At 44.7% G+C, this 72,089-nt stretch overlaps 1 long non-coding RNA gene across 1 annotated transcript; it reads left to right on the top strand.

Moving 5' to 3' along the window:
- Positions 1–46,930: 46,930 nt before the first annotated feature.
- LOC125544158 (uncharacterized) lies at positions 46,931–49,392 on the top strand. The gene is made up of 3 exons (XR_007299297.2): positions 46,931–47,383; positions 47,469–48,064; positions 48,163–49,392. It is a non-coding gene; the product is annotated as an uncharacterized LOC125544158 (long non-coding RNA).
- Positions 49,393–72,089: the final 22,697 nt, after the last annotated feature.

Raw genomic sequence — 72,089 nt, 5'->3', positions numbered from 1 at the left:
CAACGGTGCCAGAAAAGAGTCTTGATGACCCACAAGTATAGGGGATCTATCGTAGTCCTTTCGATAAATAAGAGTGTCGAACCCAATGAGGAGCAGAAGGAAATGATAAGCGGTTTTCAGCAAGGTATTCTGTGCAAGTACTGAAATGAGTGGTAACAGATAGTTTTGCGATAAGATAATTTGTAACGAGCAACAAGTAACAAAAGTAAATAAAGTGTAGCAAGGTGGCCCAATCCTTTTTGTAGCAAAGGACAAGCCTGGACAAACTCTTATATAAGGAAAAGCGCTCCCGAGGACACATGGGAATATCGTCAAGCTAGTTTCCATTACATTCATATGATTCGCGTTCGGTACTTTGATAATTTGACATGTGGGTGGACCGGTGCTTGGGTGCTGTTCTTACTTGAACAAGCATCCCACTTATGATTAACCTTTATTGCAAGCATCCGCAACTACAACAAAAGTATTAAGGTAAACCTAACCATAGCATGAAACATATGGATCCAAATCAGCCCCTTACGAAGCAACGCATAAACTAGGGTTTAAGCTTCTGTCCCTCTAGCAACCCATCATCTACTTATTACTCCCCAATGCCTTCCTCTAGGCCCAAATAATGGTGAAGTGTTATGTAGTCCACGCTCACATAACACCACTAGAAGCTAGACAACATACATCTCATCAAAATATCTAATGAATACCAAATTCACATGACTACTAATAGCAAGACTTCTACCTTGTCCCCAGGAACAAACGTAACTACTCACAAAGCATATTCATGTTCATAATCAGAGGGGTAATAATATGCATAAAGGATCTGAACATATGATCTTCCACCAATTAAACCAACCAGCATCAACTACAAGGAGTAATTAACACTACTAGCAACCTACTAGCGCCAATCCCGGACTTGGAGACAAGAATTGGATACAAGAGATGAACTAGGGTTTTGAGATGAGATGGTGCTGATGAAGATGTTGATGGAGATTGCCCTCTCCCGATGAGAGGAGCGTTGGTGATGACGATGGCGATGATTTCCCCCTCCGGGAGGGAAGTTTCCCCGGCAGAACAGCTCTGCCGGAGCTCTAGATTGGATCCACCAAGGTTCCGCCTCATGGCGGCGGAGTTTCGTCCTGAAAGGTTGCTTCTTATTTTTTTCTCGATGAAAGACTTCATATAGGAGAAGATTGTCATCGGAGAGCCACCAGGGGGCCCACGAGGTAGGGGGCGCGCCCTAGGGGGGCAGCCCCCCACCCTCGTGGGAAGGGTGTGGGGCCCCTGGTCTTCATCTTTGGCGAGGATTTTTCATTATTTATTATAAGGTATTCCGTGGAGTTTCAGGACTTTTGGAGTTGTGCAGAATAGGTCTCTAATATTTGCTCCTTTTCCAGCCCAGAATTCCAGCTGCCGGCATTCTCCCTCCTTATGTAAACCTTGTAAAATAAGAGAGAATAGCCATAAGTATTGTGACATAATGTGAAATAACAGCCCATAATGTAATAAATATCGATATAAAAGCATGATGCGAAATGGACGTATCAGTGGTTCCTGTTCTTCTCTTGCATCGTCGTCCATACCGTCGATGTCTTCGGAGCCGAAATCAAGCATGTCGTTTAAGTCGTCGACAGTGGCTTTTAAGTGGGTGGTGGGTGGGGAATGAATTTCTTCATCGTCTGCTTCCCACTCAAGCCGGACATAGTTCGGCCAAGGGTCTCCTGACAAGGAGAGAAACCTTAATGAATTCAGCACGTCGCCCAAGGGTGAGTTCTGAAAGATATCCGCGGAGGTAAACTCCATGACCGGTGCCCAATCAGATTTGATAGGCATAGACACAGGCGGTTCGGAGCCTGTGGCCGAGGACGAATCCAAGGGTCCGGCAACACAGGTCTCATAGGGGGTGAAGTCAGTATTCGGCTCTATCGCCGCTGGGTGTGCGGCCTCCGTGGCGGGGTCCATCCACCCGTCCTCGGACGACGCGATCTGCTCCGGATTGAGGGCCGGAGTAGCCACAGGTGTAATCTCCCGAACACCGTCCGGCGGCAGAGCTAGGTCATGCTCGTCGTGACTGTGCAGCGCACCTGACACGGGCTCGAATCCGTCGAAGATCAAGTCTCCGCGGATGTCGGTAGTATAGTCTAAGTTTCCAAACCTGACCTGACAGCCAGGGGCGTAGCTCTCGATCTGCTCCAGATGGCCAAGCTAGTTGGCCCGTAGTACGAAGCCGCCGAATATGAAGATCTGTCCAGGGAGAAAAACCTCACCCTGGATCGCATCGTTGCCGATGATCGAAGGAGCCATCAAACCTTATGGTGACGACACAGTGGAACTCTCAATGAAAGCACCAATGTCGGTGTCAAAACCGGCGGATATCGGGTAGGGGGTCCCGAACTGTGCGTCTAAGGCGGATGGTAACAGGAGGCAGGGGACACAACGTTTACCCAGGTTCGGGCCCTCTCGATGGAGGTAATACCCTACTTCCTGCTTGATTGATATTGATGATATGAGTATTACAAGAGTTGATCTACCACGAGATCGTAAAGGCTAAACCCTAGAAGCTAGCCTATGATTATGATTATTGTTGTCCTACGGACTAAACCCTCCAGTTTATATAGACATCGGAGGGGGCTAGGGTTACACAGAGTCAGTTACAAGGGAGGAGATCTACATATCCGAAATGCCAAGCTTGCCTTCCACGCAAAGGAGAGTCCCACCCCGACACGGGACGAAGTCTTCAATCTTGTATCTTCATAATCCAACAGTCGAGCCGAAGGATATAGTCCAGCTGTCCGAGGACCCCCTAATCCAGGACTCCCTCAGCATGGACGGGGGCACAATATGGACATTCCGCTTCACCTTGTTTAGCATCCAAAATGTCTTTTGCCTCTTGCTTTACCATATTTAATGCAAGTATCCAATCTTGGTTCATCATTCTTTATTTGGTGCTTATGTAATTCATTTTTTATATATAATTCTTGAACATATGTACCTGAATCAAATAGTGCATTGGTTGTTGAGCCTGATGGATGTGAATAAAGTTATTGTCTACTTTCAAATTCAAATTACGTACAATTTTAAATTGAGCGATTAAATTAGGGAGGAAATTACACTCTGGTGGTCATTACGGCGCACATGGTTTGTAAAGCATAACGTGTGTAATATACATCATAATCTGACACGGTTCACAGAGAGAAAATGTGTGCGACCATGCACACAGTTGTCGTTTGCAAAGTGTATGTGATGTCAGACAATATCACAAACTGTGCGACCAAACTAAACATTTTTTATTGCCGCCTTATCATACACGCATTACAATCATGAACTGTTTGTGGTGTCGTATGCATCCTAAATGTTGCACCACAGAATAGCGTGTGTGATAGTTATCCCATCCGACACTGGTACAACAATTGGACGTTTTGTAAACCTATCTGACACTTGAATGATGACTAACTTATCTTCTTAATTATATATCACATACGGTTCAGAAGAAGTGAATGTGTGTGATAGCCTCCTTATCATACACGCTTTACAATAATGAATTGTTTGTGATGGGGCGCACATTGTAAACGTTGTACAACAAAATAGCTTGTGCGATGGTAATGCCAGCACACACAAGTAGCAATGATGGAGATTTTAGGATATTCAACATATCAAAAAACAGTTGTGTGAATAATCATGTTTGGGGTAGATGCGGGCATCACATACGCTTAGTTCTGCAAAACATATGCATTCCTACTCCCTATCCCCAACGGTTTCTGGGTCGTGTGGGAAGGACCCCCCTATCGCACACACATGCAAGGCAACAGTTTAAAACTCTCTTGCGGAAAGGGGTTAAAACCATTTGTATAGTAGGTTGCTACACTAGTGCACATATATTTCATTTATGTCAGGTAGATGATATGATGCTTGTCTATTTTATTAATATCCCCGAGCATATTGCTCCACATACAAAATTCAGGTGACAAAATGATAGAAGCAGAATGCTAGATAGGTATAGCTATCTTCGAAAATCAGAATCTAGGGTGTGGCAACAAAGTAATGTTCTCGATTCCAATGTGAGTATGGGAAATTTTCTCATATGGGGATGATGTGTTATCATGGTCTCAAGGTAGTTTATGTTGAACATCATTTTTGCAACTGTCTGGTACGTCTGGTCTTCATGTTTTTATAAATGTTGATACTACAATGGGATGTGTCGGGTGATGCAACATGTGGGTGTTAAGGAGATACCGAAGAGGTACATCTTGAGGATGTGGACAAAGGTGCTAGTGACATCTTGCCCAACACCTAGCAGACTTGCAGAAGGATTGAGCTATGAATCAATATTTTATAGTGAGGAGCATGACATTGTACCTCCACGTGATGGAGCTTGTTAGGTTTGTAGATGCACTGTGGCCTATATCTGATGAGTTCGTGGTGGCTCGAATGAAGGAGCTAATAGAAGAGGCAACAACCCTTGCTGAAACAAGGGAAGGTCTCTGTATCGAGGAGAGGCAAGTTGCGGAATTAGCTTCGAGGAAGAATTGAAACACCCTGGATTTTCCCTTTCCTTTTTCCTTTAATTTTCTTGGATTTCTTGATTTGAATTGCTTTTCTGTAGCTATGTGGTTCCAAAACTTCGGAAAATCATGTATTCCTAGGTTTTATAGTGGCTTGTCATCTTCATTATCATCCCTAGATCATGTCATTTTCATCCTTGACCTAATCCAATATTCTTTTTCTAGGGAAATTTCCTTTTCTATTAAAGGAATAACCCTTTAAGCCCTAGGTAGTGAAGCAGCCTATATTTCTGTCATCCCAAAAATTCCCAAATAATTCTCATAATTTTTTGGGGTCATATCTTGATAAAATAAGGCAAAAAAATTCTTTGCCATGTTCAAAAATAATCCTACAATAATTCTTTTCATATTCTGCCCTAAATGGCACTTTGCAAAGTAACTGCTATTTATCTTTGGTTGATTAACTCCAAACTTTTTGGAAATATTTTAATGTCCATATAATTTCCCCATGCCAAAATTCAACTCAATTTGCATAGTAAATATTCCTGAGCAATTTTTCAAATTTCTTGTCTGAGGGAAGAAATTGTGAAGGAAGTACTAGCTAGGCATATCCTAATGAGTTGAAATTTTTCAGGGTCCTTCATATGATCAAATCATAAAACTCTACCAGATATTAGCTCATGTAACTCATCTATGTGAGCTCAGCTCCAAATCTTAGTTTCTGGTCAGATTTCTAGTTTGTGAAGCAACCATATTTTACCTTGCTTCATTTAAGCTGGAAGTTTTTCAAGGCATTCTACTATCCATATCAACTCTCTCCACCAAGTTTTGGATCATTTTATCTATCCAATTGCCATGTCAAATTTTTCCAAGTTTCTGGTCAGAATAAAGCATTGTGAAGCAAGTGCTAGTTTGGTTCGTCGAAATGGCCTGAAACTTTTTGGGCATATTCATATACTCAAATAATTGGGCCATAAACATTTTCAGCTCATGACAATCATTTATGTGACTGCAACTTCATAATCTCTAATTCTAACAAGTGGGGCCATTTCTACAACAACTACCCTCTAGAGAGCTCCTCTTCATCCGATTCTTGGCCAACACAGTCACCTTGGCATGTGATACAGCCATGCCAAAGCTCAGCCCCTGCCTCCTCCTGTGTTTGTCTTCCCGCAGCACAAACAGCTTGCTGCCAAAATGTTTTGGCTCCTCTTGACAATCACTTCTTTGCCCTTGGACCGGATTCTTTTTGCATTTCGACAAAGGGTATCAGGGTCCATCTAGTAGGCATGATACAGCCGATAATCTGGCACCTCGTATGCTAGTTCACGCGGTGACCACGGGGTGAATCAACCAAACTCGTGCTCTGGCATGTTCTTGCCACTATTCCCGTCGTCTCCCTCATCGTCTCGACCTCCATTAATGTCCTACAGCTTCCTCGTGATCGACTGCGTCTCCTGGTGCCTCTGCACCGCCTTATCTCGTCGTGGTTTAGTCGCAATCGCCGCGCCCGTGCCACAACCCTCCTCTGCTTCATTTTTGGCATGTCGGCCGAAGCTTCTCAAGCGTCCCCAAGCTCTCCCCAGGCCTGTAAATAGGTGCCCGAGGTTGTTACGCAACTCCCAGGCCTCTCCCCTTCCTCCTAGTCCATCGAAGCACCCCTCCCTCGCCTCGCATCGCCCCTTTCCACCATGGCCGCAGCGGTTCCTCCTCGGTTCCGGCGAGCCTAGCCCTCTTCTCTTTGTTCCATCACCACCATCGTATTCTCCTTGCTCCGGTGCACCTCCCCCACCTCTTCGTTTTGCCCCGGAGCCCTCGTAGTCGTGGCCCCCAAGTCCGGCCGCCGCCTGCTCCTCTCGGCCGCCATGGAAATCGAGCTAGCCGAGCCTCCCCTCGACTCCCCGACTCCACCACCGCACTCCCCACACCGTAGCGAGCCTCCCCATCTCCTCCGTTTGTCGCCGGAGCCCCGAGGCCACGCCTCCCCATGGTTTGGCCGCCGCCCCTGCCCTCGGATGCCGTGAGCCGCTGCCATCCTACTGCTTCTTCCCGGTGTCCGTGCGTAGCCTGAATGGAAGCGGAGTCCGTCCCCGAGCCCGCCGGAGCCTTCTCCTTGGCCGGAGGTGGCCGGAGACAGCCGGGCTGGCACCGGCGTCGCCCCTGCCTCGCCTCCTCTGTTCTGTCGAGGAACAGAACAAGCGGAGGAAGAAGACGAGGCCCATGCCCCCTCCTACCTTTGGGCCCCGCAGACCAGTCTCTCACCGTTGACCCAGCCCCGGGGCCGCTCGTTTTTAAGTGGAAACGTATTTTAGCTCTTACGTTTTCGTTAACTAGAAGCGTAAACTGCTACAGCTTCTACCTAGAATATGTTCCTTTATTTGGAAAGCGCATTTTCGTCTACTATGGCCTAAAGTGTGTTTTCCTTTTCAAAAAACGTAATCCGTCCAGTGCGCTTTCGGTTTTATCCACCAGGGGCCTATCTGTGAATAGAAAATTTATAGATTGGTCCCTGTACTTCAAACGGCTATAACTTTTTGATCCTAACTCCGATTGAGGTGAAACCAACGCTCACGTCTTTGCTTGAAGAATTGTGATGAAGTGCTTTATGAAGTGATTCACGATAGATCTTTGAATAAAAAGCATGATTGCAATGATGTTATTATAAATTCGATTAACATCAATTGTGATAATAATATGGAAAACCCTAAGCTTGGGGATGCTAATTTTGCTATGTCTACTACTTGTTGCAATGATCATGGGTGGGGTGATTCTTCTTATAATCTTAAAATTTTTATTTAAGCCCCATGATGAATATGAGATTGATAATAATGTTTGCAATAATATTGAAAGTGGGTTTGGAAGAGTGTTAACTTTAGATCCCTCATATTTGTATAATGTTCAATGTTATGAAGTTTTTGATAAAAGTGGGTACGGAAAGGTCATGACTTTATTTTATGATAATCCCATTATTTTGGAAGAGTGTCAACTTTGCATGCATGTGGATCATGAAGATAAAATTTTATGTGATAGCTATATTGTTGAATTTGATTATGATCCTACATGTAATTATTATGAGAGAGGAAAATATGGTTGCAGAAATTTTCGTGTCACTAAATTACCTATCGTTATGTTGAGATTGCTATTGTTTCTTTCTCCTTCCTTGCATATGCTAGTTTTTGCTTGTCTTGATAATTTGTTTGCTTATATAATGCCTATGCATAGGAAGTATGTTAGACTTAGATGTGATTTTTATATACTTCATGATGCTCCCTTCGTGTTTCAATTGCTATCTTTCATGTGAGCATCATTAAAATTATAGATACCTAGCTTAATGGCTTTAAAGAATAGCGCTTGTTGGGAGGCAACCCAATTTTATTTTTATTCTTTGATTTTTGTTCCTGTTTAGTAATAAATAATTCATCTAGCTTCTGTTATGATTGTGTTTTTTATGTTTTAGTTAGTGTTTGTGCCAAGTAAAACCTTTAGGATCTTCTTGGGTGATTGTTGTTTGATCTTGCTGATAAAAACAGAAAGTATGCACTGACGAATATAATTTTCATTTTTTTACCAAAGAGAGATAAGATACCAATTGCAACTGCAGTAGATCAATATACAAATTATTCTGGTCATCCTAGTTTTTCAGAATTTTTGGTGTTACAGAAGTATTCGAAACCTACAGATTGCTACAGATTGTTCTGTTTTCAACAGATTCTATTTTTCGTGTGTTGTTTGCTTATTTTGATGAATCTATGGTTAGTATCGGGGGGTATGAACCATAGAGAAGTTGGAATATAGTAGGTTTAACACCAATATAAATAAGGAATGAGTTCATTACAGTACCTCAAACTGGTGGTTTATTTTCTTATACTAACAGAGCTCATGAGATTTTCTATTGAAGTTTTGTGTTGTGAAGTTTTCAAGATTTGGGGTAAAGATTTGATGGATTTTGGAATAAGGAGTGGCAAGAGCCTAAGCTTGGGGATGCCCAAGGCACCCCAAGGTAAAATTCAAGGACAACCAAAAGCCTAAGCTTGGGGATGTCCCAGAAGGCATCCCCTCTTTCGTCTTCGTCTATCGGTAACTTTACTTGAGGCTATATTTTTATTCACCACATGGTATGTGTTTTGCTTGGAGCGTCTTGTATGATTTGATTATTTGCTTTTTATTTTACCACAATCACCCTTGTTGTACACACCTTTTGGGAGAGACACGCATGAATCAGAATTTATTAGAATACTCTATGTGCTTCACTTATATCTTTTGAGCTAGATAATTTTGCTCTAGTGCTTCATTTATATCTTTTTAGAGCACGGTGGTGGTTTTATTTTATAGAAATTATTGATCTCTCTTGCTTCACTTATATAATTTTGAGAGTCTTTTAGAACAAAATGGTAATTTGCTTTGGCTATAAAATTAGTCCTAATATGATGGGCATCCAAGATGGGTATAATAAAAACTTTCATATAAAGTGCATTGAATACTATGAGAAGTTTGATTCTTTATGATTGTTTTGAGATATGAAGATGGTGATATTAGAGTCATGCTAGTTGGATTGTTGTGAATTTGAGAGATACTTGTGTTAAAGTTTGTGATTCCCGTAGCATGCACGTATGGTGAACCGTTATGTGATGAAGTCGGAGCTTGATTTTTTTTATTGTCTACCTTATGAGTGGCGGTCGGGGACGAGCGATGGTCTTTTCCTGCCAATATATTCCCCTGGGAGCATGCACGTAGTACTTTGTTTCGATAACTAATAGATTTTTGCAATAAGTATGTGTGTTCTTTATGACTAATGCTGAGTCCATGGATTATACGCACTCTCACCCTTCCACCATTGCTAGCCTCTCTAGTACCGCGCAACTTTCGCCGGTACCATAAACCCACCATTTACCTTCCTCAAAACAGCCACCATACCTACCTATTATGGCATTTCCATAGCCATTCCAAGATAGATTGCCATGCAACTTTCCACTGTTTTGTTTATTATGACACGCTTCATCTTTGTCATATTGCTTTGCGTGATCATGTAGTTGACATCGTATTTGTGGCAAAGCCATCGTTCATAATTTTTCATACATGTAACTCTTGATTCATTGCACATCCCGGTATACCGCTGGAGGCATTGACATGGATTCATATTTTGTTCTAAGTCCCGAGTTGTAATTCTTGAGTTGTAAGTAAATAAAAGTGTGATGATCAGCATTATTAGAGCATTTTCCCATGTGAGGAAAGGATGATGGAGAGTATGATTCCCCCACAAGTTGGGATGAGACTCCGGATGAAAAAACAAAGAGAAAACAAGGCCATAAAAACAGAAAAGGCCCAAATAAAATTAAAAAAATGAGAGGAAAAGAGAGATGGGCCAATGCTACTATCCTTTTTTTACTTTCACATAATAGTGGGAAATTTTCATTATAGAACTTGGCTTGTATATTCCAATGATGGGCTTCCTCAAAATGCCCTAGGTCTTCGTGAGCAAGCGAGTTGGATGCACACCCACCTAGTTTCTTTTTGAGCCTCCATACACTTATAGCTCTAGTGCATTCGTTTCATGGCAATCCCTACTCACTCACATTGATATCTATTGATGAGAATCTCTATAGCCCGTTGATATGCCTAGTTGATGTGAGACTATCTTCTCCTTTTATTCTTCTCTAGAACCACCATTCTATTCCACCTATAGTGCTATGTCCATGGCTCACGTTCATGTATTGCGTGAAGATTGAAAATTTTGGAGAACATCAAAAGTATGAAACAATTGCTAGGCTTGTCATCTGTGTTGTGCATCATTTAAATATTTTGTGTGATGAAGATAGAGCATAGCCAGACTATATGATTTTGTAGGGACAGCTTTTTTTGGCCATGTTATTTTGAGAAGACATGATTACTTTGTTAGTATGCTTGAAGTATTATTATTTTTATGTCAATATTAAACTTTTTTTGAATCTTTCGGATCTGAACATTCATGCCAAAATAAAGAAAGTTACATTGATAATTATGTTAGGTAGCATTCCACATCAAAAATTCTGTTTTTATCATTTACCTACTCGAGGACGAGCATGAATTAAGCTTGGGGATGCTTGATACGTCTCCAACGTATCTTGTAACATCCCAAATTTTCAATTTGGAATGTTATACATAGTCATCCATGCATATCATACTTTATTCGCTTTTCGTCTTGCGATCCTCAAATCCTAAGCAACTCAAGGACCCCCGGAGAGAGTTGGGGATTTCCCAGTTTTCATATTTGATTCTTTTATCAAATTTTTAAACGAGTATTTTGGTTTTAATTATTTTTCTCTCCGAAAATATTTCATATTAAAATACAAGAGAGGAGATAATATGACTTCTCCAAAATAAATGAAATATTGGAGGAAAAATATTAAAATCAAATATTTGTTCCATTTGGATTTTATTGCAATTTTGTTTGCATTAGAAAAATTGCACGTTTTCAAAATTGCATTTTAGGGCCAAGAAAATGTTCATCTCGTTCTAAATATTTTATTTAGACGGTGAAAATTTATTTTGGCATTTTTAGTTTTTTATTTATTTTTCTAGGATTTTATTTCGGTCGGTGAAATTATTTATTTATTTTTTTAAAAAAGTTCCCGCACCCGACTGGGCCTAAGGCCCAGCCGAGCCAGGCCGCCGCCGCCTTCCCCGCGTGCGCGCCGCCGCCGCCGACTCGGACTAGGAGTCCGAGCAGGACTCCGCTCCACCGCCGCTGCCTTGACCCCTCCTCCAAGCCACCACGCCCCGCCCTTTATATACGCGCCGCCCGAGCCCCCACCCCCATAGCCACCGCCGCCCCGCGCCAAGCCCCGCCCGCGCCGCCTCGCCGCGCCGCCTGCGCCGTGCCTAGCCGAGCGCCGCCGCCTAGCCCCGCCGCCCGCGCCGCGCCTAGCCGTCGCCGCAGCCGAGCGCCGCCGCCGCCTTGCCGCCGCCGCCGCCCACGCGAGCCACCGCTCCGCCGCCGCACCTCGCCTCGCCGGACCTCTCGCTCGAGGTAGTCGTCGGACTCCGCCGCCGTTATTTTATAAAACCATTCGGTTTTTTAGAAACCCTAGATCCGGTTTTTTTCGGATTCGCCGGTTTTTCTCGCTTCTTCTAGTTAGCGGGCGTTCGTCCGAGCGTTCGTTTTAACGAACAGTTCTTCGCCCGTCAGATACAGCTAATGAACACTCGTTCGTTAGTCTGTTCATCAGTTTTCTTTTATTGGATTTATTCCACGATTTTTCTGATCGCGATTTCTGATCCGATCTTAGTTTCTGTTTATCTTTTCGCTCGTTAGTCGGAATCAGGCGATTCAAGCGCCTAGAGTTTCATCTCGAAACCCTCTTTCCGTTTAACCAACTCAAACAAGTTTTCTCTACTGTAAAATTTGACCTAGTTTCAGATTAGTAAACGAAGCTTCTTTCTTTCGCCGTTTGAGTTTCGTTGCTCCGTTTGATTTGATTCTTTTTGCGAACCAGAATTCTTAATTTGAACTTTCTGGTCAACCTCTTTTATCTGAGTTTTGCTTGTGGAGATCGAGTCTTGTGGGGAAAAGTGCGCAAACCTCTGCAGAGTGTACAATCTAATCATGGTTAGCCGTGTCCCCGGTTATGGACAATTCTTGAGTATCTAGTACTTGGGTTATCACATGTATCTCATCATGTTTAATTAAAATTGTTGGGTTGTTAATCACTTTAATTGGGATTGAGTTGGAGGAACCTTCTTAATGATGTTTCAACTACCATGATAGTAAAATTAAAATCTATTGTTGTAGGGAAAAATTGGCTTTTCGCAAAAACTATAAACCATAGAGCTTTCCACCAGCCATATATGCATATAGTGATAGCATTATTTTGTTCTTGCTCTATTGTGTTATGTTGCCAGCATATTCCATGTGCTGACCCGTTTTCGGGCTGCAACGTATTATGTTGCAGACTTTTCAGACGAGGAGTAAGGTTCGTTAGGTCGTTGTCGTGCAGCTCCGCTATGTCGTTGGAGTTAATGGACTCACCTTATCTTCCAAGCCTTCCGCTGTTATCGTATTAGATGGCCTTAAGCCATATTATTGTAATAAGTTCTCTCTTGAGACATTCGATGTAATAAGTGTGTGATTGCTACTCTGTTATAAATCCTTCAAGTATTGTGTGTGTCAGCATTACCGATCCAGGGATGACACTGAAGCATAGAGACTTGACCATCTGAGGTCAGGTCGCTACAATATGGTATCAGAGCACACGCTGAGTGTAGGACACGACCACTAAGATAAACCTTAGGTCACACCTCTCTTCTCATTTCTGACTCCTCTCCATTTTCTACTCTTTAGGATGACGGAGATGAAGAACAAGTTTGCACAACCGGATGAAGACACACCTTTTGGACGTCACTTGAAGGAAGTCACTAGGTACTTGAACATTGGAATACCAAGCTTCACCGGGACGTACAACGCCACTTTACCTGAAGAGGAGCGCTGGATGATTCAAGTACAAGTTCCAGGAAGGACGTTCACGCCAACTTCTAAACCCATAGAGTTTTCTTTCGAAGCACCCACCTGGAGTCTAGGCAAGAGCATGGCAGCCCACATTACCATTGGACGCATTGGAGAAGTTTACAACAGGGAGCTTAAGGACACTATTTACCAAATATGTGGGCACCGAGACGAGCAATGGGAAGTAATCAGCACCAGGAAGGATAGATCCATTGCAGCTTTCATCCAGGAGTTAAACCAGCACATCTGACGTCAGGAAAACTAGATGTGCGCGGACATGATGGACTTAAAGAAGGCGAAGACTAGGATCATCGAACTGGAGGAAGAACTCAAGTTTGCACGCGATGGATATGAGACACTACTGGAGAAGAATGACGACCTAGTCAAGAAGATCGGAGTATTCATGGGAGGACCAGCACCGGGAGACGAAGACGAAGATCCCACTTGCCCGGACAACTACATCATCATCGACGACACCGATTCCGATCCTAGTGATGATGACTATGAAGACGAAGCTGGAGCAGACATCATGGAGTCTTCCACCGATCAAAATTTCTAGATGACTGCCATATATCACTAGTATTCCCCCATGTATTTAGTAGTAGTTGAACACTTGTGCGATAGTTCTAGATCGTTTATATGCCCTTGCTTGATTGATTGAGTGAAATGATTGTGTTTGTCTCATGTGCATATGGGTAGTGTTTTCTCATTAGACCTCTTTTCTATTCTAAATCTCTTCCATCTAAACCCCTCAGATGCCTTCGAGACGTGACACCGGTTTTTCCTCCCACCGGAGCTCACCCAGTTGATCCAACAGCAGAATACGTTGATGCAATTGCTAGTTCAGAATCAGGGCAACAACAACAACAACAACAACAACAACAACAACCCGCCGCCCCGTGGACAACATAGCCCATTTTCTAAGGTTACAGCCGCTGGTGTTTTCCAGTAGCACCGAGCCCATAGTTGCGGACGATTGGCTACGCCGTATTGGAAGGGAGTTGACCACCGCAGGTTGCACAGATGCTGAGAGAGTGCGCTTTGCCGCACATCAATTGGAGGGACCAGCAGCCTCATGGTGGGAAAATTACACAGCCACTTTTCCTATAGCCAATGTCACTTGGGACCAGTTTCAGCAAGCTTTCCGCACAACCCATGTCTCCACTAAAGCTATGCAAATGAAGAAGCGGGAGTTCCGCAACCTACGCCAAGGGGAACCGTACTGTGGCTCAGTACGTGGATGAGTTTAGCAAGTTATCTCGCTACGCCCCTGATGATGTGGCCACAGATGCCGCGAAGTAGGAGAAGTTTATGGAAGGGCTGAATGATGAGATGAGTATGCGGTTGATGGTAGCAACCTTCAACAACTACCAGGAGTTGGTAGATAAGGCTCTTATGATTGAAGGGAAGCAACAGCAGATTGAGAGCCGCAAGAGGAAGTATGGACAAGGGAAGTATAACTCAGGAGCTCAGCAGAAACCTCGCCTAACCCCGAACTCGGGAGGACTTGTTCATAACCATGGAGGTCACAACCACACTGGAGGAGGATCGCATAACCACAATGGTTCTAAGAATGGGAATGGGAACGGAACCAACAATAATCATAACCGCCCCAACCCAGCCACACCTGCCAAAAGGGACTTAAAGTCATGTTACTTGTTTCAAGTGCGGGAAGACTGGACACTACGCCACGGAGTGCCCTGAAGGAAAGAATGGAAATGGAAATGGGAGCGCTGGGAAGAAGCCAAATCCATTCAACAAAGGACAAGTGAACCACGTTAACGTGGAGGAGGTTGAAGAGCAGCCGGACGCTGTAATAGGTAAGTTTTTGGTTAAGTCATTTACCGCTCTTGTTCTTTTCGATACTGGTGCACCGCATTCATACATATCAAGGGGATTCATGGATAAGTTTAAACTACCAACCCAAACCCTTAGGACCCCTCTTTTAGTAAGTTTACCCGGAGCAGAGTATATGGCCAGCCGATGGTGTGACCAGATACCCTTAACCATTGGTACACATGTTTTTCCGTCCGACCTGAGTCACAAGGACTGGATGTGATATTGGGTATGGACTGGATGTCAAAGTTTGGAGGAAGCATTGACTGTGCTAGTAAGTCGATTTATCTCACCACCCCAGAAGGAAAAAGGATTAAGTATGTATCTAGGCATGTGCCTAGGAGGAGTCAAGTGAATGCCCTTATGGGAGTTGTTCAGGAGGAAGTGCCTGTAGTGAAGGATTATCCGGATGTTTTCCCAGAGGAGTTACCAGGCATGCCACCGGATAGAGACATTGAGTTTTTGATAGAGTTGTTGCCAGGTACAGGACCAATATCCAAGAGACCCTATCGGATGCCCGCAAATGATCTGGAAGAAATTAAGAAACAGATCAAGGAGTTATTGGAGAAAGGATACATCCAAAGAAGTTCATCACCATGGGGAGCCCAGTACTTTTGGTTGAGAAGAAGGATAAATCCCTGAGGATGGTTGTTGATTATCGAGCATTAAATGAAGTGACGATTAAGAACAAGTACCCATTGCCGATGATCAACGGTCTGTTTGATCAGTTGCAAGGAGCTAAAGTGTTTCCGAAGATCGATTTGCGATCGGGGTATCATCAGTTGAAGATACGAGAGAAGGACATACCGAAGACAGCATTCACAACACGATATGGATTATACGAGTACACAGTCATGTCATTTGGACTGACTAACGCCCCTGCCTATTTCATGAGCATGATGAACAGGGTGTTCATGGAGTATTGGTGTTTATTGATGATATTATGGTATACTCGAAGAACGAGGAGGAGCACAAGGAGCATTTGCGCTTAGTTCTCGAGAAACTCAGGGAACACCAGTTGTATGCTAAGTTTAGCAAATGCGAATTTTGGTTGAAGGAAGTTGGGTTCCTTGGACATGTTATATTGGGAGAAGGTATAGCAGTAGACCCCAGAAAAATTCAGTCAGTCATTGAATGGTTGGCACCCACTTCAGTTAGCGAGATCCGCAATTTTCTTGGACTCACGGGATACTACCGGAGATTCATTGAGAATTTTTCCAAGATTGGAAAGCCAATGACTGAACTGTTGAAGAAGGATACTAAGTTTAAATGGATAGAAGATTGCGAGGCAAGTTTCCAGGAATTGAAGAAACATTTGACTACAGCGCCAGTACTAACACTGCCAGATATACACAAGGAGTTCCAAGTGTACTGTGATGCCTCACGCTTAGGACTTGGATGTGTGCTTATGTAGGACGGGAGAGTTGTTTCGTATGCCTCACGACAACTAAAACCTCATGAGTTAAACTATGCCACGCATGATTTGGAGTTAGCAGCCGTAGTGCATGCATTGAAGACCTGGAGACATTACCTTATTGGAAACCGTTGTGATGTGTACACGGACCATAAGAGCTTGAAGTACATTTTCACCCAGAAGGAGCTGAACCTTCGACAAAGGAGATGGCTGGAGCTTATAAAGGATTATGACATGAAGCTACACTATCATCCAGGAAAGGCCAATGTCGTAGCAAATGCTTTGAGCCAGAAGAGTTATGCTAATATCCTCGAAAGTAAGGGACTGCCGAAGGAATTAGCAGAGAATATCATGGAACTTCGATTGGAGATTGTTCCTAGAGGATCCCTTGCAACAATGGAGGTCCAGTCGACATTGCTGGACAAGATTCGGGAAGCTCAGAAGGAGGACAAGGAGATTGCCGAGATAAAGGAGAAGATGGGAAAAGGAAAGGCCAAAGTTTTTCGTGAGGATGAGCATGATACCTTATGGTTTGAGGACCGAATCTATGTGCCCAATAACCAGAAGATCAGGAAGTTAATACTTCAAGAGGCCCATGACTCACCATACTCGATACACCCCGAAAACACCAAGATGTATTTGAATTTGAAGGAACGTTTCTGGTGGACCGGTATGAAGAAGGATATTGCGGAGTATGTAGCCGTATGTGATGTATGTCAGCGCGTGAAGGCAGAGCATCAGAAGCCAGCAGGACTGTTACAACCTATGCCGATACCCGAATGGAAGTGGGATAAACTGGGCATGGACTTTATCACCGGATTGCCCAGGACCAAAGCAGGATATGATTCCATATGGGTAGTAATTGATCGCTTGACCAAAGTAGCTCACTTCATCCCAGTGAAAACTACCTATACGAGTGCAAAGTTGGCCAAGATATATATGTCCAGGATCGTATGTCTGCATGGAGTTCCGAGGACCATCGTATCAGATCGAGGAACACAGTTTACCTCAAAGTTTTGGCACCAGTTGCACCAGACCCTGGGAACGAGATTGGAGTTTAGTATAGCATTTCACCCACAGACGGATGGACAAACAGAGAGAGTCAACCAAATTTTGGAGGACATGTTGAGAGCCTGTGCGCTAGATTATGGATCTAGTTGGGATGACAATTTGCCATACGCAGAGTTTTCCTACAACAATAGCTATCAAGCCAGTTTAAAGATGGCACCGTTTGAAGCCCTGTATGGACGAAGATGCAGAACACCATTAATGTGGGACGAGGTAGGAGACTGACAGTTGTTTGGACCAGACTTGATCAAGGAGTCTGAGAAGAAGGTTAAATTGATTCGTGATAGACTGAAGATTGCTCAGTCCAGGCAGAAGAGTTATGCTGACTCAAAACGCAAGGAGGTAACCTATGAAATTGGAAACCGAGCATATCTGCGAGTATCACCCTTGCGAGGAGTGAAACGTTTTGGAGTTAAGGGAAAGTTAGCCCCGAGATTTGTAGGACCGTATCGTATTTTGGAACGGATGGGAGAAGTTTCCTACAAGTTGGAGTTACCCAAGGGATTGTCAGGAGTTCATGACGTGTTTCACGTTTCACAGCTGAAGAAGTGTCATGCTGAGATGGCAGATATACCGCTAAGAGATACAGTACCCCTGGAGGCGATTCAGTTGGACAGTGATTTGACTTATGAGGAGAAACCAGTTAAGATTCTTGCGTTTGCCAGCAGAATCACCCGAAGTAAGGTTATCAAGTTTTGTAAAGTTCAGTGGAGCCACCATACCGAGGACGAAGCCACCTGGGAACGAGAGGATGATCTCCGCAAAGACCACCCGCACCTATTTTCTAGCCAACCCGAATCTCGAGGGCGAGATTCATCTTAAGGGGGGTAGGTTTGTAACATCCCAAATTTTCAATTTGGAATGTTATACATAGTCATCCATGCATATCATACTTTATTCGCTTTTCGTCTCGCGATCCTCGAAATCCTAAGCAACTCAAGGACCCTCGGAGAGAGTTGGGGATTTCCCGGTTTTCATATTTGATTCTTTTATCAAATTTTGAAACGAGGATTTTCGTTCTAATTATTTTTCTCTCCAAAAATATTTCATATTAAAATACAAGAGAGGAGATAATATGACTTCTCCAAAATAAATGAAATATTGGAGGAAAAATATTAAAATCAAATATTTGTTCCATTTGGATTTTATTGCAGTTTTGTTTGCATTAGAAAAATTGCACGTTTTCAAAATTGCATTTTAGGGCCAAGAAAATGTTCATCTCGTTCTAAATATTTTATGTAGACGGTGAAAATTTATTTTGGTATTTTTAGTTTTTTATTTATTTTTCTAGGATTTTATTTCGGTCGGCGAAATTATTATTTTTAAAAAAAAAGTTCCCGCGCCCGACTGGGCCTAAGGCCCAGCCGAGCCAGGCCGCCGCCTTCCCCGCGCGCGCGCCGCCGCCGACTCGGACTAGGAGTCCGAGCCGGACTCTGCTCCACCGCCGCCGCCTTGACCCCTCCTGCAAGCCGTCCCGCCCCGCCCTTTATATAAGAGCCGCCCGAGCCCCCACCCCCACAGCCACCACAGCCCCGCGCCATGCCCCGCCCGCGCCGCCTAGCCCCGCCGCCCGCGCCGCGCCTAGCCGCCGCCGCCTAGCCCCGCCGCCCGCTCCGCGCCTAGCCGCAGCCGCCGCCGCCGCCGAACGCCGCCGCCCCCGCGAGCCGCCGCTCCGCCGCCGCACCTCGCCTCGCCGGACCTCTCGTCGGAGGTAGTCGCCGGACTTCGCCACCAGTTTTTTTATAAAACCAGTCGATTTTTTTAGAAACCCTAGATCCATTTTTTTCGGATTCGCCGGTTTTTCTCGGTTCTTCTAGTTAGCGGACGTTCGTCAGAACGTTCGTTTTAACGAACGGTTCTTCGCCCGTTAGATAAAGCTAACGAACGCTCGTTCGTTAGTCTGTTCGTCACTTTTCTTTTATCAGATTTATTCCGCGATTTTTCTGATCGTGATTTCTGATCCGATCTTAGTTTCTGTTTATCTTTTCGCTCATTAGTCGGAATCAGGCGATTCAAGCGCCTAGAGTTTCATCTCGAAACCCTCTTTCCATTTAACCAACTCAAACAAGTTTATCTACTGTAAAAATTTGACCTAGTTTCAGATTAGTAAACGAAGCTTCTTTCTTTCGCCGTTTGAGTTTCGTTGCTCCGTTTGATTTGATTCTTTTTGCGAACCAGAATTCTTAATTTGAACTTTCTGGTCAACCTCTTTTATTTGAGTTTTGCTTGTTCATCGTTGCTTGTTACTTATTTATGCTATTGTTTGCTTGCGATAGAACACCCGGAGTGCGAAGCGTGCTACTATGAGTCCCTAAGTTTCGCAGATCGTCAGCAAGGCAAGTAACACTTGGATCATACCCCTTTATCACCCAGTTTTATGCATTAGTTCCAATCCTCAAACATTGCATGATTAGGATGTCATTAACTTGTGGGTTGGGAAGTACTTGATGAGGTAGAACCTATTGCCCTGTTGCATTCAAACCCTTGGGAGTTACTCTATGTGTTGCTTATATTACTATGCTATGCTATGCTCATAGACGTGGTTTGGGTTTGAGTGAAATCCATGACCGATGTGAGATTGTTAAATTAATGGTTCAACTTAAGGTGGCAACTTAATCAAACAACTGGGTGGATTGAGGCACCTAGAGTACCCAGTGTTGCCTATATTTTTTGGCAATCCCGGAGTACCCGTGTGATCTTCCTATGGACCGCCACCTAGGCTGAAAGGGAACTGAGATGATTCATGCTAGAAACTTCCGTGTGCAGCCACATGCTATTATGGGCTCTAGCATAGTTGAGTAAGTTACGTGAAGCTCTTGAAGAGGCAGATCAGCAGGTAGTGGGACGTAGGTTTGGTATGGTCTGTCCGGAGTAGAGAGTTAATGTTTCTGAAAAACTGCGTCTCGGTCATCCTTTTCTCAAACACCCTGTAGTGCGAGAAATCCAACAGAAGAGATCGAGTCTTGTGGGGAAAAGTGTGCAAAACTCTGCAGAGTGTACAATCTAATCATGGTTAGCCGTGTCCCCGGTTATGGATAATTCTTGAGTATCTAGTACTTGGGTTATCACATGTATCTCATCATGTTTAATTAAAATTGTTGGGTTGTTAATCACTTTAATTGGGATTGAGTTGGAGGAACCTTCTCAATGATGTTTCAACTACCATGATAGTAAAATTAAAATCTATTCCTTTGTTGTAGGGAAAAAATGGCTTTTCGCAAAAACTATAAACCATAGAGCTTTCCACCAGCCATATATGCATATAGTGATAGCATTATTTTGTTCTTGCTCTATTGTGTTATGTTGCCAGCATATTCCATGTGCTGACCTGTTTTCGGGCTGCAACGTATTATGTTGCAGACTTTTCAGATGAGGAGTAAGGTTCGTTAGGTCGTTGCCGTGCAGCTCAGCTATCCCGTTGGAGTTGATGGACTCACCTTATCTTCCAAGCCTTCCGCTGTTATCGTATTAGATGGCCTTAAGCCATATTATTGTAATAAGTTCTCCCTTGAGACATTCGATGTAATAAGTGTGTGATTGCTACTCTGTTATAAATCCTTTAAGTAATGTGTGTGTCAGCATTACCGATCCAGGGATGACACTGAAGCATAGAGACTTGACCATCGGAGGTCGGGTCGCTACATATCTATAATTTTTTATTGTTCCATGCTATTATATTATCTGTTTTGGATGTTTAATGGGCTTTAATATGCTCTTTTATATTATTTTTGGGACTAACTATTAACTGGAGGCCCAGTGCTAGTTTCTGTTTTTTTGCCTATTTTAGAGTTTCGCAGAAAAGGAATACCAAACGGAATGAAACCTTCGCAATGATCTTTCTTGGACCGAAAGCAAACCAGAAGACTTGGAGTTGAAGTCTGGAACGCCACGAGGTGGCCACGAGGCAGGAGGGCGCGCCCAGGGGGGTAGGCTCGCCCCCACCCTCGTGGGCCCCTCGTAGCTCCACCGACGTACTTCTTCCGACTATATATACTCTTATACCCTAGATCGATCGTAGAGAGCCATGAAACCACTTTTCCACCATCGCAACCTACTGTACCCGTGACATCCCATCTTGGGGCCTTTTCCAGCGATCTGCCGGAGGGGGAATCGATCATGGTGGGCTTCTACATCAACACCATAGCCTCTCCAATGAAGCATGAGTAGTTTACCACAGACCTTCGGGTCCATAATCATTAGCTCGACGGCTTCTTCTCCCTCTTTGATTCTCAATACAAAGTTCTCCTCGATGTTCTTGGAGATCTATTCGATGTAATACTCTTTTGCGATGTGTTTGCCGAGATCCGATGAATTGTGGGTTTATGAACAAGATTATCTATGAATATTATTCGTTTCTTCTTTGAATTCTTATATGCATGATTTGATATCTTTGCAAGTCTCTTCGAATTATTGGTTTTGTTTGGCCTACTAGATTGATCTTTCTTGCAATGGGAGAAGTGCTTAGCTTTGGGTTCAATCTTGCAATATCCTTTCCCAGCGACAGTAGGGGCAGTAAGGCACGTATTGTATTGTTGCCATCGAGGATAAAAATATGGGGTTTATATCGTATTTCTTGAGTTTATCCCTCTACATCATGTCATCTTGCTTAATGTGTTACTCTGTTCTTATGAACTTATTACTTTAGATGCATGCTGGATAGCGGTCGATGTGTGGAGTAATAGTAGTAGATGCAGAATCGTTTCGATCTACTTGACATGGACGTGATGCCTATATTCATGACCATTGCCTAGATATTCTCATAACCATGCGCTTTTCTATCAATTTCTCAGCAGTAATTTGTTCACCCACCGTAATACATGCTATCTTGAGAGAAGCCACTAGTGAAACCTATGGCCCCCATGTCTCTTTCTTATTATATTGCATCTCTTTTATTTACATCGCATCTCGTTTACTATTTTGCAATCTTTAATTTCCAATCCATACAACAAAAATACCAAAAATATTACTTTACTATCTTTATCAGATCTCACTTTTGCGAGTGAACGTGAAGGGATTGACAACCCCTTTATCGCGTTGGTTGCAAGGTTCTTGATTATTTGTGCAGGTACTAGGTGACTTGTGCATTGTCCCCTACTGGATATATACCTTGGTTCTCAAAAACTGAGGGAAATACTTACGCTACTTTGCTGCATCACCCTTTCCTATTCAAGGGAAAACCAACGCATGCTCAAGACGTAGCATATGCTCAGAACTATCAGCATTGGATACCCAAGTCTATCAAGTCCGAACCAAGGAAAGCTCAACATATTGACCTAAGCAACCGTGCTGAAGCATAGCACAGACAATTATTCCCATGGATATGCCAGCAAAATGAAGAATCAGTGTGAGAGCACATACTTTGAGGATTGTTATCTCTCGCATATGGGAAGCAATTACAGAATAACATGCCATGAATGGGATTCTTTGCCAAGATCACCGCCAGTCAAGTCTGCAAATGTTTTCACCTGGAGATGGTGCATTTTTCTACCAGTCACGTCAAATGACAGTCAAACCTTTGGTACAGATTGGATACTCAAGACTGTGAAGCCAGTCAACATAAGTCAGAAACTCCCGCAAGATGTCAGAACCCATTAGGAGAACAAGTATGATCAACATCACTGTTTTGAACCCAGAAGGCATGCATATATTCGAGGAACCCGATGCCTGGATAGAAGGGATTCTTTGTTCCATGGGAAGATGTGTTCCCAACTCCGTGGAATATTCTCGGTACTCAATACGAGAATAACATCTCCAGCGAGGATCAGTATCGAGAAGGACACCTATGTTAGTAATGATAATCTTTCGGACCTCAGCTAAGCCAGAAGATGTGAAGGGAAAATTTTGAGTCAGTATGAACAGGAACAAATGAGGTAAGTCTTGTCAGAATGTCAGATACAGTGAAGCAAACCACCCCAGATCAAGACAGTCAGTCACACCCAATTCGGTGGGAATATTATATGAAAATGAATAAAAGAAACCCAAGTTGGAAACTGTTTCTTCAAGTAAAAAAAATTATTTATCCCTGAGCAACCAAATCTCGAGGACGAGATTTCTTTAAGGGGGGAAGGTTGGTAACACCCTGGATTTTTCCCTTTTCTTTTTCCTTTATTTTTCTTGGATTTCTTGATTTGAATTGCTTTTCTATGGCTATGTAGTTCCAAAACTTGGGGAGATCATGTCTTCATAGGTTTTATAGTGACTTGTCATCCTCATCATCATCCCTAGATCATGTCATTTTCATCCTTGACCTAATCCAATATTCTTTTTCTAGGGAAATTTCCTTTTATATTAAAGGAATAACCATTTAAGCCCTAGGTTGTGAAGAAAACTATATTTCTGTCACTCCAAAAATTCCCAAATAATTCTCATAAATTGTTTGGGTCATATCTTGCTCACATATGGCAAACATTTCATTATTTTCATATTTTGCCCTGAATGGCACTTTGCAAAGAAAGTGCTATTTATCTTTGCTTGATTGACTCCAAACTTTTTGGACATCTTTTCATGTCCATATAATTGCCCCATGCAAAAATCAACTCAATTTGCTTAGTAAATATTCCTGAGCAATTTTTCAAAGTTCCTGTCCGAGGGAAGACATTGTGAAGGAAGTACTAGCTAGGCATATCCTAATGAGTTAAAATTTTGCAGGGTTCTTCATATGATCAAGTCATCACTATCCACCAAATATTAGCTCATGTAACTCATCTATGTGAGCTCAGCTCAAAATCTTAGTTTCTGGTCAGATTTTCAGTTTGTGAAGCAACCATATTTTATCTTGCTTCATTTAAGCTGAAAATATTTCAAGGCATTCTCCTATCCATATCAACTCTCTCCACCAAATTTTGGCCCATTTCATATATCCAATTTCCCTGTGCAATGTTTCCAAGTTTCTAGTCAGAATAAAGCATTGTGAAGCAAGTGCTAGTTTGGTTCATACAAATGGCCTGAAACTTTTTGGGCATGTTCATATAGTGAAATCATTAGGCCATAAACATTTTCAGCTCATGACAATCATTTATATGAGTGCAACTTCATAATCTCTAATTCTGACCAGTGGGGCCATTTCTATAGCAACTACCCTCTAGAGAGCTCCTCTTCATCCGATTCTTGGCCAATACAGTCGCCTTGGCATGTGATCCGGCCATGCCAAAGCTCAGCCCCTGCCTCCTCCTATGTTTCTCTCCCCGCAGCACAAACACCTTGCTCCCAACATGTTTTGACTCCTCCTGCCAATCACTTCTTTGCCCCTGGACCGAATTCTTTTTGCATTTGGACTAAGGGTATCAGGGTCCATCTAGTAGACATGATGTGGCCGATCATCTGGCACCGGGTATCCCAGTTCACGCGGTGACCACGGGGTGAATCAGCCAAACTCGTGCTCTGGCAAGTTCTTGCCACTATTCCCATCGTCTCCCTCATCGTCTCGATCTCCACTAATGTCCTACAGCTTCCTCGTGACCGACTGCGTCTCCTGGTGCCTCTGCACCGCCTTATATCATCGTGGTTTAGTCGCAATCGCCGCGCCCGTGACACAACCCTCCTCTGCTCCATTTTTGGCATGTGGGCCGGAGCTTCTCAAGCGTCCCCGAGCTCTCCCCGGGCCTATAAATAGGTGCCCGAGGTTCTTACGCAGCACCCAGGCCTCCCCCTTCCTCCTAGTCCACCGGAGCACCCCTCCCTCGCCTCACATCGCCCTTGTCCGCCATGGTCGCCGCGGTTCCTCCTCGGTTCCGGCGAGCCTAGCCCACTTCTCTCCGTTCCATCACCACCATCGTATTATCCTCGCTCCGGTGCACCTCGCCCACCTCTTCATTTTGCATGGAGCCCTCGTAGCCGTGACCCCCAAGTCCGGCTGCCGCCTACTCCTCTCGGCCACCTCAGCAATCGAGATAGACGAGCCTCCCCGACTCCACCACCGCACTCCCCATACCTCAACGAGCCTCCCCACCTCCTCCGTTCGTCACCAGAGCCCCGAGGCCACGCCCCCTGTGGTTTGGCTGCCGCCCCTACCCTCGGATGTCGTGAGCCGCCGTCGTCCTGCTGCTTCTTCCTGGCATCCGTGTGTAGCCTGAATGGAAGCTCGTCCGTCCCCGAGCACGCCGGTGCCTTCTCCTTGGTCGGAGGTGGTCGGAGACAGCCGGGCCGGCGCCGGCGTCGCCCCTGCCTCGCCTCCTCTGTTCTATCGAGGAACAGAACGAGAGGAGGAAGAAGATGAGGCCCGTGCCCCCTCCTGCCCCTGGGCCCCGCATGTCACTCTTTCACCGTTGACCCAGCCCCGTGCCCGCTCGTTTTTAAGTGGAAACGTATTTGAGTGTTTATGTTTTCGTTAAACGGAAGTGTGAACTATTGCAACTTCTACCGCGGATAAGTTTCTCTGTTTGGAAAGCGCATTTTCATCTATTGCGGCCCAAAATTCGTTTTCCTTCTCAGAAATGTAATCCGTCTAGTGTGCTTTTGGTTTTAGCCACCAGGGGACTGTCTGTGAATAAAAAAATTATAGATTGGTCCCTGTACTTCAAACGACTATAACTTTTTGATCCTAACTCCGATTGAGGTGAAACCAACGCTCACGTCTTCGTCTCGTAGAGCTCTACCTTTTGGTAACATTTTCACTAGGTGGTCCCATAGTGAAAATGACCATTTTGCCCTTGCCTCTAATCAGCCCCCTTCGAGATAGAACCGTCCGTCGTTTCATTCCACGGCTTCACCGCAATTTCTCCCGGAGTCTCCTTCACCCTAGGAAAGCCACAACCACCATTTGCATGATAGCCATGCAGTACCATTGGTTTTCAAATTGAATCTTAAATAACTGTCTATTTGTTTTGCTACTGGTATCGTTGTTTCGGTTATGCTATGGATCTGTGTTTACTTTCTTGTTATGTTCATATGCACCTGATTATCATGTTCTACTTGCTAGTATTACTTTCATATTGCCATGCTTGGTAGTAGTACATGTTGGGTTGGGCATGTCCTTCGGTGCATGACTATCGTTGGTTACCGAATACCGTTGAGTTGCATGTTTCTTTGCTGTTAGTTGGTTAAGTGTTTACTCGGTAATGTTATTGATATGTTCTTGCATGGTATTTATTCATGATGCTAGTGGTCATGCTATGCTTATGGTAGAGTTATGCTTGTGTTGTTCATGCTCGTCCGTATGTCATGATCATTCGGATATATGATATATGATTGTAGATATGCTTGAGGATTATGTTGCACATACATGCTCATGTTGGTATCATGCATTATAGTTGCATCTTGTTATTATGACTCAGCTTACTGCATTCAAGTTTAACCGGATAATAATGAACTTGAACAACTATTGGCTGAGTCATGGTGCCACCAAATCGAGCTGACTAGTGCAACCACATTTGCCTTTTATGGGAAGGTCCTAACTGGGTCTATTGTCATGCCTCTTGCCGGTGCCTCCAACGAGGGAACATTATGCGCGGGCGCTACCTTGGTCGGGTAGGACGGCATAAGCCTTGGTCGCACATGGTTGGTTTTTAGCTCATGTCCCCGTTTGGGACCGTTTAGTTTTGCCACGACGGTGGCCATTGATGCCTTTGGCAGGCATGGGGCCACCCATGACTTAGCCCAAAGGCGAGTTGGTCGGAGTGGCCGAGAGAGTGTCATGGCAGTAGATCAGTTTTGTCGGAATGTCGTTGGTCCACAGGTATGGAAGTGTGAGGCCATGGTTTCCGTGGTGTGGGTAAAGTGCGCTACCTCTGCAGAGAGTGTGTGTTTAAATCTATCGATAGCCGGGCCCACGGATATGGGCCTAGTTCATAGACGGTCACACTATGAGCCAACAATAATAATAACCCCGGTTTGATGATGAGAAAGAGCTTGGTTGTGATCGAGAGAGGATCACGAAGGTTTCGTGGATACCGATGCATGTGATGGTTACAAGGTAGCCGATGAACAAGAGTTAGTTGGTGCATGATATTGGTTTACTTGTTGTATGTAGTAACATCATATGCTTATGCCATGCTAAAGTTGTACCATGTTCACCTTATGCATGCCATGTTGTTCTGTTAATATCATGTTCATGATTGCTTTAACCTACTAATGCCATGATGTTGTTTGTCCTGACTGCTTTTGGTTATTGTGAGCTTGCAAGTACATTCAATGTACTAACCTGGCGTGTCATGCCAGTTTGCAGGTCGTGCCTCGTTTGCTTGCTTGTTTGACGTGGTTCCTGTGTTCACAAGCTAGGATAAACGTTCCAGCCAGAGTCCCTGCACATTGGATTCCATCATCGTCGTTCGTTGTTCCACTGCCTGTAGAGGTTCCGCTGCCTTGAGTTGTTATGCTGCTTACATAGAGCAACTGTGGTTAGCGTAGCATCGTCGTGCCGGTGTTATTCATTGTAATCCGGAGACCTTGTATTCCTATTCATGTTGTAATAGAGAGCTGGTTTGTTCTATGCTAAGCAGTGCCATATTCCAGAAGACTTCACCTTGATTTCTGGGCTAGAATACGAGGCGTTCCATTTTCTCTGAGTCGGGGTGCCACAAGAATGCAGAAACATGAGAGATTGAGGGTGCTGATTGAGAGATGGTGGATACTGAGAATAGTGTACCACTTTTAGGGAATTGGGGTGCTCTTGCCGGGCTGGTAGCTCCAAGAAAGAAGCGTGGTGTGGGTAGACGATATAAAAGTAGGGAGAAGGAACCATATGAGGGTCTTGCCAAGTCCTTTTCCTACTGTTATTTTGATGCCATGTAAACTTGTTGCTACCATGAGATCCATGCTTATTTTGGGATACTTCATTAAGGATGTTGTGAACATATGATTATACTCTACCCATTCATGCCTCTGTTTGAAATTATGGAGTGTTCTAGCATGTCATTTTCTTGCTCTACTTTTGCTAAATAATGTTCCTGGCAGATTGTTAACATGTTAATCAATATTGCCATGTGTTTTGCTAGTGAGCCATGCATCCTATGAACTTTCTCTTGCCATGTTTAGCTTCATGAACATGTCTTCTGACTGTTGGTATGCTTGTGTTGTCATGTAATGCTTTGTGGTGAGTGGCATGAGCCTGCAAAGTTGCTATCATGAATCTATTTTCTGCCATGTCCTGAATTTCACCAAGTCGGAATCTGTTTATAAAATTGGCTCTGTTTGCATGGGTTCCATCATATTTCCTGTGCCCTTTTGGCTCATAATAAGTAAGAGAGTTTTGTTCTATGAATTTAGTAGAAGCATGCCACGCCTTTGTTTGCTATGATATGTTCCTGTAGCATGTTGTTTTCGTGCTCTAAACATTGCTTCCTGATGCTGTTTATGCCATGTTTGTATTTTCACTAAGTCTGTGAAGCTGATATCTTTTGCACTTTTGCCATGCTTGTTTGAACCTATTCTAGTGCGATTTAGCCGTAGCTTAGTGTTCATGTTTTGCCAAGCATCTCTTGTACCTCACTGCCATATGCTTTGCTACTATGTTGGAGTGTAGTAGCTTAGTTTCTTGTTGCATTCTAAGTACTATCATGCTGTTAATCGCATATTTGTGTCATTCTTGTTTTGCTTGTCATTTGCAAACCGTGCATCCGTTTTGGTGATCCTTATATCGATTTCGACCGAAATCACCTCATCTTTCCAGCGGCATACTTGGTTTTCCATGTTGATGCCTTGATCATTCTTTCCCTTCCGGAGCATGCATATGCATTGCATATCATATCTTGCATATCATGCCATGTATTGCATCATGTTGCTTATGCATTGCTCCGTGCTTGATTGTTGTTCCATTGCTTGTGTTCTTGCTTTGGGTAGAGCTGGGAGACGAGTACCTGAACAAGGAACCTGTTGAGTACGCTAACTAGGATCAAGCTTTCGACAACTCTGAGAACATTCCAGGCAAGATGACCATACCCTCGATATCACTTCTATCTTTGCTTGCTAGTTGTTCGTTCTATCGCTATGTCGTGCTACCTACCACTAGTTATATCATGCCTCCCATATTGCCATGTCAAGCCTCTAACCCATCTTCCTAGCAAACCGTTGTTTGGCTCTGTTACCTCTTTTGCTCAGCCCCTCTTATAGCGTTGCTAGTTGTAGGTGAAGTTGAAGTTTGTTCCATGTTGGAACATGGATATGTTGGGATATCACATTATCTATTATTTAATTTAATGCATCTATATACTTGGTAAAGGGTGGAAGGCTCGGCCTTATGCCTGGTGTTTTGTTCCACTCTTGCCGTCCTAGTTTCCGTCATACCGGTGTTATGTTCCTTGATTTTGTGTTCCTTGCGCGGTTAGGGTTATGGGACCCCCTTGACAGTTCGCCTTGAATAAAACTCCTCCAGCAAGGCCCAACCTTGGTTTTAAATTTACCTACCTAAGCCTTTTCCCTTGGGTTCTGCAAACCCGAGGGTCATCTTTATTTTAACCCCCCCCCCCCCAGGCCAGTGCTCCTGTGAGTGTTGGTCCGAACCGAGTAGACTGCAGGGCCACCCCGGGGAAACTTGAGGGTTGGTTTTACTCGTAGGATGTCTCATCCGGTGTGCCCTGGGAACAAGATATGTGTGGATCCTATCGGGATTTGTCGGCACATTTGGGCGGCTTTGCTGGTCTTGTTTTACCATTGTCGAAATGTCTTGTAACCGGGATTCCGAGACTGATCGGGTCTTTCGGGGAGAAGGAATATCCTTCGTTGACCGTGAGAGCTTGTGATGGGCTAAGTTGGGACACCCCTGCAGGGTATAAACTTTCGAGAGTCGTGCCCGCGGTTATGTGGCAGATGGGAATTTGTTAATATCCGGTTGTAGAGAACATGACACTTGACTTAATTAAAATTAATCAACCACGTGTGTAGCCGTGATGGTCTCTTTTTGGCGGAGTCCGGGAAGTGAACACGGCCTTGTGTTATGCTTGAACATAAGTAGTTTCAGGATCACTTCTTGATCTCTTTTGGCTTCACGACCCTTGCGTAGCTTCTCATCTTACTCTTATTTGCGTATGTTAGCCACCATATGTGCTTAGCGCTTGCTGCAGCTCCACCTCATTACCTTACCCTACCCTTAAGCTTAAATAGTCTTGATCTCGCGGGTGTGAGATTGTTGAGTCCTCATGACTCACGGATACTTCCAAACAGTTGCAGGTGCCGATGATACCAGTGCAGGTAATGCTACCGAACTCAAGTGGGAGTTCGACGAGGACCTGGGTCGTTACTATGTTTCAATTCCTGATGATCAGTAGTGGAGCCCAATTGGGACAATCGGGGATCTAGGATTTCGGGTTGTCTTCCTTTATTTTGGTTCCGTAGTCGGACCTTTGATTGTACTCTGGATGATGTATGTTTAACTTGTTATTTGTGTGAAGTGGCGATTGTAAGCCAACTCTTTGTCCTTTTCTTATTCAATACATGGGATTGTGTGAAGATTACCCCTCTTGCGACTAAACCACCATGCGGTTATGCCTCTAAGTCATGCCTCGACACATGGGAGATATAACCGCATCGTGAGTGTTACAAGTTGGTAATTAGAGCCATCCCCGACTTAGGGGCCCCTACTTGATCGAATCGCTGATGTTGTTGAGTCTAGAACAAAATGTTTTGAGTCTTAGGATTACATATATCGGAGTTTAGGATTCTTTTTACTCCTCAGTCCCTTCGCCGCTCTGGTGAGGCCTCCTGACGTAGAAGTTTTGACTTTCCTCTCCTCAAATTTCATGAATTTTTTTCTAGGATCACGCGGGTATCTTGGAATCGTTCCGATTGTCTTGTGATGATAACATTGTTCTTGGTGCCTCCTGACATTTAGGGGTTGTGGCAGTGTCCCGGGGAGTTGAGCTCCGAGGTGTTGTCGCCACAATTTTATCGTTGCAGTTCTAGAATACCTGAGTTTGCCGACATCAAAAATCTCTTTTATGCAGTTGTTAGTGAGATAACCTTGACGCCACCTAGTACTGGGGCGGGAGTTCGGGAGTATTGCCATAACTCATATAACGGATGCTTTTCGAAGGTTGGGGTACATGATTTCCGAAGGTTTATTGGTTATGTGTTGAAGGATGGATACAACTGGATGTAGGGGTTGTTAGTTTGGGTGAGATATTATGCTTCCCCTGTATCCCCAACACCTGATTGCATAACCAGAAAGTTTCGGGAGTTCATAGGTGGGAATTCAAGCAGCTCTAGTATTTCTTCCCGCAGATATTTGGTTTTGTGATTGGGTAATCCTTACCACTTATTTGTTCCAGCCATACCTTGTTGTTTCATTCATCTACCTTTATCTAAGCGGCTTCTCACCTTAATGGACGTGTGATGATTTACTTTGGAATTCATTCGTTCATCCTTGTTTGAATTTTTATTGTGAAGACTATATGTTGCAATTTCTATCCGTTGATTCAAATTGTCTATCTGTGTATCAAGATTCTAATGGATGTCACCCTTTTTAGGATGGCTCCTCCAACGCGTCTGAATTCGGAATGCAATGATGGGAGTCAGGCGAACACCCCGCCACCACCTCCACCTCCGGAGGCATGGCAAGCTGTCATGGAAGCCACCAACGCCAACACTCAGATGCTTTTGCAACTCTTGCAAGAGCGCAACCAAGGTCAAGGCAACCAAGGAAATCAATGCCAAGGGAATTTCAACAATCAGCCTCAGTTTGCTACCCTCAACCAGTTCCTTGCAAACCAGCCGAAGTCTATCAGCAACTGTGTCGAGGCCACAGGTGCCGACGATTGGCTCGTGGACATCTGCAAGCATTTTGAATGTAGCAATGTCAGGTCTGAGGACTTTGTCAAGTTTGCTTCGTTTCAACTCAAGGACCAAGCTGCTGATTGGTATCAACAATACAAAGATTCCAGAGGAGGTCGTGTGATTACCTGGGATGATTTCCGCCGAGACTTCAAAGCTCATCATATTCCAACAAGTGTTGCTGAGAGTAAGCGTGAGGAGTTACACAATCTCAAGCAAGGCATCATGTCCATGTACCAATACAATATCCAGTTTCAGAAGCTTGCTCGCTTCGCTAAACAAGACGTTCCTGATGAAAAGATTATAATCTATCAATTCAGAGGTGGCCTCAGAGAAGATCTGCAGTTAGCTCTCGTGCTTCTTGAGCTGACTCAGTTCAATCAATTCTATATCATGGCACTCAAGCAAGAAGCTGCTCAGCTCAAGTGTGAGGCTTCAAAGAAGAGAGTCAGGGATGAAGTTCAATCTTCTTCTTCCACACAAGTGGCAGCTAAGCAACAGAAGTTCTGGCTACCTCCTCCTCCGTTTCGCCAGCCCTACCAGCAGAAGAGCAAAGGTGGCCATGGATTTTCCCACCCACCCAACCTAGGCTATCAGAACAAATCTCAGTCTCAAGCTCCAAGGTCAAGTGCTCCTTATCATCGTCCGCTCTCAGAAGTTGACTTGCAAAAAGTATCAGCAGAAAGGGCACTATGCAAACAAGTGCTTTAACGAAAGGCGCCTTCCGCGTCCTCCTCCTATGAGATCTTCTCGCAATGCAGTGGTCAAGCATAATCCCAAGCATGCTAAGGTGAACATGATGAACGCAACTCAGGCAGAGGATTCTTCAGATGTGATCATGGGTAACCTTTCAGTTAACTCCATTGCTGCTAAAGTCTTATTTGATACTGGTGCATCGCATTCTTTCATGTCATACCCATTTGCATCGGAGCACAATGTTGACATAGAGATCTTGTCCAAAGTTATGCAAGTTGTTTCTCCGGGAAAGCTTATGACTTCTAGTTTGGCTGCTCCCGATGTCTCTGTCCAGTTGGGCAACTATAAATTTCCATCTTCTCCAATTGTTCTTGGTGGCTCCGATATTGATCTAATTCTCGGCATGGACTGGCTTTCTAAGCACAAAACTCAACTTGATTGTGCTGCCAGGGAGATTCAATTGACACACTCTTCTGATGATGTGATCATCTATGCCGCTCGTGACGAAACCATTCGACTATTTTCTCTCAATGAGAAGGGCGAGTTGAATGTCATCTCTCAGATTCCAGTCCTTTGTGAATACCAAGACAACTTTCTAGAAGAGCTTCCGGGAATGCCTCCTCATCGGCCAGTTGAATTCGTTATCGATCTTGAGTCTGGCACGGAACCCGTTTGCAAGCGTCCTTACAAGCTTGGACCAGAGGAGTTGAAGGAATTGAAGAAACAACTCGATGAACAAGAGTGGCTGGGCCTGATCAGACCAAGTTCATCTCCATGGGGTTGTGGTGTTCTTTTTGTCCAGAAGAAGGATGGAACGGACCGACTCTGCGTCGACTACCGTGCATTGAACAAGAAGACAATTAAGAACAAGTATCCACTTCCCAACATCAATGAGCTATTCGAGCAACTTAAAGGTGCCAAAGTATTCTCCAAGCTTGACCTCCATATGAGTTATCATCAGATTCGCATTCGTGAACAAGATATCCCCAAGACAGCATTCAGAACAAGCTATGGTTCTTAAGAATATACGGCCATGTCTTTCGACCTTGTCAATGCTCCTCCAACGTTCTCTCGCATGATGAACTTCATCTTCAACCCTTACATAAATGATTTCGTTCTGGTGTATCTCGATGATATCTTGGTCTTCTCCAAGAATAAGGAGGATCATGAGCATTTGAGATTGGTGCTCGACAAGCTCAGTGAGCATCAATTCTATGCGAAGTTTTCCAAGTGTAAGTTTTGGCTTGATGAAGTTCTTTATCTTGGTCATATCATCTCTGCTAAGGGAATCATTGTTAATCCCGAGAAGGTTTCTGCAATTGCGAACTGGGAACCTGCTCAGAATGTCAAGCAGCTCCGCAGTTTTCTTAGGCTTGCAAGCTATTGCCAAAGATTCGTTGAGAATTTCTCAAAGATTGCAAAGCCTCTTTCCAACCTCCTCCAGAAGCATGTCAAGTATGTCTATACACCTGAGTGTGACGTTGCTTTCAACACCCTCAAAGAGAAGCTAGTCTCAGCTCCGGTCTTGACTCCTCCTAATGAATCCAAGCCATTTGAAATTTTCTGTGATGCCTCTTTGCAAGGTCTAGGCGTTGTGTTTATGCAAGAGAAGAACGTTGTGGCTTATACCTCTCGTCAATTGAAGCCCAACGAAAGAAACTACCCCACTCACGATCTTGAGTTGGCGGCAGTTGTCCATGCATTAATAACATGGAGACATCTCTTGTTGGGAAGGCAAGTGGACATTTTCACATATCACAAGAGCCTCAAGTACATATTCACTCAACCTAACCTCAACCTCAGGCAGACTTGTTGGGTCGAAATGATTCAAGAATACAATCCGAGTATTGAATATACTCCAGTCAAGGCCAATGTGATTGCAGACGCTTTGAGTAGGAAGGCTTACTGCAACAGCTTAATTCTCAAGCCCTTCCAACCGGATCTTTGTGAAGCTTTCCGCAAACTGAACCTCCAAGTTGTTCCTCAAGGTTTTCTTGCCAACCTTCAAGTCACACCTACTTTTGAAAACCAAATTCGTGAGGCACGACTCCTTGATACCATGGTGAAGAAGGTGAAACATGGTATTGACAAGGGCCTATCCAAATACAAGTGCTATCGCATTGATGACAAAGACACTTTATTTTTTGAGGACCAGATTGTGGTTCCTAAAGGTGATCTAAGGAAGGTCATAATGAACGGGGTGGACTCGAATACCATGGTGAAGTAGGAAGATGTACGATGACCTCAAGCAGTCGTATTGGTGGACTCGAATGAAGCGAGAGATTGCTCAATTCGTGAATGAATGTGATGTCTGCCGAAGGGTGAAAGCAGAACACCAACGACCAGTGGGTCTCCTCCAACCACTTGCTATTCCAGAATGGAAGTTTGACCATATCGAAATGGACTTCGTTACTGGATTTCCTAAGTCCAAGCGTGGGAATGATGCTATTTTCATTGTCATTGACAAGCTTACAAAAGTGGCTCATTTCCTTCCAATCAAAGAATCTACCACAACAGCTTAGCTGGCAGATGTAGCGACCCGACCCGAATGGATCAAGTCTCTGTGCTTAAGTGTCATCCCTGGATTGGCATGCTGGCACACACAGTACTTGAGGATTTATAGCAGAGGTAAATCACATGTATAAATTAACGTAAATACTATTACCTCAGTCCATATAGCGGAAGTAACAACAAGGTTGTGGATTCCCATCAACACCAACTGTAAAGTTGAGTGTAGAAATCATAACCCTAATGTATCACTTACTTGTCGTAAGATTTCTGCAACATGAGACGTTGCTGCCATGTAGGTCAGTACATTGAATGTACTGGCAAATTCACACCACGGGATAATAATGAATAATAGCTATCACTACATGCATATTTGGCTGGTGGAGCCTCTATGGTTATAATGTTTTTTGCAAAAATCCAATATTTCCCTACAACAAAGGAATATATTGTTGTTTAACTATCATGGTAGTTGATAAACATTGAGAAGGTTCCTCCAACTCAATCCCAAATTAATAATCATCAACCCAACAAATTAATTTTAAGTAACGTGATGAGATCACATCAATAATTCAAGTACCAGATGCTCAAGATATCCATAACCAGGGACACGACTAACCATGATTAGTTTGTACACTCTGCAGAGTTTTGCGCACTTTTCCCCACAAGACTCGATCTCCTCCATTGGTTTTCTCGCACTACATGGTGATTGAGAAAAGGATGACCGAGATAGTCTTTCAGAAGCATTAACTCTTTACTCTGGGTAGACAATTACACCTACTTTCCCCTACATCTGCTAGCCTACCACTGAAAGAGGTCACGCAACATACACAACTATGCCAGAGCCCATAATGGCTTGTGGCTGCACACGAAAGTTTCTAGCATGAATAATCTTATGATCCCTTTGAGCCTAGGTAGCAAACCATAGGATGATCAGACGGGTACTCCGGGATATCCTAGGACAACATTGGATTCTCCAGGTGCCTTCAACCAATCCACCCAGATGTGTATTTAAGTAGCCACCTTAAGTTAACCGTTAATTAACAACTCTCACATTTGTCATGGATACACTCAACCAATCCACGTCTACGAGCATAGCATAGCAATATAAGCATAACGTATAAACCCAAGGTTGAATGAAGGGCAATAGGTTCCTACCTCATCAACTACTTCCCAATACCCACATGTTAATCAAATCCTAACCATGCAATGTTTGAGGGTTGAAACTAATGGATAAAAACTAGGTATGAAAAGTATGATCAAAGTGTGAACTTGCCTTGTACTGTTGATGAAGATGATTCTCACTCAAAACTCCTGATAGTTCTACTCGTCACACTCGGGTCAATCTATCGTGAGCAGGCAATTGCATACATAAGCACTCATGCAAAAGAATCGAAGAAAACATCTCAGAAAACTTTGAAAACAGGCAAATAACTCTTGCAACAGAAAACAATTTCTAACAATACCAAAATTAAGTAAATTTTGCCTTATCAGAAAGTTTAGTTCAAGAGCTTCGTTTTGTAAAAATAATCAATTAAATCGGAGTTATAAAACACAAGTTATCGACAAAAGAAGTTTGAATATGAATCTGGACAACTTTCGAAATTTGAGAATTTCAAAAAGTTGATGTGACATGTTCACTGGATAGATGAAAACAAGAAAAAACTATAGGCGCTAGTTTCATCCAATTTGGATAAACGAGTAAAAAGTTATGGCTATTTGAAAAATCATAGCCAAGCTGTTTTACTGAAAAAAATAGCTATGGCTAAAAGAATTCTAGATCTGATGTATAAATACATAGACTAATTGATAATCTAATTATTCTACCGTACTAGTCTAGAAACAATAAATTACGGAAGTATAAAAAGAAAAAATGAAGAAAGATACCTTTATAATATAGAGAAAAGACGACTTCGGAGAGAGGAGACAACTTCCAGAAGTTCAGCCGGAGAGTAGAATTTTTTTAGTGATGAAACCGAAATATTGATTTAACCCGAATAAGATGATTTTTGGGGGCTCTATGAGTCTATATTTATAGGTGGAAAAGAAGTTTAGGGGTTAAAGGCTAGGCAATGTGGGACTAAACGTAGACAAACAGAAAAGAAAAGGGGAGGCGCCTCGCATGGGCCTAAAGGCCTTAGGCGGTTCGGCCGGCCGCACGCACTGGAGTTTTTTTAGCAATTGAAAAGAAAGAAAAGAAAAAAAAACTATGGAAAAAATATGGGGAGGAATATGGCCGGCTGGGCCTCGCCCATATAGGAAAAAAATGGGGCACGCACTGGTACTATGATGCGCACGTGCGCAACAATTAGGGATGGGCCGCAAGTGCAGCTCTTTTTTTTAAATAGACACAAAAGGTAAACTTAATAACGAAACTAAAAACAAAATTTACATAGACATATTATATATCAAAATTTTCAAAAAAAGATTTTCTACGACATGAACATATTTTTAGCGTCAAATAAATTCCAAATTTTTTTAAATAAAACAAAGAGTGCTACTCTTGCAATAAAACCTCACAAAAATCATTTTAGAAATGCCAAAATGATTTCAAATTTATTTCTCTCCAATTTTCTAATGTAGGGAATCATTTTACCCTATTTTCCATATATTTTATTTTTGGATAAAAATAATTTGAATAAAAGCCAAATAACTCCAAATTGGAAATAATTTCAAAAGGGGTCTTCAATTTGATTCTCCGAAACTCCCAACTCATATTTCATATGTTTTGAAGAAGTCATTTTATCTACTCTCTTGAAAATCATTGAGTTGCATAAGGTTTCTAAATTTGAAATATTTCCAAATGAAATTCAAATATTTTTCAAAAAACCTTTGTATTTGAAAAGAATTTGAATTCATGGAGATAATAAATGCAAGATGAAAGTTTGGGAAAGTCCTTTAAATGACATTCCACTCAATTACGCTCAATTACACACAAGCAACCACTCCACAATCAAACAAAAAATCAAAACTATCTATTTAAGTAACATTCCAAATTTTAGAATTTCGGGATGTTACAGCAGAGCTATACACCTCCAGGATTGTCTCCTTGCACAGTATTCCACAATTGATCTCTTCAGACCATGGAAGCATTTTCACCTCTAAGTTCTGGGACTCTTTCCAGAAGGCCATGGGCACGAACATTCACTTTAGCACAGCTTTCCATCCTCAAACAAGTGGCCAAGTCGAGCGAGTAAATCAAATCCTCAAGGATATGCTCAGGGCTTGTGTCATTTCCTTCGGTATGAAGTGGGAAGATTGTCTTCCATATGACGAGTTCTCCTACAACAACAGCTTCCAAGCGAGTTCGGGCAAGGCCCCAGTTAAAATTCTTTATGACGAGAAGTGTCGTACTCCCCTCAATTGGTCAGAGACTGGTGAACGTCAACTTCTTGGCAACGACTTGATCACAGAAGCTGAGGAAATGTGTAAAGTCATCCATGAAAATCTCAAAGCTGCGCAATCGCGCCAGAAGAGTTACTATGATAGCAAGCATCGTGACTTGGCTTTCGAGATCTGAGACCATGTCTACCTCCGTGTCTCGCCAATGAAAGGCACTCCTCGCTTCGGTATCAAAGGGAAGATTTCCCCTAGATACGTGGGTCCTTTCAAGATCATTGGCAAAAGAGGCGACCTTGCCTATCAACTTGACCTTCTGTCGAACTTCGTAAATGTGCATGATGTGTTTCATGTGTCACAGCTTCGCAAGTGCTTCAAGACCCCCGAGCGCACTATCAACTTCGAAGAGATTCATCTCCAAGAAGATCTGTCTTATCATGAGCATCCTGTTGCTATCCTTGAAAAAACCATGCGCAAGACTCGCAACAATTCAATCAAATTCCTAAAAGTGAAGTGGTCACATCATTCCGACCGAGAAGCCACCTGGGAACGCGAGGATCACCTCTGTTCCGAATATCCGGAGTTCTTTCAGTCCTAGATCTCAGGACGAGATCCTCTTGTAGTGGTGGAGTGTTGTAACACCCCGGATGTAACTTTCCATATTTGTAACTCCGACTCTTACCATTTTCGGCTATGTGATATGATATTCCCTTCGTGGTTGGGTTTTGTCTTCCGTTTTGTATTTCTTCCATGTCATGCATTTCATATCATGTCATCATGTGCATCGCATTTGCATTCGTGTTCGTCTCATGCATCCGATCATTTCCCCGTTGTCCGTTTCGCAATCCGATACTCCCACATGCACCCGGCACACTCCTCTTGTCTCTTTTCGTGACCGGGAGAAAAACGTTCTTGGAATGGTCGATATTTGTCAAGTGGCCTTGATACACCACCGGTAGACCGCCTGTCAAATTTCATTCCATTTGGAAGTCGTTTGATGCCCCAATGGTTAACTGGGTAACCGCAAAAGCCTCTTTTGTGTTGCAACCCAACACCCCTCCAAAACAGCCCAATAACCCTTCTAAACCACCTCCATGTTCTCCGTCGTTGGATCACGATCGTGTGGGCGAAAACCATACCTCATTTGGACTCTCCTAGCTCCCTCTACATATATATTTGCACCTCCCCCCCCCGAAATTTCGCAGTTGAAACCCTAGTATTTCCCCTCTCCACCGCCGGACACGTCCGGATCTCGCCGGACAAGTCGCCACCGCCGCCCGTGCCAATCCCTGGGCGCCTCGTGTCCGCCGCCGCCGCGGCCCGGCGAGCCTGAGGCGGGCCCGCCTGGCCCATCCACCGGTCGCCGCCGCTGCGCGCAAACCCTAGCGCGCCTGCGCGCCCGACCCCGCCGCCTGCGCCGCCACGCTCCTTCGCCCGCGCCGCCACCCGCCGCAGATCGCTACCGCCGCCGACTCACCCCGCGCCACCCCCAAGCCTCGCCTTGCCGTCCTGTCGCCGTCCGCCGCCCGCGGGTCCGCGCGGCCCTCCGCCGCCTCGTCGCCATCTCTGTCCCCCGACGAGGCTCCGACCACCTCCTCTCCATCGCCGGCCGCCGTCCTCTTCGTCCCCGTAAACTCCGGCGAGCACTCCGGATCAACCTCGGTTCGCGTGGCCGATGAGGAACCCTAGATCTTTGAGGTGATATATTCTTCTAAGTCCTTGAAACCCTAGCATTTTCATGCCATCTTCATCATGGCGTATCTCGATGACCGTGGCTCCGAATCATGCATATGATATGCCGAAATGTCCGTCTCGTTAAGCTCTTCATGTTAGTGTCATTTGCATGCATGTTACTGTCAATATTGATGCCATTATCCTCGTTGCAAGAGTGCTATAAAATGTTAACTGCTGGTTCTTAGCAGAACTTGATGATTTGTCATTTTTGTTGCATTTCGTGTGTGCATCCTATGAGCATGATGTCTACATGTGTTTGAACTAAGTCATGCCATCTTTACAGGGGTGGAAGTATTGTATTTTTGTGATCTATGTGGTGACTAGCACAAGAATGCAAAGTAGGCTCCGTGATGTTGCTGTTTTCAGACACTTAGGATTTTGCCAAGTCCTTTTCCTACTGTTATTTTGATGCCATGTAAACTTGTTGCTACCATGACATCGATGCTTATTATGAGATACTTCAATAAGGATGTTTTGAGCATATGGTTATGCTCTATCCATTCACGCCTCTGGTTGAAATTTTGGAGCGACCAAGCATGGCATTTTCTTGCTCTACTTTTGCTAAATAATGTTCCTGGCAGATTGTAAACATGTTAATCAATATTTCCATGTGTTTTGCTAGTGAGCCATGCATTCTATGAACTTGATCTTGCTATGTTTAGCTTCATGAACATGTATTATTATTGTTGGTATGCTTGTGTTGTCATGTAATGCTTTGTGGTGAGTGGCATGAGCCTGCAAAGTTGCTATCATGAATCTGTTTTCTGCCATGTCCTGAATTTCACCAAGTCTGGATCTGTTTATAAAACTTGCTACGTTTGCATGGGTGCCATCATATTTTCTGTGCCTTTTTGGCTCATGGCCAGTAAGGGAGTTTTGTTCTATGCATTTAGTAGAAGCATGCCACGCCTTTTGTTGCTATGATATTTTCCTGTAGCATATTGTTTTCTTGCTCTAAAAATTGCTTCCTGATGTTGTTTATGCCATGTTAGTATTTTCACAAAGTCTGTGAAGCTCATATCTTTTGCACTTTTTCCATACTTGTTTGAACCTGTTCTAGTGTGATTTACCCGTAGATAAGTTTTCATGTTTTGTAAAGCATCTCTTGTACCTCACTTTCATATGCTTAGTTGCTATGTTGGAGTGCAGTAGCTTAGTTTGTTGTTGCATTCTAAGTGCTATCATGTTGTTAATCGCAGATTTGCGTCATCCTTGTTTTGCTTGTCATTTGCAAACCGTGCATCCGTTTCCGGCGATCCTTATATCGATTTTGACCGAAATCACCTCATATTTCCAGTGGCATACTTGGTTTGATAACTTGATGCATTGATCATTCTTTCCCTTCCGAAGCACGCATATGCATTGCATATCATATCTTGCATATCATGCCATGTATTGCATCATGTTGCTTGTGCATTGCTCCATGATTGATTGTTGTTCCATTGCTTGTGTTCTTGCTTTGGGTAGATCCGGGATACGAGTACGTGAATGAGGAACCTGTTGAGTACGCTAACAAGGATCAAGCTTTCGACAACTCTGAGAACATTGCAGGCAAGATGACCATACCCTCGATATCACTTCTATCTTTGCTTGCTAGTTGTTCGTTCTATCGGTATGTCATGATACCTACCACTTGTTATATCATGCCTCCCATATTGTCATGTCAAGCCTCTAACCCACCTTCCTAGAAAACCATTGTTTGGCTATGTTACCTCTTTTGCTCAGCCCCTATTATAGCGTTGCTAGTTGCAGGTGAAGTTGAAGTTTGTTCCATGTTGGAACATGGATATGTTGGGATATCACATTATCTCTTATTTAATTTAATGCATCTATATACTTGGTAAAGGGTGGAAGGCTCGGCCTTATGCCTGGTGCTTTGTTCCACTCTTGCCGCCCTAGTTTCTGTCATACCGGTGTTATGTTCCTTGATTTTGCGTTCCTTGCGTGCTTGGGGTTATGGGAGCCCCTTGACAGTTTGCCTTGAATAAAACTCCCCCAGCAAGGCCCAACCTTGGTTTTACATTTGCCTACCTAAGCCTTTTCCCTTGGGTTCTGTAGACCCGAGGGTCATCTTTATTTTAACCCCCTTGGGCCAGTGCTCCTCTGAGTGTTGGTCCGAGCCGAGTAGACTGCAGGTCCACCTCGGGGAAACTTGAGGGTTGGTTTTACTCGTAGGATGTCTCATCCGATGTGCCCTAGGAACGAGATATGTGCAGCTCCTATCGGGATTTGTCGGCACATTCAGGCGGCTTTGCTAGTCTTATTTTACCATTGTCAAAATGTCTTGTAACTGGGATTCCGAGACTGATTGGGTCTTTCCAGGAGAAGGAATATCCTTTGTTGACCATGAGAGCTTGTGATGGGCTAAGTTGGGACATCCCTGTAGGGTATAAACTTTCGAGAGCCGTGCCTGCGGTTATGTGGCAGATGGGAATTTGTTAATATCCGGTTGTAGAGAACTTGACACCTGACTTAATTAAAATGAATCAAGCGCGTGTGTAGCCGTGATGGTCTCTTTTCAGCGGAGTCTGGGAAGTGAACACGGTCTTGTGTTATGCTTGAACATAAGTAGTTTCAGGATCACTTCTTGATCTCTTCTAGCTTCACGACCCTTGCGTAGCTTCTCATCTTACTCTTATTTGCGTATGTTAGCCACCATATGTGCTTAGCGCTTGCTGCAGCTCCACCTCATTACCTTATCCTACCCTTGAGCTTAAATAGTCTTGATCTCGTGGGTGTGAGATTGTTGAGTCCTCGTGACTCACGGATACTTCCCAAACAGTTGGAGGTGCCGATGATACCAGTGCAGGTGATGCTACCGAACTCAAGTGGGAGTTTGACGAGGAACTGGGTCATTACTATGTTTCGTTTCTTGATGATCAGTAGTGGAGCCTAATTGGGACAATCGGGGATCTAGCATCTGGGGTTGTCTTCCTTTATTTTGGTTCCGTAGTCGGGCCTTTGATTATACTCTTGATGATGTATGTTTAACTTGTTGTGTGAAGTGGAGATTGTAAGCCAACTCTTTATCCCTTTCTTATTCAGTACATGGGATTGTGTGAAGATTACCCCTCTTGCGACTAAACCACCATGCGGTTATGCCTCTAAGTCATGCCTCGACATGTGGGAGATATAGCCGCATCATGGGTGTTACAAGTTGGTAATTAGAGCCATCCCCGACTTAGGAGCCCCTGCTTGATCGAATCGCTGACGTTGTTGAGTCTAGAACAAAATGTTTTAGTCTTAGGATTATATATTGGAGTGTAGGATTCTTTTTACTCCTCAGTCCCTTTGTCGCTCCGGTGAGGCCTCATGACATAGAATTTTTGACTTTCCTCTCCTCAAATTTCACGAAATTTTTTTAGGATCACGCGGGTATCTTGGAATTGTTCTGATAGTCTTGTGATGAGAACATTGTTCTTTGTGCCTCCTAACATTTAGGGGTTGTGGCAGTGTCCCGGGGAGTTGAGCTCCGAGGTGTTGTTGTCACAATTTTATCGTTGCAGTTCTGAAATACCTGAGTTCGCCGACATCGAAAATCTCTTTTATGCAGTTGTTGCTGAGATAACCTCAACGCCGCCCAGTATTGGGGAGGGAGTTCGGGAGTATTGCCATAACTCATATAACGGATGCTGTCGTTGAATTGTCACGACAGATGTCCTAGTGAAAAGGACTTAGTCGTGAAGCCAACGCATCTGTGTGGTAGATTGAGAGGGGTTGATCGGAATCGAGAAACGCAACACAAGACAAGGGTTTAGACAACTTTGGGCCCCGGCAAACATCATCCGGTAACAACCCTACATGCTGTTTGTGGCTAGGTCTCATTATGCTCATGAGGGAGGCGCCGTAACTCCGAATCTCCTAGTTGTGTCTAGACTTAACGATTACTCAACCTCTCCCTCTTGGGGTGCCCTGCCCCTCCTTATATAACTTGAAGGGGCGGGTTACATGTAGAGTCAAACTCGGATTAGGACTTAACCTATAATGACGTCTTACCATGGGCTTCTTAATGTCTTGGGCTTCTTAACGTCTTGGGCTTCTTAACGTAAGCCGGTTTACAATCCGACTTACAATCTGGCTTAACTGTCCGGCTTACATGACTATGTCTGACAGCTTACAGTGCTTGACTGTGTCTGCCGGCTTACATGGCTGTGTCTGCCGGCTTACATGATTGTGTCTGCCGGCTTAACCTGCTTAACTGTTCCCGCCGGCTTAACCTGCTTAACTGTTCCCACCGGCTTATAGTCTGCCGGGTCACCAATGAAACATCAAGTCCCAGCCGAGTTATATCTCCGTCCGGGTCACACCATGGGGTATATCCCCGACATTAGCCCCCAGTTTAATTTGGATTCATCCATGTTAAGCCGATCCTGTAAAACAAACAGAAGAACAATTTTGACAGATTATGCTCTGGGTTAAGAACTCTTGTAAGCCGGCACCTGATCATCCTTAAGTCCTTGTCATTTCCTTCTTGTGGGAAGTACGGGTCAATATACCAGATTCATAATCAATTTGCTGACATTGGTTTCTCATAGAAAAATATTGTGAAGAATATTAGCCTTGAAATACTCATCTGATTTTCAGCCGGCTTGAAGATGTAGATCTCCATTATATTCATATCACTTGTAGCCCCAAGGGCCTGGTCATTATGCAATAATGAGCAGGGACCTTGTAAATATGATCATGTAGACTTGAGCAGCAACGTGTAGCCCCCAAAGGCTGGCTCAGTAAGATAATATGGAGCTGGGACTTTGTATACAATTCATTGATAATAACATCATATGATGTAATCTCCACCATGGGGCTTGAACCCATGTCCATAAGTTTAAGAGATTTGTACTCTACCAACTGAGTAGTGGATCTTTCAATATAGTGGACCGAGGCTTGTGTACCTTGAATTTGTGATAGGAGCAATTGGTAGCCCCCAAGGGCCGGCTCATTACAATGGGATGAGTCGGGTCTTCAATAAGTTGATCAAAAAATGACTTTACATTAGCCCCAAGTGCCATGGTGCATGCTGGCAGTGACATGGGACTTGCATATTTGATGTAATCTCAATTTGAATAATGTAGCCCCCAAGTGCCGGGTCGTAAGCCTGCAACGACTCGGGACTATTCCCTCCATTGTAAAAATAAATCATGTCCATTAATAAAATAATAACCATTGTGCTGAAGCGACTTTGAAGACCTCCATCATAATATTGGCTATTAATAACCATAATAAAAATCCAGCCATGTTGTCTATTAAAGATTTGAATATTATAATCCGGTTTGGAAACCCGGTTCCTGTGATATTGAATCGTACTGTCGGTTTAGGATACCTGTGCAGTAAGGGTGATAACCCAATCTTTAGAAGCCAAAAACTTCCAAATGTTCATGATTGTCATATATGGAGACTTATCATCCAAAGTCAAGCCGGGTTAATCGAAACCACATATATGCTTCAGATATGTACAAAAAGGTCTCAAGACAAAACCAAAGATTGTTTTCAAAAAAACATAAGCCAAACAGAGAAAATATGATGCTTCTAATTCAAATACGGTCCGTAAACTGGACCGAAAGGTTTTAAGCTAGGATTTGAATACGATCATGAAGCCCCCTATTGGTTCTGGCGTTGCGCCGATCAAGAGGGTGCCGATAGCTATGTTCTCTTTGGTTCAAATACAACCTATGTTTGAACAGGAAGCCCCCAAATGACCTTGAGAGTTTTTTAATGACTCTGATTCGAATACGATCAAAGTTGGACCCAAAAGGGGTTAAGCTATGATTCGATTATGATCAAGAAACCCCCTAGTGGGTTTGGCATTGTGCCAGTCAAGAGGGTACCGGCAGCTATGTTCTCTTTGGTTTGAATACGACCTATGTTTGAACAGGAAGCCCCCAAATGACCTTGAGACTTTTTTAACGACTCTGATTCGAATACGATCAAAGTCGGACCCAAAAGAGGTTAAGCTAGATTCAAATACAATCAGCCCCCAATGGTCTTTTGAAGCAGGGTACCTATGTTTGAGTTGTGCCTTGCAACAGACTCTTTTTGGTCCCTTTAATTTTTCCTAAGAACTTGAGCTTTGTGAGAGATAAATTCTTTTTGAACCGGGCTTTTGAACCGGATATTGAGAGCTTCAAACCTTTGTGGGAGACAGGTTTACCTTGAGCCGGATTTTAAACCGGATATTGAGAGCTTCAACGCTTTGTGGGAGACAGGTTTAACTTGCTGAGTCATATCATTGTAGCCCCCGAGTCTTAAGACGACTCGATGTGTTGGCTTGAGATTCTCCATATTTGACCGTGATATAACCCGGCATATAGTTGAATAGCGGAACATTGGAATATGTTGAATCTCGATGGGTTATCAATGACCCTGTCCATTGATCCGACCGATGTAAGCAAGGGCCATAGCTTGATGGTCACTTTTGTAATGATGAATTCTGCATAAGAATTTGCACAAACGAGAGTAATTGTTCTCGAAGAAAAATAAAAATATATCGATAGAAACTTAACAGGATAGATTTCACCTGATTCGTCCGGACAACAGATGGTCCGTTCTATGAACAAACAATCTTCGTATTTGCAATGACGATTTAACCCCTCTCTCTTTCCCTTGCGAAAGGGGATGAACCTCAGCACTGTAGTCATTACGGACAAAATAATTCCTCTCTCAGAAGGCGAGGTTGCGGCCGTGGCCCAGGCGTGGCGGTTCTCGGTGACGTAAGGCAGATTAACCGTGAAAGCGACGCGGCGGGTCATAGTGGAGGCGTCCCGCGACCATACAGGAGGCAGGTCGGAGCGGCACGACAGACGGCCAGATTTCACTGAGCGGCAGGCCAACTCAAGCATGTCTGATGGAAACCCAAACGAACTTCAATTCGCTGGCATCTGGCGTTTATGATGATAGCAACAAACATAAGCTAAAGCATCTGTACTTCTACTCTGATTCAATGGCCCTCTGGTGGGTAACATCAAGTTTTAGATCTGATGTAGGTAGCATCTAGTACTTTGTATCTAGTAGCTGAATAAATCTCCGAAGCTTGTGCACTGGGAGCCTTTTCCTGTGGTATTAGCAAATGTACACTGCTTGCCGCGTAGAAGACATCCATCTTTCTTTTTTCTTATGAACATGGTACGTACTTGTCTCCTTTGATGTCCGTAGTGTGTCCCTCTGTAGTTAATTCTCCACATACTGTAATATCTCATCGGTCTCACAGCAAAGGCGGAGGCATGACGCGGCGTAGCAGTGCAGCCAGCGAGGGCGGCTCACTGCGGAAGCCAGGTTAACCGGCGGCTCGCACTTCGCTCGCAGACGGGCCACGGCTGAGGCGACTAAGGTGATGGTGAGCGATAGGGCGGGCCGCTCGCAGGCCGGAATCAAGGCGAAGGTGCGGCGGCTCATCCTCAATGGATCAAAGCCACGGGGCGAAGTCCGGCTCGGAGTAATGGTTCGGAGACGAGGCCAGATCCGGCTCAACGTGCGACAACGGACACCAGCGAAGCGGAGCTTGCTCTGGCTGCAACGTTCAATGGTGGAGGCCGGCTCTCGGTGGCCGAGGCGGATGAAGCATGGCGGCTCAATCCATGGGGTGACTCGGAAAGAGGTACGACAGCTCGGCATTGACCCGCCTTATGCAAGGTAGGTGAGGCCCAAGGGCAGTTTGACAACAGCGGCTTAGAATAGGTGAACCAGCGAAATCTTGAGGAATTTGAAACACTCACAGACAACATGGCTCCTCCAGCTGCGACTTGTGAGAGAGTTCATGTGGTATTTTTAAGTCGTCATCTGAGGAATCATCTTCTCCCACGAGAGGTATTTTCAATCCACGGCGTATATTATTCTCCATGTTCTCATAAGTAGAGGCGGTTCTGCGTACTATTTGAAACTTTGGTTGTGATTTCCTACTGCAGAAATCGGAGAGTATTCATGTGGCATCCTGGACATCGAGAGCTTGGCCTACTTATTGAGCTGCTGCAACAAAAGGAACATTCCACCACTTCCAAGCATAAGGTCACGACATTTGAGATATTTATCAGCATCATCCCTCAGAGCCCAAATAATATGTTCGCAATCATCCTCACTAAAAGCAGGCACGGATGGGATCAGCCCGGGCGGTGAATGGAATCTCGGATACGGACGGCGGCTCGACGGGCGACGAGGGTCGCGAGGCGACTCAATGCAGTAAGGGCGGCTCAACGCGGCCCCGATTTGAAGGCAACCGCGGCAGCTCGCAGGCGGCATCGGCCTTGACGCGCAGTTCCAGCAGTGGGGACGGCCGACTCAGGACAGAGGTGATGTGAGGTCCGTCCAGCGGTTTGGAATCGAGACTGCTCCGGCGAGGGCGAGCCGCAACAGCAGCTGAGGAGATTCTCGGTGAAGAGAGGCGGCGGCTCGGCGAAGGCATTGGCGACTTGAAGCAGAGGCAGCACAAGGCCGACACACTGGTGAGGGCGGCTCAAGTCAACGGGGGCGGGTTGCCCAGCCGGCTCAAGGCGTGGCGGCAGTGGCCGCATGGCGGCTCAAGGCGAGGCGCTTGGAGACGACGACGGCGACCGTTGGCTCAAGGCGAGGCCGGGGAGCCAGAGGAATTTCGGGCCAGCTAGAGGCGCAGGGCAGCGGTGGCGGCCGAACACGGCGGGGCGACGGGTCAACGTTACTTGTGATTGAGGCACAATAGGGCGGCTTGAAACAGATGCCGACTTGCAGTGGCGGATCACGGTGGAAGCGGTGGCGGCTCATAGGCGCGTCTCTGACAACGAGGACCGGCGGCTCGGCAGGGGCCGCGGCGGCTTGTGGAGGCAGGGCCATAGACCATGGCCAATGTAGCGGTCAGAAACTGTAGTGGCGGCTTGGAGACGCAACAGCGACTTGAAGCGGCCGAAGCGACTCGGAGCAAGGCCGGGGCGACTCAACGACGGCGGCTCAACCCCAAGGTCAGTGGCTCAGCAGGCGCCTCGAAACAAGGCCACGGGTGCTGGAGGAGCCCGGGTCTCTGGCCGTATCTGCTCCGTGTTGTAGTTTCCTTGGCCTCAGTCTATCGTTGCATACGTGGCCGGCCGTTGTGTTTAATTTACTGATTTGTGGATTCGGTCTCCACTTGGACTGAACCTCAGGACCTGTCCTAGCAGTTTCCTTGTTTTGATTGGTATTGTAGCAGTGTATGGCGGCTGCTCGAATCAGTGATCCACCATAAAAACTTGTACTTGGCGATATCTGCAATTCGGCGGATCATCCAGCCGGCGTAGGCGGCTCAACAGCAAGTCCAACTCCTTTGATGATGAACCTGCCAATCTCTCTCCAAGGTTGTCCATGCTGAATTATTTTGGGCAACTATTTTATGTTGGCTCTTCTTCCCCTGATCAATCGTGAGCTTCTCGACCCCTGGAAAGATCCCTGCAAGAACTTATCACCACCGTGTGCAAGCCCCACGGTGGGCGCCAACTGTCGTGGAATTTTCACGGCAGATGTCCTAGTGAAAAAGACTTAGTCGTGAGGCCAACACATCTGTGTGGTAAATTGTGAGGGGTTGATCGGAATCGAGAAAGGCAACACAATACAAGGGTTTAGACAGCTTCGGGCCCCAGGAAACATCATCCGGTAACAACCCTACATGCTGTTTGTGGCTAGGTCTCATTATGCTCATGATGGAGTTGCCGTAATTCCGGCTCTCCTAGTTGTGTCTAGACTTAACAATTATTCAACATCTCCCTCTTGGGGTGCCCTGCCCCTTCTTATATAAGTTGAAGGGGCGGGTTACATGTAGAGTTAAACTCGGATTAGGACTTAACCTATAATGACGTCTTACCATGGGCTTCTCACCATGGGCTTCTTAATGTCTTGGGCTTCTTAACGTCTTGGGCTTCTTAACGTAAGCTGGTTTATAATCCGACTTACAATCTGGCTTAACTGTCTGGCTTAACTGTCTGGCTTAAGTGTCCGTCTTACATGACTGTGTCTGCCGGCTTACAATGCTTGACTGTGTCTGCCGGCTTAACCTGCTTAATTGTTCCCGCCGGCTTAACCTGCTTAACTGTTCCCGCCGGCTTAGTCTACTGGGTCACCAATGAAACATCAAGTCCCAGCCGGGTTATATCTCCAACCGGGTCACACCGTGGGGTATATCCTCGACAGATGCTTTTTGAAGGTTGAGGTACATGATTTCCGAAGGTTACTTGGTTATGTGTTGAAGGTTGGATACAACTAGATGTAGGGATTGTTAGTTCGGGTGAGATATTATGCTTCCGTGTATACCCAACACCTGATTGCATAACCAGAAAGTTTCGGGAGTTCATAGGTGGGAATTCAAGTAGCTCTAGTGTTTCTTCCCGCAGATATTTGGTTTGTGATTGGGTAATCCTGACCACTTATTTGTTCCAGCCGTACCTTGTTGTTTCATTCATCTACCTTTATCTAAGTGGCTTCTCACCTTGATGGACATGTGATGATTTACTTTGGAATTCATTCATTCATCCTTGTTCGAATGTTTATTGTGAAGACTATATGTTGCAATTTCTATCCGTTAATTCAACTTGTCTATCAAGATTCTAACGGATGTCACCCTCTTCAGGATGGCTCCTCCAACGCGTCTGAATCCGGAACGCAATGATGGGAGTCAGGCGAACCGCCCGCCACCACCTCCACCTCCGGAGGCATGGCGAGCTATCATGGCAGCCACCAACGCCAACACTCAGATGCTTTTGCAACTCTTGCAAGAGCGCAACCAAGGTCAAGGCAACCAAGGAAATCATGGCCAAGGGAATTTCAACAATCAGCCTTAGTTTGCTACTCTCAACCAGTTCCTTGCAAACCAGCCGAAGTCTTTCAGAAACTGCGTCGAGGCCACAGACGCCGATGATTGGCTCATGGACATCTGCAAGCATTTTGAATGTAGCAATGTCAGGCCTGAGGACTTTGTCAAGTTTGCTTCGTTTCAACTCAAGGACCAAGCTGCTGATTGGTATCAACAATACAAAGATTCCAGAGGAGGTCGTGTGATTACCTGGGATGATTTCCGCCGAGACTTCAAAGCTCATCATATTCCAACAAGTGTTGCTGAGAGTAAGCGTGAGGAATTCCGCAATCTCAAGCAAGGCAGTATGTCCGTGTACCAATACAATATCCAGTTTCAGAAACTTGCTCGCTTCGCTAAACAAGACGTTCCTGACGAAAAGAGTATGATCTATCAATTCAGAGGTGGCCTCAGAGAAGATCTGCAGTTAGCTCTCGTTCTTCTTGAGCTGACTCAGTTCAATCAATTCTATAACATGGCACTCAAGCAAGAAGCTGCTCAGCTCAAGTGTGAGGCTTCAAAGAAGAGAGTCAGGGATGCAGTTCTATCTTCTTCTTGCTCACATGTGGCAGCTAAGCAACATAAGTTCTGGCTTCCTCCTCCTTCGTTTCGCCAGCCCTACCAGCAGAAGAGGAAAGGTGGCCATGGATTTTCCCACCCACCCAACCCAGGCTATCAGAATAAATCTCAGTCTCAAGCTCCAAGGTCAAGTGCTCCTTATCATCGTTCGCTCTCAGTAGTTGACTTGCAACAAGTGTCAGCAGAAAGGCCACTATGCAAACAAGTGCTTCAACCAAAGGCGCCTTCCGCCTCCTCCTCCTGTGAGATCTTCTAGCAATGAAGTGGTCAAGCATAATCCCAAGCATGCTAAGGTGAACATGATGAACGCAGCTCAGGCAGAGGATTCTTCAGATGTGATCATGGGTAACCTCTCAGTTAACTCCATTCCTACTAAAGTCTTATTTGATACTGGTGCATCGCATTATTTCATGTCATACCCATTTGCATCGGAGCACAATGTTGACACAGAGATCTTGTCCAAAGTTATGCAAGTTGTTTCTCCGGGAAAGCTTATGACTTCTAGTTTGGTTGCTCCCGATGTCTTTGTCCAGTTGGGCAACTGTAAATTTCTGTCTTCCCCAATTGTTCTTGGTGACTCCGATATTGATCTAATTCTCGGCATGGACTGACTTTCTAAGCACAAGGCTCAACTTGATTGTGCTACCAGGGATATTCAATTGACACACTCTTCTGATGATGTGATTATCTATGCCGCTCGTGACGAAACCATTCGACTGTTTTCTCTCAATGAGAAGGGCGAGTTGAATGCCATCTCTTAGATTCCAGTCGTTTGTGAATACCAAGACGTCTTTCCAGAAGAGCTTCCGGGAATGCCTCCTCACCGGCCAGTTGAATTCGTTATCGATCTTGATCTTAGCACGGAACCCATTGGCAAGCATCCTTACAAGCTTGGACCAGAGGAGTTGAATGAATTGAAAAAACAACTCGATGAACAAGGGCGTCTGGGCCTGATCAGACCAAGTTCATCTCCATGGGGTTGTGGTGTTCTTTTTGTCCAGAAGAAGGATGGAATGGACCGACTCTGCGTCAACTACCGTCCATTGAACAAGAAGACAATTAAGAACAAGTATCCACTTCCCAACATCAATAAGCTATTCGAGCAACTTAAAGGTGCCAAAGTATTCTCCAAGCTTGACCTTCGTATGGGTTATCATCAGATTCGCATTCGTGAACAAGATATCCCCAAGACAGCATTCAGAACAAGCTATGGTTCTTATGAATATACGGTCATGTCTTTCGTCCTTGTCAATGCTCTTCCAACGTTCTCTCGCATGATGAACTTCATCTTCAACCCTTACACAAATGATTTCGTTCTGGTGTATCTCGGTGATATCTTGGTCTTCTCCAAGAATAAGGAGGATCATGCCAAGCATTTGAGATTGGTGCTCGACAAGCTCAGAGAGCATCAATTCTATGCGAAGTTTTTCAAGTGAGTTTTGGCTTGATGAAGTTCTTTACCTTGGTCATATCATCTCCGCCAAGGGCATCACTGTTAATCCCGAGAAGGTTTCTGCAATTGTGAACTGGGAACCTCCTCAGAATGTCAAGCAGCTTCGCAGTTTTCTTGGGCTTGCAAGCTATTGCCGAAGATTCATTGAGAATTTCTCAAAGATTGCAAAGCCTCTTTCCAACCTCCTCTAGAAGCATGTCAAGTATGTATGGACACCTGAGTGTGATGTTGCTTTCAACACCCTCAAAGAGAAGCTAGTCTCAGCTCTTGTCTTGACTCCTCCTAATGAATCCAAGCCATTTGAAGTTTTTCTGTGATGCCTCTTTACAAGGTCTAGGCGTTGTGTTAATGCAAGAGAAGAAAGTTGTGGCTTATACCTCTCGTCAGTTGAAGCCCAACGAAAGAAACTACCCCACTCACGATCTTGAGTTGGCGGTAGTTGTCCATGCATTAATAACATGGAGACATCTCTTGTTGGGCAGGCAAGTGGACATTTTCACATATCACAAGTGCCTCAAGTACATATTCACTCCACCCAACCTCAACCTCAGGCAGACTCGTTGGGTCGAAATGATTCAAGAATACAATCCGAGTATTGAATATACTCCATTCAAGGCCAATGTGATTGCAGACGCTTTGAGCAGGAAGGCTTACTGCAATAGCTTAATTCTCAAGCCCTTCCAACCGGATCTTTGTGAAGCTTTCCGCAAACGGAACCTCCAAGTTGTTCCTCAAGGTTTTCTTGCCAACCTTCAAGTCACTCCTACTTTGGAAGACCAAATTCGTGAGGCACAACTCCTTGATACCATGGTGAAGAAGGTGAAACATGGTATTGACAAGGGCCTATCCAAATACAAGTGCTATCGCATTGATGACAAAGACACTTTATTTTTCAAGGACCGGATTGTGGTTCCTAAAGGTGATCTAAGGAAGGTCATAATGAACGGTGCGCACAATTCTCTTCTATCCATTTATCCTGGAAGTACGAAGATGTACCATGACCTCAAGCAGACGTATTGGTGGACTCGAATGAAGCGAGAGATTGCTTAATTCGTGAATGAATGTGATGTCTGCCGAAGGGTGAAAGCAGAACACCAACGACCAGCGGGTCTCCTCCAACCTCTTGCTATTCCAGAATGGAAGTTTCCATATCGAAATGGACTTCGTTACTGGATTTCCTAAGTCCAAGCGTGGGAATGATGTTATTTTCATTGTCATTGACAAGCTTACAAAAGTGGCTCATTTCCTTCCAATCAAAGAATCTATCACAGCAGCTCAGCTGGCAGATGTAGCGACCCGACCCGAATGAATCAAGTCTCTGTGCTTCAGTGTCATCCCTAGATCGGTATGCTAACACACACAGTACTCGAGGATTTATAACAGAGGTAAATCACATGTATAAAGTAACATAAATACTATTACCTCAATCCATATAGCGGAAGTAACAACAAGGTTGTGGATTCCCATTAACACCAACGGTAAAGTTGACTGTAGAAATCGTAACCCTAACGTATCACTTACTCGTCGTAAGATTCCTGCAACATGAGACGTTGCAGCCATGTAGGTCAGTACATTGAATGTACTGGCAAATTCACACCATGGGATAATAATGAATAATAGCTATCACTACATGCATATTTGGCTGGTGGAGGCTCTATGATCATAATGTTTTTGCGAAAAGCCAATTTTTTTCCTACAACAAAGGAATATATTGTTGTTTAACTATCATGGTAGTTGATAAACATTGAGAAGGTTCCTCCAACTCAATCCCAAATTAATAATCATCAACCCAACAAATTAATTTTAAGTAACGTGATGAGATCAAATCAATAATTCAAGTACCAGACACTCAAGATGTCCATAACCGGGGACATGGCTAACCATGATTATTTGTACACTCTGTAGAGGTTTGCGCACTTTTCCCCACTAGACTTGATCTCCTCCATTGGTTTTCTCGCACTACATGGTGTTTGAGAAACGGATGACCGAGACACAGTCTTTCAGAAGCATTAACTCGTTACTCTGGATACACAGCTACACCTACTTTCCCCAACATCTGCTAGCCTACCACTGAAAGAGGTCAGACAACATACTCAACTATGCCAGAGCCCATAATGGCTTGTGGCTGCACACGGAAGTTTCTAGCATGAATAATCTTATGATCCATTTGACCCTGGGTAGAGAACCATAGGATGATCACACGGGTACTCCGGGATATCCTAGGACAACACTGGATTCCCCAGGCGCCCGCAACCAATCCACCCAGATGTGTATTTAAGTAGCCACCTTAAGTTAACCGTTAATTAACAATTCTCACATCTGTCTTGGATACACTCAACCAATCCACGTCTACGAGCACAACATTGCAGTATAAGCATAACGTATAAACCCAAGGTTGAATGAAGGGCAATAGGTTCCTACCTCATCAACTACTTCCCAATGCCCACATGTTAATCAAATCCTAACCATGCAATGTTTGAGGGTTGAAACTAATGCATACAAACTAGGTATGAAAAGTATGATCGAAGTGTGAACTTGCCTTGTACTGTTGATGAAGATGATTCGCACACATAACTCCTGATAGTTCTACTCGTCACACTCCAATCAATCTATCGTGAGCAGGCAATTGCATACATAAGCACTCATGCAAAAGAATCGAAGAAAAAATCTCGGAAAACTTTGAAAACAGGCAAATAACTCTTGCAACAGAAAATAATTTCTAACAAGAGCTTCGTTTTGCAAAAAGACTTAATTAAATCGGAGTTATAAGACACAAGTTATGAACAAAAGAAGTTTGAATATGAATCTGAAAAAATTTCGAAATTTGAAAATTTCAAAAAGTTGATGTGAAAGGTTCACTTGATAGATGAAAACAAGACAAAACTAAATGCGCTGGTTTCATCTAATTTGGATAAACGAGTAAAAAGTTATGGCTATTTGAAAAATCAGTGTCAAGCTGTTTTACGGAAGAAAAATAGCTATGGCTAAAAGAATTCTAGGTCTAATGTATAAATACATAGACTAATTGATAATCTAATTATTCTACCGTAATAGTCTAGAAATAATAAATTACGAAAGTATAAAAAGAAAAAACGAAGAAATATACCTTTATAAGGTAGAGAAAAGATGACTTCGGAGAGAGGAGACAAGTTCCAGAAGTCCCGCCGGAGAGTAGAAATATATTTTTATTTAGTGAATCTAGTCAAACCAAAATATTGATTTAACCCGAATCAGATGATTTTTGGAGGCTCTACCGGTCTATATTTATAGGTGGAAAAAAGGTTTAGGGGTCAAAGGCTAGTCAATGTGGGACTAAACGTAGACGAAAAGAAAAGAAAAGGGGAGGCGCCTCGCATGGGCCTAAAGGCCTTAGGCGGTTCGGCCGGCCGCGCGCACTGCAGTTTTTTTAGCAATTGAAAAGAAAGAAAAGAAGAAAAAACTATGAAAAAAATATGGAGGGGAATATGGCCGGCTGGGCCTGGCCCATATAGGAATAAAAATGGGGCACCCGCTGGTACTATGATGCACATGTGCGCAACAATTAGGGATGGGCCGCAAGTGCAACTCTTTTTTTAAATAGACACAAAAGGTAAATTTAATAACAAAACTAAAAGAAATTTACATAGGCATATTATATATCAAAATTTTCAGAAAAAGATTTTCTACGACATGAACATATTTTTAGCGTCAAATAAGTTCCACAAAATTTTAAATAAAGGAAAGAGTGCTACTGTTGCAATAAAAGCTCACAAAAATTATTTTAGAAATGCCAAAATGATTTCAAATTTATTTCTCTACAATTTTCTAATGTAGGGAATCATTTTACCCTATTTTCCATATATTTTATTTTTTTGAGAAAAATAATTTGAATAAAAGCCAAATAACTCCAAATTGGAAATAATTTCAAAAGGGATTTTCAATTTGATTCTCCGAAACTCCCAACTCATATTTCATATGTTTTGAAGAAGTCATTTTATCTTCTCATATGAAAATCATTGAGTTGCATAAAGTTTCTGAATTTGAAATATTTCTAAATGAAATTCAAATATTTTTCAAAAACCCTTTTCATTTATTTAAAGGGAAGAGGTCATATTATCTTCACTCTAGGGTTTTGTATTTGAAAAGAATTTGAATTCAAGGAGATCTTAAATGCAAGATGAAATTTTGGGAAGTCCTTTTATTCCCTCTCATTTAACCTTCAAAAAGTTTCAAATTCCACTCAATTGCACACAAGCAACCACACCACAATCAAACAAACAATCAAAACTAGCTATTTAAATAACATTCGAAAATTTAAAATTTTGGGATGTTACAGTAGAGCTATTCACCTCCAGGATTGTCTCCTTACACGGTATTCCGCAATTGATCTCTTCATACCGCGGAAGAATTTTCACTTCTAAGTTGTGGGACTCTTTCCAGAAGGCCATGGGCACCAATATTCGCTTCAGCACAGCTTTTCATCCTCAAACAAGTGGCCAAGTTGAGCGTGTAAATCAAATCCTCGAGGATATGCTCAGGGCTTGTGTCATTTCCTTCGGTATGAAGTGGGAAGATTGTCTTCCATATGCCGAGTTCTCCAACAACAACAGCTTCCAAGCGAGTATGGGCAAGGCCCCATTCCAAATTCTTTATGGCAGAAAGTGTCGTACTCCCCTCAATTGGTCAGAGACTGGTGAACGCCAACTTCTTGGCAACGGCTTGATCACAGAAGCTGAGGAAATGTGTAAAGTCATCCGTGAAAATCTCAAAGCCGTGCAATCGCGCCAGAAGAGTTACTATGATAGCAAGCACCGTGACTTGGCTTTCGAGATCGGAGACCATGTCTACCTCTGCCTCTCGCCAATGAAAGGCACTCGCCGCTTTGGTATCAAAGGGAAGCTTGCCCCTAGATACGTGGGTCCTTTCAAGATCATTGGCAAAAGAGGCGACCTCGCCTATCAACTTGAGATTCTGTCCAACTTCGTAAATGCGCACGATGTGTTTCACGTGTCACAGCTTCGCAAGTGCTTCAAGACCCCCGAGCGCACTATCAACTTCGAAGAGATTGATCTCCAGGAAGATCTGTCTTATCATGAGCATCCCGTTGCTATCCTTGAAGAAACCGAGCGCAAGAGTCGTAACAAGTCAATCAAATTCCTAAAAGTGAAGTGGTCACATCATTCCGACCGAGAAGCCACCTGGGAACACGATGATCACCTCCATTCCAAATATCCGGAGTTCTTTCAGTCCTAGATCTCAGGACAAGATCCTCTTGTAGTGGTGGAGTGTTGTAACACCCCGAATGTAACTCTCCATATTTGTAACTCCGACTCTTGCCATTTTCGGCTATGTGATATGATATTCCCTTCGTGGTTGGGTTTTGTCTTCCATTTTGTATTTTTTTCATGTCATGCATTTCATATCATGTGCATCGCATTTCCATTCGTGTTCGTCTCATGCATCCGATCATTTTCCCTGTTGTCCGTTTCGCAATCCGACACTCCCACATGCACCCGACGCACTCCTCTTGTCTCTTTTCGTGAGCGGGAGAAAAACGTTCTCGGAATGGGTCGGGATTTGTCAAGTGGTCTTGGTACACCACCGTAGACCGCCTGTCAAATTCCGTTCCATTTGGAGGTCATTTGATGCCCCAACAGTTAACCGGGTAACCACAAAAGCATCTTTTGTGTTGCAGCCCAACACCCCTCCAAAACAACCCAATAACCCATCTAAACCACCTCCATGTTCTCCGTCGTTGGATCACGATCGTGTGGGAGAAAACCGCACCTCATTTGGACTCTCCTAGCTCCCTCTACCTATATATTTGCACCTCCCCCGAAATTTCGCACTTGAAACCCTAGTTTTACCCTCTCCGCCGCCGGACACGTCTGGATCTCGCCGGACAAGTCGCCACCGCCGCCCGCGCCAATACCTGGGCGCCATGTGTCCGCCACCGCCATGGCCTAAAGAGCCCGAGGCGGGCCCGCCCAGCCCATCCACCGGTCGCCGCCGCCTCGCGCAAACCCTAGCGCGCCCGTGTGCCCGACCCCGCCGCCGCGCTCCTTCGATGGCACCGCCACCTGCCGCATATCGCCACCGCTACTGACTCACCCCGCGCCGGGCGCCGCGCTTCGCCTCACCATCCTGCCGCCGTCCGCCGCCCGCGGGATCGGGCCGCCCGCCGCCGCCTCGTCGCCGGCTCCGTCCTCCGGCAAGGCTCCGACCACCTCCTCTCCATCGCCGGCCGCCGTCCTCTTTGTCCCCGTCAACTCCAGCGACCACTCCTGATTAACCTCAGTTCGTGTGCCCGACGAGGAACCCTAGATCTCGGAGGTGATATATTGTTCTAAGTCCTTGAAACCCTAACATTTTCATGCCATCTTCATCATGGCGTATCTCGATGACCGTGGCTCCGAATCATGCATATGATATGTCGAAATGTTCATTTCGTTAAGCTCTTTGTGTTAGTGTCATTTTCATGCATGCTAATGTCCATATTGATGCCATTATCCTCATTGCAAGAGTGCTATAAAATGTTAACTGCTGGTACTTAGCAGAACTTGATGATTTGTCATTTTTGTTGCATTTTGTGTGTGCATTCTATGAGCATGATGTCTACATGTGTTTGAACTACATCATGCCATGTTTACAGGGGTGCAAGTATTGTATTTTTTGATCTATGTGGCGACTAGCACAAGCATGCAAAATAGGCTCCGTGATGTTGCTGTTTTCATACACTTAGGATTTTGCTGTCCTTTTCCTACTGTTATTTTGATGCCATGTAAACTTGTTGCTACCATGAGATCCATGCTTATTTTGAGATACTTTAGTAAGGATGTTTTGAACATATGTTCATGCTCTATCCATTCATGCCTCTTGTTGAAATAATGGACCGCTCTAGCATGTTATTTGCTTGCTCTACTTTTGCTAAATAATGTTCCTGGCAGATTGTTAACATGTTAATCAATATTGCCACGTGGTTTTCTAGTGAGCCATGCATCCTATGAACTTGCTCTTGCCATGTTTAGCTTCATGAAAATGTCTTCTTACTTTTGGTATGCTTGCTTTGTCATTTAATGTTTTGTGGTGAGTGGCATGAGCCTGCAAAGTTGCTATCATGAATCTGTTAATAAAACTTGCTATGTTTGCATGGGTGCCATCATATTTTCTGTGCCTTTTTCGCTCATGATCAGGAAGGGAGTTTTGTTCTATGCATTTAGTAGAAGCATTCCATGCCTTTGTTTGCTATGATATGTTCCTATAGCATGTTGTTTTCTCGCTCTAAACATTGCTTCCTGATGCTGTTTATGCCATGTTTGTATTTTCACCAAGTCTGTGACGCTGATATCTTTTGCACTTTTGCCATGCTTGTTTGAACCGGTTCTAGTGTGATTTAGCCGTAGCTCAGTGTTCATATTTTGTCGAGTATCTCTTGTACCTCACTGCCATATGCTTTTTTGCTATGTTGGAGTGCAGTAGCTCAGTTTCTTGTTGCATTCTAAGTGCTATCATATTGTTAATCGCAGATTTGCGCCATCCTTGTTTTGCTTGTCATTTGCAAACCGTGCATCCGTTTCCGGTAATCCTTATATCGATTTCGACCAAAATCACCTCATCTTTCCAGAGGCATACTTGGTTTGCTAAGTTGATTCCTTGATCATTCTTTCCCTTCCGGAGCACGCATATGCATTGCATATCATGCCATGTATTGCATCATGTTTCTTGTACATTGCTCAAGGATTGATTGTTGTTCCATTGCTTGTGTTCTTGATTTGGACGAGTACGTGAACAAGGAACCTGTTGAGTATGCTAACGAGGATCAAGCTTTCGACAACTCTGAGAACATTGCAGGCAAGATGACCATACCCTCAATATCACTTCTATCTTTGCTTGCTAGTTGTTCGTTCTATCACTATGTCGCGCTACCTACCACTTGTTATATCATGCCTCCAATATTGCCATGTCAAACCTCTAACCCACCTTCCTAGGAAACCATTGTTTGGCTATGTTACCTCTTTTGCTCAGCGCCTCTTATAGCGTTGCTAATTGCAGGTGAAGTTGAAGTTTGTTCCATGTTGGAACATGGATATGTTGGGATATCACATTATCTCTTATTTAATTTAATGCATCTATATACTTGGTAAAGGGTGGAAGGCTCGGCCTTATGCCGGGTGTTTTGTTCCACTCTTGCCGTCGTAGTTTCCGTCATACCGGTGTTATGTTCCTTGATTTTGTGTTCCTTACGCAGTTGGGGTTATGGGAGCCCCTTGACAGTTCGCCTTGAATAAAACTCCTCCAATAAGGCCCATACTTGGTTTTACATTTGCCTACCTAAGCCTTTTCCCTTGGGTTTTGCAGACCCGAGGGTCATCTTTATTTTAACCCCCCCCGGGCTAGTGCTCCTTTCAGTGTTGGTCCGAACCGAGTAGACTGCGGGGCCACCTTGGGGAAACTTGAGGGTTGGTTTTACTCGTAGGATGTCTCATCTGGTGTGCCCTGAGAACGAGATATGTGCAGCTCCTATCGGGATTTGTCGGCACATTCGGGCGGCTTTGCTGGTCTTGTTTTACCATTGTTGAAATGTCTTGTAACCGGGATTCCGAGACTGATCGGGTATTTTCGGGAGAAGGAATATCCTTCGTTGACCGTGAGAGCTTGTGATGGGCTAAGTTGGGACACCCGTGCAGGGTATAAACTTTCGAGAGTCGTGCCCATGGTTATGTGGAAGATGGGAATTTGTTAACATCCGGCTGTAGAGAACTTGACACTTGACTTAATTAAAATGAATCAACCGTGTGTGTAGCCGTGATGGTCTCTTTTCGGCAGAGTCCGGGAAGTGAACACAACCTTGTGTTATGCTTGAACATAAGTAGTTTCAGGATCACTTCTTCATCTCTTCTAGCTTCACGACCCTTGCGTAGCTTCTAATCTTACTCTTATTTGCGTATGTTAGCCACCATATGTGCTTAGTGCTTGCTGCAGCTCCACCTCATTACCTTAACCTACCCTTAAGCTTAAATAGTCTTGATCTCGCGGGTGTGAGATTGCTGAGTCCTCGTGACTCACGGATACTTCCAAACAGTTGTAGGTGCCGATGATACCAGTGTAGGTGATGCTACCAAACTCAACTGGGAGTTCGACGAGGACCTGGGTCGTTATTATGTTTCGTTTCCTGATGATCAGTAGTGGAGCCCAGTTGGGACGATCGGAGATCTAGCATTTCGGGTTGTCTTTCTTTATTTTGGTTCCGTAGTCGGACCTTCAATTGTACTCTGGATGATGTATGTTTAACTTGTTATTTGGGTGAAGTGGCGATTGTAAGCCAACTCTTTATCCTATTCTTATTCAGTACATGGGATTGTGTGAAGATTACCCCTCTTGCGACTAAACCACCATGCGGTTATGCCTCTAAGTCGTTCCTCGACACGTGGGAGATATAGCCGCATCATGGGTGTTACACAGCATCATCACTGATAATGGCACTAATTTATCTAAAGGTGCTATGAAAGAATTTTGTCAATGTGAACATATTCGTCTTGATGTGTCATCCGTGGCTCACCCTCAGTCCAATGGTCAAGCTGAAAGAGCCAATCAAGAAATCTTGAGAGGCATCAAACCCCGGCTTGTAGTCCCTTTGTAGAAGACGCCGGGTTGTTGGGTGGAGGAGTTGCCCTCAGTGCTATGGAGTATCAATACTACCCCCAATAGATCTATGGGTTACATGCCTTTCTTCATTGTTTACGGAGCAGAGGCGGTTCTCCCTAGTGATATCTATCACGACTCGCCCCGTGTGGTGGCTTATGTGGAAGCTGATAACGAACAAGAACGTCAGGATGCTCTTGACCTGTTAGATGAGGAGCGTGACCTTGTGGCGGCTCGTTCGGCGATTTACCAACAAGATCTACGTTGTTATCATAGCCACTGAGTTAAAACCAGGACCTTTCAAGAAGGAGATTTGGTGCTCCAGCTCATCCAGGATCAAGCTGACATGCACAAGTTGTCCCCGCCTTGGGAAGGGACTTTTGTGGTCAGTCAAAATCTGAAAACGGGTCATACTACCTCATTGATGTTCGAGAGCACAAGGACTCACGCAAGTCCGACGAGGAGACCCGCCGGCCATGGAACATTTCTCATCTTCGGCCTTATTACACCTGACCCACCGGCTCTTGTGATGTACATACTTCTACCAATGTATATATTATGATTAGTATAATAAAGTCGGCATCCCTGAGAATTCAGGGTCTTTGTCGTTTCATTTCTGAGAATCTGAGTCTTTATTGTCACTTCATAAGGTCACTTGGGGGCTTCCTGCTTATTGAGCATACCTATGACTACCCTCTTGATCCGGCTTGTACGCCTTATTTGCACATTACTAGGGGGCTTCCTGCTCATTGAGCATAGCCATGACTACCCTATGGATCTGGCTTGTACGCCTGGATTGAATTATTATTTGGGGGCTTCCCGTGTAATGAACAGAAGCTTTGTTTACCCTTATAATTGGCTTGGACGCCAGGTGTATTCACCAAAAATATGGGTTATCCCGCCTTTATAAGTCTGCCACTCCGACCAGGTAATCCTGGAATGACTCACCGTACTCTTGATAGTCAATCTTACAAAGACTCTGAACTTGTCAAAGTTAAAACGGTGATTGGTCATGTGAGGCATGGCTTACAGGTTTGAATTAAGGATTAACTCAGTGGTTGTGCAGCCCTTGAATAGCACTTGATTTAAGGTTTGGCAGCCTATGATAGCCTTGTTTTTCTGATTTCTATTTACTTTGAACATTTTTTGAGGTTCATCGTTTGTGCCATATTGATATATGGTTGAAAATTGATTAGGGCCATGTCGCCTTGATCCTTATGATTCATATTTGAATCTATCCGGAGTTTTGATAACCCGTCCTGGCTTTGGACTTTAAGTCGCCAGTGTGTGTTGATTATGCCATTGGAGTTTTGCACTCTAAGTTTTGGGATATTACCCTTTGCTGCGTACGGCATTGTAAGCCGGAAGTATGAATACATTGCATGGGGCGCTACGCTCTAAGTCTTTGGGTTGTTACCCTTACTGCATATGGCGTGATAAGCCTGGAGTGTGAACAAATATCACAGGTATGTTGTTTACTTGTTATGAATAAACAAGGTTTTGATAAACCTGCCCTGGTTATGGACGATACAGTCACCAGTGGATTTTATATGGGGCATTATGACCCGCCCTGGGGTAAACCGCTAGGGCACATGTTGTTTACTTGTGTATAGGGCTTATGATAGCATGGTCGGCAAGATTGACAATAATTATGAGCATAAAAAGAGGATCTTCAAAGACAGATCAGGTGGCTCAAAATGTTATGCAAATGAACACGCATGATGGCGTGGCAGATCATGGTTTTTCATCTAGCCTATTACATGGCTCCCCGAGCCCAAACAAATAAGGGTTTTTTATATACACGGTGTTCAATGCTCTGGCTGGTAAACCGGCTCATGGATCAAGACTCCTGGTCTTGGTGGGTTGAGGATTCCGGATCATCCTGCGCTGGCTCTTCTTCCTCTGTTGTCTGGAAGTTAGGCGATGACCAATTGATCCCAGTCAAAGCTTTGAAAACATCTTCATCATATATAAGGGTTGACGGGTCAATTTCAGGAGCAAAGGTGTGCTTATGTGTTGGCAGGATAAGGTCCATGGCCTCATGAACCGGCACCTTCACTTTGGAATTTGGAGCATCACAAACCGGATGGTATTTGGAAAGATCAGTTTCCTCAGCCAACTTGCTTGCCCAAGGACGCATCTCTCTTGCAATTTTGGCAAAGTCCTCAGCACTAAAGGGTGACCCATCCTCTTTTAAACTAGGGCAGCCGGTTGATATTTCTTCTGGGTCAAGTTCAGCTTGCCACCCTTTTGCCCGGCTCAAAGCAGTGACGGCACCGGCTCTCGTGGCTGGTCGTTTCAGTTCTTCCACCCTTTGTGGCAGCACAGACAACCTCTCCAATACTTCCTTGATGAGGGAAGGTGCTTGCTTCTTATATAAAGCTAAAGTAATAGCCCGTTGAGCACCAGTGTACATCTGCTCCACTAGGGTATATACCACTTTCAGCTTTATGCGCATACCATCACCAAGCTTGGAGCTTCTGGAACCTGTATTAGCATGTATGATTATAAATCGGCTCAACGGTTGTTCCAAATTGATGAAGAAATAATGAAGTATATTACTTACCAAAGATGGTTGTTGTCATACTGTTGATTTGCTACTTTAAACTGGACAACTCATTAGTCAACGGTTTAAGGGTTGCTTCGGCATCTTCTGCTCTTTTCAATAGAGCTGCCCTCTCGGTCTCCCAGCCAGTTTTATCAGCACTGAAGTCTTGTTTCAGCTTTTCAATGTTTTCCAATCATTGTTGAGGAAATCGTTAACTGGTAGCTGCTCGGTTGGCTAGCGAGTAGGGGATTAATTGGCTAATCAGCAAGTTAATCGGCCATTTAATTAATTAATCGGACGATTTTTTGGTTTATCGGCTACTCGGTGACCCTATGAGTAGGGATTAATTGGCAAGTTAACTGGTTAATCGGATGAATTCTTGAACAGGGTTTCCAATGCAGTCTTGAGCTTTGATTTGGCTTTTGCAGTCTCAGATTGTTGGGTTTGAGTGTTGGCCCTCAGATCTTTGACTTGGGATTCCTTCATATTTAATTCAGCCTGCAACATCAACAAGATAGAAGGCTTTATGATCATCTCATTTTGAAGTCCCAAGCACAATACAAGTATTGTACTTGACACTTGGGGGCTAATGCCTATTGCTCTCTTTAAAGACAGTTTCTATGACGACTCGGACAAAATGGTATGATTTAAACCGGATCATGGGGGCTATACATATTTGGATTTTCTTCATGATTATGGTGAGAAGTCCCGGTTTAGCCTGTCAGCTTAAGCCAGCCCTTGGGGGCTATAGGTGCAAAGTTGATCGCCACTATTTGAAGGCCCATCTTACCTTATCAGTTTAAGACGACCCTTGGGGGCTACAGGTGCAAAGTTGATCAGCACTATTTGAAGGCCCGGCTTAACTTATCAGTTTAAGCCGACCCTTGGGGGCTACTTGTTTGATTCGACAATTACTGTGCCATGACATGAATGAAAGACTCTAAAGATTGCAGTCCTTACCTCAAAATGCACCTTCCTGAGGTTGACCAAGCCGGCTTCAAAGTCACGGCTGGTATGAAGGCGGTTTAGATAGCCAGAATGAATTTCTTGAGCATTGAAATGAGCATAGCTCTCCAAGTCCACTTGCCCTTATCAGTAGCAGAGAATTATTCTTTTGCACTGTGCTTGGATAGGGCGGTAGGGTTTCCTGGAGTTCTATAAGCCGTCCCAGTTATTGTTATATCTTTAGTTTCTTGAACCAGGTGAGTGGGGTTGGGCGGATTAGTATTCTCCGGATCAACGTCCATGGAATCTATATGAGCATGGTGTTCCCCTAGTGGCGGCTCATCGACTGAGGCTTCAACAGTTTGGTGAGAAATTTCTGTTGTTTTCTTCTCCGGCTTAGAAGGATTTGAATCCTTAGCCAGCTTGTTCACCTTCAGCTTCTTGCTAGGCTTGGCCATGGCACTGAAAACAAAGTACAGGACAGGGTGAATATGACAGTTGAATACATGGTTGAAAATAAATAGGCTTAAGTATCCTTACCCGGGCACAGTCTTGAAAAGAGGAACTTGGGTCCCAATGGAACCGCCTGAAGAAGAATGCGAGGTTCCATGATAGTTTGAGTCAGATAAGTCAAGAGGTTGTCGAAAAAGGCCTGCCTTGGGACAAGTTAAGTCGAAGTTCCGTGAAACCTCGGCACATTGCTTGCATGGACCCGGCGTGTTGGGTAAGCTGGAAGAAAGAACCCATCCGCCGTTGTTCCGGGTTGTGTGACGAGCTTCATGTTGCTATTTATTCAAAAGAAAGTTGGGATCCAAATAAGGTAAAGGGTGAGAAAACCTTACTTTTCGGCTCGCTTGTCGAGTTTTCTGTCTTGACAAATGTTCTGAGCCGGTGGAGAGAATAATTACCTCCTCACCATATGTGTGGCTGCCTTCCGCGTCATCCTGATAGTGAACATTGTCCATAAGATGTACAAAAATGAGCCAAGGGAGTCAAGTTCTACCTCCGACTCATCATCGTCCAAGTTAAACAACTCGGAAGGATTGGTCTTCTTCTTGGCAGGCTTCTTTGGAGCCTTGTTCTTTGTCCGGACCTTCTTAGCCGGCTTCTCTTGAAGTTTCCTGCTCCAGAAGGGTGAATCGGCCTAGAAAAGTCAAATGGGTATAAGAGGGCAATTTACGTGAAGATATGATTAAACTAGAAATTGTTTTAAAGCTTATAGCTGGCAGCTTGTTGAGGGCACAAAAGGGGTTCAGCCCCGTCTTGCTGCAAGAGGCCAAGCTTTCATTCAGTAATGTTTTGACCATCTTGTTAAGGCTCTCCTCGTCCAGTCGCACTTGGCTATAGCGTTGTGGATCTTTGATGTCACAGGTATACTCACACATCAAGCCGGGCCGGCGGCTTAAGGGCAAGATTCTCCATGCGACCCAACATTGGACTAGGTCAACTCCATTTAAGCCATTTGCCATCAAGGCTCTGATTTTTTTCAAATATGGGCATGTATTTAGCCCGTTCTGCTGTGTTGATCCAATTGGGGAGAGGGTGTCTATTGCTAAGCCGGTTCTCACGATAACCCGACAAAGAATTCTCATCCTCTAGAGATGTATCTTGGCAATAGAACCAAGTCTGGTTCCAGTCCTTTGGGTGACTCGAAAGTGTGGCAGCTAGGAAAGTAGCTTCTTTGCGTCTTTGAATGGAAATACCGCTTAATTCTAGGCTAGGCCCATCTGTGAACTCAGTTTGATGGTTCAGGTAATAGAATTCCCTGAACAACTCTACAGTGGGCTCTTGTTGAAGACATACTTCACAAAATACTTGGAAGTTGCAGATGTTTGACACAGAATTGGGCCCGGTGTCTTGTGGATGAAGTTGAAAGAAATGCAGTACATCGCGATTTTTTTTGAGCTAGGTGGAGTAAACCCCCGGAGCATGTGATCAGAGAAAACCACAACCTCACCCTATTTTGGTTCAGGGGAGGTCTCGGTTCCTGGGGCCCTCTAGTGGATTACATGCTTTTTGGCTAGGACGCCTTCTTTCACAAATTCCTGAAGGATTTCTTCCGTGACAGTTGAAGCAACCCAGTTGCATGAGGTGATAGTCTTGGTCATTTTTGAGGACGAAAATCTAAAAAAAATATTGCCGGTTTAGGGTTATGTTGTTAAGCCAGTGATTGATTCAAAAGTAAGTGCTATAAAGGATCAATTTATTAAACCAGATGATGATACTGAATTATGCAAAAACATACATTGGCGGCTTAAACAGGGACTAATGATATATGGCGGGTTATGGTTTATCAGTTAAGCTGCCCGAACAAGTTGCTATGTTTCAGATCTATAAGTAAGGATTTACTAAGTTATGACAAACAGGTTTCACAGACTGATGCTACAATTTTGGATCTGCAGCTGTTCAGAAAATAGAATAAAATCTAAACCTAAGGCAGTAGCAGCGGAAGAACTCATGTGTTCAGACGAGATTTTTTTTCTATGGAAGAAGAATCTTTTTTGATTGAAAAAGGATGCTAACGGTTGCTGCACCACTTTGGTAACGAATTCAAAATCAGCTATGCGATCTAAAGAGGAGAAAACGAAGAACAGCAAGGAACTCCGACGAACTAGGGCAAACCCTAATCGAGATCTTCTATAAGAAAGGAGGAGTACCTGCTGGGGCTGCTGGACAGCGGAGGTGCGCCGCGGTGCTCTGGTTCATTCAGGTTGATGCAGCGGCCAGAGTTGAGGTAGTTGACGAGGTCGGCGGCGGCGGACCTCGGGCGCGCATGGGCGTTGCGAGGAGGAAGATGTTACGCCCCCAATTTAATCGTACACTAATCATACACGCAAACGTGTACGATCAAGATCAGGGACTCACGGGAAGATATCACAACACAACTCTACAAATAAAATAAGTCATACAAGCATCATATTACAAGCCAGGGGCCTTGAGGGCTCGAATACAAGAGCTCGATCATAGACGAGTCAGCGGAAGCAACAATATCTGAGTACAGACATAAGTTAAACAAGTTTGCCTTAAGAAGGCTAGCACAAACTGGGATACAGATCGAAAGAGGTGCAGGCCTCCTGCCTGGGATCCTCCTAACTACTCCTGGTCGTCGTCAGCGGGCACCACGTAGTAGTAGGCACCTCCGGTGTAGTAGGAGTCGTCGTCGACGGTGGCGTCTGGCTCCTGGACTCCAGCATCTGGTTGCGACAACCAGAATGAAAGGAAAGGGGGAAAAGGGGGAGAAAGCAACCGTGAGTACTCATCCAAAGTACTCGCAAGCAAGGAGCTACACTACATATGCATGGGTATCAAATGGAGTAAGGGTATCATATGTGGACTGAACTGCAGAATGCCGGAATAAGAGGGGGATAGCTAGTCCTATCGAAGACTACGCTTCTGGCCACCTCCATCTTGCAGCATGCAGAAGAGAGTAGACTGAAGACCTCCAAGTAGCATCGTATAGCATAATCCTAACCGATGATCCTCCCCTCGTCGCCCTGTGAGAGAGCGACCACCGGTTGTATCTGGCACTTGGAAGGGTGTGTTTTATTAAGTATCCGGTTCTAGTTGTCATAAGGTCAAGGTACAACTCCAAGTCGTCCTGTTACCGAAGATCACGGCTATTCGAATAGATTAACTTCCCTGCAGGGGTGCACCACATACCCCAACACGCTCGATCCCATTTGGCTGGACACACTTTCCTGGGTCATGCCCGGCCTCGGAAGATCAACACGTCGCAGCCCCACCTAGGCACAACAGAGAGGTCAGCACGCCGGTCTAAACCTAAGCGCACATGGGTCTGGGCCCATCGCCCTTAGCACACCTGCACGTTGCGTGGGCGGCCGGAAGCAGACCTAGCCTAGTGGCGTTCCAGTCCAATCCAGCGCGCGCCGCTCCGTCGCTGACGTCAAGAAGGCTTCGGCTGATACCACGACGCCGGGATACCCATAACTACTCCCACGTAGATGGTTAGTGCGTATAGACCAAATGGCCAGACTCAGATCAAATACCCAGATCTCGTTAAGCGTGTTAAGTAACCGCGAACGCCGACCAGGGCCAGGCCCACCTCTCTCCTAGGTGGTCGGAACCTGCCCTGCCGCTCCGCCTCAAAGATCCACACAGAGGGCCGTTGGGACAAAGGTCCTTTCAGCCCCCAATCCGTGAATCACTCGCGGGTGCTCCACAAGCCGACCCGTCTTTAGTCACCACATGTATCATGTATAAAGCATATAGTATATACCCGTGATCAACTCCCGAGTGATCACGGCCCGATAGTATAGCATGGCAGACGGACAAGGATGTAGGGCCACTGATGAAAATACTAGCATCCTATACTAAGCATTAGGATTGCAGGTAAAGGTAACAACAGTAGTAGCAAGGACAGGCTATGCATCAGTATAGGATTAACGGGAAGCAATAACATGCTACACTACTCTAATGCAAGCAGTATAGAGAAGAGTAGGCGATATCTGGTGATCAAAGGGGGGGCTTGCCTGGTTGCTCTGGCAAGAGAGAGGGGTCGTCAACACCGTAGTCGTACGGGGTAGCAGCGGCGTCGGTCTCGGTGTCTAGAGAGAGAAGAGGGGGAAGAAACAATAAATATAATGCAAGCATATGCATAGTGATGCATGACATGATAAGTTACGGCGTTAGAGGTGCCCTAACGCGGTAGTAGGTGATACCGGTGAAGGGGGATAACATCCGGGAAAGTATCCCCGGTGTTTCGCGTTTTCGGACCGGTGAACCGGAGGGGGAAAGTTGCGAGTTTGATAGGTTAGGGATGCGTGGCGGACGAACGGGCTGTGTATCCGAATTCGTCTCGTCGTTCTGAGCAACTTTCATGTTGAAAATATTTTAATCCGAGTTACGGATTAAAAGATATGATTTTCTAAAGATTTTATTAATTTCTGGAATTTAATTAATTAATTATTTAATTCGAAAAATGAATTTATGACGTCAGCATGATGTCATGCTGACGTCAGCAGTCAACAGGGTTGACTTGGTCAACCTGACAGGTGGGTCCCGTTCGTCATACTCTGTTAGTTAATTAACAATAGTTAATTAGGTTAATTAGCCATTAGGTTAATTAATCAGGATTAATTAAATTAAGTATTTACTTAATTAATATTTTAATTATCATTTATTTTTATTTTTAACGTTCTGGGGGGGCCTGCGGTCAGTGGCATGGCCGGTCCAGTCAGCAAGGCTGACCGGGTCAACAGGCCGGCCGGGCCCCTAGGGCCCACGGGTCAGTGACCCAGGGGTGGCCCCAGGTCGGCCACGTCGGCGGCCGGCGTTGGGGAGCTCCGGGGAGCGTTCCCGCGGCGGAGGGGCGCCGGACCTCGCCGGGATTCGCCGTCCGGCGGCAAAAATGGCCGCGGGCGGGTGCGTTCGAACGTGGAGGGGATGCCGCGTCCAACGGTGGCAGAGGCACGGCCGGACTTGGCCGGAAACGACGCCGGCGAGTGGCGGAGGCGGCGGTGGGATTCGGGACCGCGTCGGGATCGCGCTACGGGGCTAACGGGAAGGCCAGGGGGGCTGCGCGACGCGCTGAGCACAAGGGGCTCGGCCCCGTGACCATTTGGTCACTGGAAGGGCGCCGGCGACGAGATCCGCGACGGGGGCGCTCGGGTACGGAGGGGAACGAGGGGGAGGAGGAGGGGGGGCCTCGACCGAGCGGAGGAGGCGCGAGGGGAGGGGGGTACGTGGGGCGCGGTGAGCCGGCGCGAGCCGGAGCGCGACGAGCGCGGCGCCGGAGCGAGCTCCGGCCATGGCGACCGAGCGCGGGGGTCGACCCCGACGGCTACAGAGCGAAGCAGGGAAGGGAAGAGCTCACAGGGGGGGGCGTGGGGTCTCGGAAGCGGGCTCGGGGGCGGTCGGGGGCGTCCGGCGGGGAGGAGGTCGA

Source organism: Triticum urartu, chromosome 3A (genome assembly GCF_056163025.1).
Source record: "Triticum urartu cultivar PI428250 chromosome 3A, HENAU_Tu73, whole genome shotgun sequence".
Taxonomy (NCBI): domain Eukaryota; kingdom Viridiplantae; phylum Streptophyta; class Magnoliopsida; order Poales; family Poaceae; genus Triticum; species Triticum urartu.
The sequence above is the reverse complement of the archived record's forward strand: the minus strand, read 5'-3'. Positions and strand labels throughout refer to the sequence as shown.